Below are 72,089 nucleotides of genomic sequence, written 5' to 3' on the forward strand. Positions count from 1 at the left end.
AAAGAGGTCAATAAGGGGAGCACGTAGGCGCTGAGCTGAGAGATAATAGGAGACAAGTTTGTTGCAGGGCTTGTATGTGGGAACTATTTGGGAATATTTTTGAGCAGAAGAGTGACTTGATCTGATTTACATTTTAAACAATTCTGGGCACTGATTGGAGAAAGCTAAAGACAAACAAACAAAAACATAAGTCTACTTTTCTGCTTGATCCATAAACACTGAGCCCTTTGTTTTTTACTAAACCGATATTTTCTGCTTCTTTTTGAATATTTTGATTTGTTTTATGCATCTTTCTTTAACAATCACACATCCCAAACCAATAAACTTCCTGTACATTGTGTTATTGACCCAAGAGTTGGCAAAAATGTGGTTCCAATTTTGCCTCTGTCAGTACAAGCAGTTTTGTCTTATATTTCTGTAAGTCACTTCAGCTAAGGCCTCATATATGGAAAAGAATTGGTTGTGTTACATTTTAAGGCCTAATCCCCCAGCCACGTACAGCTCTAAGTTTAGTCTTCCCTTACTCATGTGTGTTGTCTACTTGGAGGCTGATTTGTCTTTTTTTAAAAAAGTCTTTCTGCCCTAAAAGTTTGAGGAACATGTTCAAAGATAATGCATTAGCCTGGCCAATGTGAATTTTATGGGAAATATCAATCACCTAATACAACTGAAAAAGACCAAAGCAGTGATTCTTGTGTCAGAGAGATGACACACCACTGTTACTGGCATGTGAGCTCCTAGAATTGCTGGTTTGCCTGTTTTCCATCAACTGGGACTTCATTCTTCTTCTTTGCCCTCTTCTAAATACGCATTTCCTGGGACAATTTATTCCTTATCATTTGCTACAGATATGTGCCTCTTTACCTCCCACCACCACTGTGAAACTAGAGTCCAGATCGTGTTCAACTTACTTACATTTTGTTCACCTTATTTCTGGTTAAGCACAACCTTGCAAATGACTATGTAGGGATTTAGATGAGATTGGTCAATTATTACTCCTTCCATCTCAGCTGGCCTTGGGCTTTGGATGGGTGGCATTCACTTACCATTATTTGCTAATATTAAAATAAAGTGGCAGTCAGTGGCTAAATATTTGTGCTTTTTACATCAAATTATAAAACTGCTTTGCAATTCTGTTAAGATGCAGAGACTATTCAGAGGTAATTTGTTATTATATTTATTGCGTTATTTATTTATTGGTAAGAGGTAGCCCAGAATCAGCCTAATTCACTCCATCCCTTACCAATTAAAACAAAAAAAACTCCATGGCTTTTTTGCTAAGGGTAAATTCATATGACAAGGTGAAAAGAGTTTAAGGGAGGTGGATGGATAAGGTGGGTATCCGATAATTTGTGTCACATGTCTCATTTTTAACATACATATCATAGGGCCGCTATGAGTCGGAATCAACTCAACGGCACTGGGGTTTGGGTATCATAAAGATTGAGTTGCTATGTTCAGACTGCAGTCTACTTTATGTTTCTGAAGAGAGGTATCATGCTCCAGGGGAGAGAAAACAGATTTTGGAGTAGAGATACTTGGATTGGGATTTGGCTGTGTTCTAACTAACTGTGTCAGATAATTACTGAGCCTGTTTTCTCATGTATATGTGTGTATAATAAACGAAGTCACCATTGAATCAATTCCAACTCATAGAGACCCCATGCATTGGAGAGTAGAACTGTGCTCCACTGAGCTTTCATGGCTATGACCTTTTGGAAGCAAATCACCAGGCCTTTCTTCTGGGACACCTTTGGGTGGGTTGGAACCAACAATCTTTCAGCTAGTAGCCCTAAACTTAACACTTATGCCATCCAGAGACCTCTCCTCACATATAAGGGGGTAATAATACTTACCTCATAAATGAGTCATAAAGCTTAGAGGAAAGAAAAGGAGAATGACCAAAATGGTGATTTTCTCTACAGAAAGAGCTCATAATTTTTTTTTTTTTCTGGACAACCTTACAAATCACCTGATGGGAACCAGTCACTCTACATGGAAATAAACACTCTCCATGGAAGAAAGACAGCATCTAGCTTGTCCTTGAGTATCGATTGGATAAAGGAACGATTTTTTTTTTTTTTTAAAGACTGTTCATTCTGGGACCATTGTGGAGAAAGAAGGACATCTCAGAGTAAGCAAGGGTCCCAGCCTGACTCTTTCTGATCCCCAGAAACAGTGCCTGTTGAAGTAAATGTAGTTGCTTCTGTCCTGGTTAGCAGGGAAGAAAAGATGTTCTAGTTTGGCAAGACCTCCATTTCCACTTCCTGCTTCTACTTACAATGTCTTGTCAGGTACTTCTCCAACCACAGTAGTTCTCAGGGAAAAGTTGGCAGTTTGAACTCACCCAGTGGCTCCACAGGGAAAAGAGTTGGTGATCTGCTTTTGTTAAAATTAACCCAAAACCCAGTGTTTACATCCATGGAAATCCCCTGGGGCAGTTCTATCCTGTCATATGGAGTTGCTACGAGTCAAAATCTACTCAGCGGCACCTAATAACAACATCACCACTTCACAGAAAGATGTGATAGGAAAAGAATAATTACTATATCCATGGAAATTATTTTTCCCATAATTTGTAGGAATCCCATTCAATGTATCCTTAGACAAGAATCTTACAGGGCACTGAGCTTATGTTAATGGAAGAGGAACAACTCAGAAAAGGAGGATGTGGATGGTTGCACAACTCAAAGACTGTAATCAAAGCCGCTGAATTGGACATGTAGAAACTTGAATTGGTGGGTGTTTTTCCTGTGTATATTCTCAAGAACAGCAACAAAAAAATAATTTAAGAAAAAATGAACAAACAAAAGAATAAAAACATAAAGAACATTAGACATGGAGACAAGAAGCTTGGGTTCTACTCCCATTGCCACCATTAGGTTGCGTATCTGTGCGGATTTTCTCTGAAATATTTACCACTTTCCCAGGCTCTTTCCCAGAGTTAAGAAATAAAAGATGCGTAAAGCCAAATACATCTTTTTTCTCTTCTTAGAAACTCAACTTCTCCATTTTCAGAAAAATGAGCTTTAAGAAAAAAAATCAATAACTCAACTTCTTCCTGAAGGCTCTGTTTTGGCCCCTCAGTTCCTTGTCTCCTTGGCATGCTGTGATATTATCTGTCTCCCTGCAAGACACCAAACGAAAGAGCTGTCAGTATGACGTGCACTGAAAAGGGCTAGTTTATCGCTAAACCAGGGTTCCTCCTCCGTCTATTCTAAAATGTTTTACTTTACCCCAGTGACTTTCTGTTACTATTCTTTTGTTTGTTCAGATGAATAGGAAAGGGCTGGAGAGGAGGGAGCGGTAGAATACAACAATCAAAACACAGGTACAAGTTCACTGGATAATAAGAAACTGATATTCTCACAATTGGAAAGCCTACATTTGTTAAGTTTCGGTAGTCATACTTGAGACTGGAAATTTGAGATTCGGAAACTGGTTTTAACTTTCTAAAAATCTTATTATTTTAGATTCTGCCTAATATTATAGTTACGATGTCCATAAGGCCAGGGTTGTATAGAGCCATCTTAAATTAGCATATTCCCTTCTGATAAATGTGCAAAAATCTAACATCGTATGTCCAGAATACACCTCTACGTCATTCTTGAAGCATGAACAGAGCAGTAAAATCCTCATTCACACTACTGCATCTGTTGTTCTAGAAAACAAGGTTGCCATAATTTATTTTCATAAGTGATTCACCATATCTCTTCCAATTACAGTCCAAGATTTTGGAATGTAATAGGACTAATGTCCTGAATCTCCTATCTTCAATACCTGTAAGTCCAAATTCAGCATGGATGTGAAAATAAGCACAAGGGCAAGGTCTCCAAAGAATGAAGTATTCAATCAGGAGCAATGGGTAGCAGATTATATTCCCCCTGGTAAGAGCCAGCAAAAATAAATAAATAATCTGACACAGAGCCTTTTGAAAATAGTAGGGAAATCTAGTAAACTCTGATTTTAATCTATTTTTCTTTAATGTCCAATGTGCTGTGAAATGATTAAAATATTGTATAGACACTACTAATTTCTAGATTAGCAAGAACTGGCAACTATCATATTCTCCATATCAGAGTTTCTTATAGCATGGTCCATGGACCACCTGAAAGAATACTACCTGGCATATTATTAAACCCTAAACAAAAATCTTAGGATAGCGGTTCTCATTCTTGTATACAAGCATGAGAAGCCTTGTTCTATCTCCTAACATACTGAGTCATCTCCTAAATCATACAGAAAAGCAATGGATTAGAAATAGGTCTTTGCTTTTTGAAGCCCATAGATGAGTCATTGCTTTCATAGCAAAATGAAGAAAGCCTAATTGATTTAATTTGCTCCTTTGGAATCCTTGTGGGCTTCTGATCCAACACATGGTCTAAGTGACCTGTAAACATGCACCAACAATTGTCAGTCAGGCCTGGGTGGTGGGTGGAAGGGCACATCGAACTTAGGTTTCAGTCCCTGATCTATCACAATCAGGTTGCACACATTAACATCCTGTCTCATATGCCTTAACTGTGTGGATATACTGATCTGGTTGTTATTTGTTACCAAACTAGCTCCAACTCATGGTGACCTTATGGATAACAGAACAAAACCATCCACACAATTGTTGGTATGTTTGAGCCCATTGTTGCAACCACTGTGTCAATCCATCTCCTTGAGAATATTCCTCTTTTTCACTGACCCACTACTTTACCAACCAAGGTGTCCTTTCCTAGTGGTTGGTCTTTCCTGATGATGTGTCCAAAGTAAGCCAAAGTCTCACTCTCCTCACTTCTAAGGAGCATTCTGGCTGTGTTTCCTCCAAGACTGTTTTGTTCATTCTTCCTGCAGTCCATAGTATATTCAATATTTTTTGCCAACACTACAATTCAAATGTTTCAATTTTGTTTTTTCAATCTTCCTTTTTCTTTGTCCAGATTTCTCAAGCATATAGGCAACTGAAACAACCACGGTTGGGTCAGGCACAACTTCATCATGAAAGTGACATCTTTGCTTTTTAACACTTTAAAGTGGTCCTCTGCAACAGATTTTCTCAATATAATATAACATTTGATTTTTTGGCTGCTGCTTCCATGGGCATTGATTGTTGATCTAAGTAGAATGACATCCTTGACAACCTCAATGGTTATTTATTAGACCAGTTATGAGAATTTTCCTTTTCTTTATGTTCAGGTGTAATCTATATCAAAGGCTGTAGTCTTTGACCTTTGTCAGTAAGTACTTCCATATACAATAAAATATATATATATATATATATATATATGATACCTCTGTCTTATTTTGAAGAGAACTTATTATAATGATTGACACATTGGAGATCCTCCAAAAAGAGTTTATCTTAACAGACAGAAATCCAGAGGAATACGTATACACACAGACACAGACACATCCACAGATAAATCTATCTCATTGTTTTTATTACTCTAGAGAACGCTGACTAAGATATGGGTCCACGTAAATTATGGACAATCACCCATTTTATCACTTTCTTAGAAATTGATAATGCCTACTTATCTACAAAAAAGTTATAAGAAATATAAAGCGAGATAACATTTTTATTTTATTTGAATGCACATTTTCCCAAATATAGCATATCATAGAATCTTTTTGTTTCCAATTTAATAATATTTTGAGCACATAATATTCTGCAGAATAATTACGCTTTAATAAATATCACTTGCTAAGTCCTTGGGGGAAAATCTGCCCAATCTACTCTGCTCCAGCTACTTTTAGGCCCTTCATTCACAGCTAATTAAAGACAGTCATTTGAGCCATTTCTGAAAAAGATCACTTCCTTTTTCACCCAATGTCATGATCTTGGCTCAATTTCTAGAGATAAAACTCCAAGAGAAAAACATCAGGCTTCAAATTACCTCATCACTGGAGATGATACCTGGTTATTGTTGAAATCACTACATCAATATATAATTTTGTGTTTTTCTGAACTCCTGCAAGAATGTGACAGTCTCATTTCCAATATATAACCTGCACTCTTAAGTCTGTGTTAATTGTTCCCTGCTTGACACAAAAGGTCTGAAGCAGAGGCACCCAGGGAAGAAAGCATTATGAGAACAGTCAGGTTAGATTTGTGAAGACAATTAAGCTCAATTCTTTATGGCTTCTTCTTATTCTTAGCTTGGAAATATTTCTTGCAGTTGAATCATTTGGGCGCCTGGTAGCATCGCTGGGGAAAAAAAAAGGAGATATTTATTAAACAAACAAACAAGAACAAAGTAATAAATCTAGTCCTGCACTTCCTATGTGAAAATAAATTGAGGAACTATAAAAGTTTGCATCGTTTGTGTTTGGCTTTTCACAGAAAGTATCTTTAGAATTTCCTTTCCTACAAACACATCTTTGCAGAGTTCTGTTGATTTTTAATTGTCCCCAAAGGACAGGCTACGGGTAATTAAATCACCTCCCACCAGCAAAGAACACTTTAAAACATATTGGAGAACAAAATTGCCGCAAGACTTCTGAGGAAAGTATTTTGCGGTTGACATGCCAAAAACCAAACCCATTGTGGCTGAGTTGATTTCAACCCATAGCCACCCTATAGGACAGAGTAGAACAGTTCCACAGGACAGAGTAGAACAGTTCCATAGGGTTTCCAAAGAGCGGCTGGTGACCCCTTAGTTAGCAGCCAAACACTTACCACTGTATCAACAAGGATCCATAGATGGTGTTTTTATTAGAGGTTTACTTTTGCCAGAGATGAATTAGCATCTGCCTCCATAGAGTGTTGGGTTGAGATAAACTCAGCCATTTGCTCTTCCTCCATGTTGGGTGACAATTGGATTGGGGATTCCATTTTACTCCATCTCAACATAATGAAGTTTATCAATGGAGCCGTATGAATGAACAAGGATAGTTCACCTCTCAGTCCTCAGGAATGACTCACACTGGGTTTAGAAATTAAGTAGAACATTTTTTTTTTTTCTAAAAATGTATTGGCTATCCTCATGATTGTAAGATCCACAGCGATAGTGTGCATGACATCCTAGAATCTTTAGTAGTTTCAGTTCTGTGAAAATCTTTTGAAAGGTTTCAGGAATTATGGGAGTTGATTCTCTTCCCATCTTTTTTCCCCATCCCTCATCCCCGATCCTTTCTTGTCTCTTCCTAAAGCTCTAACTCTGGCCAATCCCCAAAATCTAAAGTGTATAATGAGAAGCTCCTAAGTATGGAGCCCTTTCTTGCCTGTCAGCACTGTCCAACACAGGACTTGGAATGCAACAGATTCTTGGTAAATGATTAACAGTTCAGGAAGCTGTTTCAGAGTAATGGACAGACCGTTGGATTTGAATTCTGAATAATCCATTCAGTCTTTCTCATTAAGTTTCTGTGAAAATTTGAGTGGCCAGTAAACCTGCCTAGCTTTCAATTTTTTTTTTTTCTGTTAAAGAAGGTATTTTCACTTGAAATTTGATGAAATTATTATAAGCCCCTTTGTCCAATTAAATAAAGCATCTTGAAATATGATTTTTTTTCTTGAACATTCATAGAAATTCATTTATTCATCACATATTTGTCAGACTTTTATGATGGGCCAGGTACTGTGATAAGCATTAGGGACAAATGAGACTGTTCTTACCCTAAAAAAGCTCACTGTGGGAATATGATTTTATAACTAGACACTTTATTTTTTGAGCACTATGCTTCACTTAAAATGTTTCACATATTTTATTGGTTTCTTGTGGCTACCATCCCTCAAGATGCTGCCTATAATATTTAAAATTATATATTTTTTCCTAATTATAAAAGCAGTACATGCTGATTGAAAGGAATTAGGTAAACATCAAAACCCAGTGCCGTAGAGAGGCACAAAAAAGAAAACAATAATGTCCATAATCCCACAATTCAGAAGGAATGAACTATTGAGTTTTAAAATTCCTGTATTTCCATTTTATTCTGCCTATGTGTATGCCTATATGAAGAATGTGTATGTTTGTGTAATAGCGAGTCAATATTACATTGTTGTTGTTGTTGTGTGCTGTCAAGTTGATTCTGACTCATAGTGACCCTATAGGACAAAGAACTGCCCCATAGGGTTTTCTAGGCTGTAATCTTTACAACTGAAATCTACAGTCCCTGGAGAAAGACATTATGATTGATAAAGTGGAGGGTCAGCAAAAAAGAGGAAGACCCTTAACAAGGTGGAGTGACACAGTGGCTGCAACAATGGGCTCAAGCATAACAACAATTGTGAGGATAGTGCAGGACCAGGCAGTGTTTCATTCTTTTGTACATGGGGTCTCTATGAGTCGGAACCAACTCGATGGCACGTAACAACAACAGTTTTTACAGGCGCAGATCTCCAAGTCTTTCTTTCATGAAGTCGTCGGATGGGTTCGAACTGCCGACCTTTAGGTGAACAGCCAAGTGCTTAATCATTGTCCCAAGTCAATTCTGACTCATAGGGACCCTATAGGACAGAATAGAACTGCCCTATAAGGTTTCCAAGAAGCAGCTGGTGGATTTTAACTGCTGGCCTCTCAGGAGCCAAGCTCTTATCCACTGTGCCACCAGGGCTCTACTTTGTCCCACCAACAACCAAAAACCAAACCAAACTTGTTGTCATTGAGTCAATTCTGACTCATAGTGACCCTATAGGATAGAGCACAAGTGCCCCAAATGTTTCCAAGAAGCGATTGGTGGATTCAAACTGCTGATCTTTTTGGTTAGCAGCCATAGCTCTCAACAACTGCACTACCAGGGATGTGTATATATATATATATATATATATATATATATATATGTATGTATATATCTCCAAACCCACTGCCGTCGAGTCGATTCCAACTCAATATATATATACATAAAAAACAACAACAAAACCCATTGCCGTCGAGTTGATTCCAACTCATAGTACCCTATAAGACAGAGTAGAGCTGTCCCATGAGGTTTCCAAGGAACAGCTGATGGATTCAAACTGTTGACCTTTTGGTTAGCAGCTGTAGCTCTTAACCACTGTGCCACCAGGGCTCCATATGTATATGGTAGCTTTATATTCCCTCTAAAGAGAAAGAAAGATACACTTGATCAAAATGGATGAAATGCAACACTTTCTTCTCTGGTTAAAAGGTAATCAATGGAATTTTTATCCCTGCAAAAATGATTTTTCTCATTGAGCTCCTCAAGAGCTAATGGTCTTAGTCATCCCTGTATTTCCTTTCAGGGTGCCAAACCAAGGAACCCAAAGTCATGGGGCTTCTGAGATAATAAAACAATTTTGTGACTTGAATTACTCACCATTTTCCCCAGTATAAAGTGAAAATTGTCATATTGCTTTCTGCTAAACTCTTTTGTTCACAAAATCCCTCAGTGCAATAATTGGCTTGACATTCATACACTAGCCTCAGTTCAAGTATTAAAGAAAGGCTTATCTTACATCCTTTCAGTAGAAGTTGTCAAGAACAGGCTCATTTATAGACAATTTTCTGTTCTCTAATCTTCATTTCCAAAATCTTTTTATTTATTTACTTCTGGTAAAAGCTGGTTTCTGATTCAGTGGTGAAAATTTACATTGCTTAAAATCCATATTAGACTTGAATGGGACTAGTTTGCATGCAATATTGAATTCAAAAAAGAAATGAGCATCATTTGGGGGAAAAAATAATTCAGCAGACTTTCCTGGTTCACATTTTAATGGGATGACTGATATGCCCAGATAAGAGCTCAAATTTATGATTTTGTGTAGAAATGACAGGAACTGTCATTAAAGTTGCTCTAAGTCAGATAAAAGGCCAAAGACAAAAGTTCACTGCTCATTTTTTGTTTGTTTCTTTTTCCAAGTATATCTTCAAAAAATTGACATTTGTTCAAAAGGAAATAAAAATGTCAAAATCATTCTACTTATTCCCTTAGCTGTGGATGACAAAAGTTGAATTGAAAATGACCCCCCAGATATAATTCCACATGCTTTAGAATGCCTCCAGTTTTTTAAGGTATGTGCAGTATGAATAAAATTAGATCACTTATTATGACTATGATTCATACATCAAGTCTATCTGCCTCCCCCTAGCATTTGCAAATAAAACATTTCCACATCACCTAATGCTTGTGCTTAAAAGGAGCCAGGTTAGTGGAAAAGTGTGCTGCCACAACTCCTTGGAGTTAAGATTTCCCCCACACCCACGATCATTCCTGTAAGCACATCTTTTCTAGAATGTGGTTCTTCCATGACTATAAACATTTGATTCTGGAGCTAAACCGCCAGGTCTCTTCGTAGGAAATACAGACTTGCAATTCCAACTGTCTACTGGATAAAAAATTTTGACTCACAGATACTTGAATTATCCAGAAATGAAATCCCAATCTTTTCCTTCTTTTACTCTACTACTCTCCTTTTCCCATATTTCTTACCTTTCTCATTGTCTGCGCTTTTTTTTGGTAAAATGTTGACTCCTTCTCATGTCTTAACTATTTCTAGTTTCACAGATTGAAAATGGAAATAAAAGCATGCCCTTGATTTTTTTTTTTTTTTTCTTGATTAGTCAGTTTAATGGTCTCCCCTTGCTCCCCCTGATCCCTGGCATGCAACAATTCAATTGCAGAATTCAAATGCCTGCATTGTCTCTGGCCAGCTCCTCTTTCACAGTTCCTGAGTATGGGTTGTTGCAACTTAGTGACTTCTAAATGCAAGCATGTTTAGTGAATATTACAATAACTGTATCCATGCCTGAACTCAGGCACCAAAACTGTTTTCCCTTTGGCAACACTTTCTAAATTTTATCTTATATTAGCTACCAGCTTCTGGGTCAACACTTGCTTAAATAACATTTGAAGCTGTTGATTCAGGTTTTTTTTCTTTTTTTTTTAATTAACTTTTATTGAGCTTCAGGTGAACGTTTACAAATCAGGTCAAACTGTTACATATAAGTTTATATACACCTTACTCGGTACTCCCACTTGCTCTCCCCCTACTGAGTCAGCCCTTCCAGTCTCTCGTGACAATTTTGCCAGCTTCCAACTCTCTCTATCCCCCCATCCACCCCCCAGACAGGAGATGCCAACACAGTCTCAAGTGTTCACCTGATACAAATAGCTCACTCTTCATCAGCATCTCTCTCCTACCCACTGTTCAGTCCCTTTTATGTCTGATGAGTTGTCTTCGAGAATGGTTCCTGTCCTGGGCCAACAGAAGGTTTGGGGACCATGACCGCCGGGATTCCTCTAGTCTCAGTCAGACCGTTAAGTATGGTCTTTTTGTGAGAATTTGGGGTCTGCATCCCACTGATCTCCTGCTCCCTCAGGGGTTCTCTGTTGTGCTCCCTGTCAGGGCAGTCATCCGTTGTGGCCGGGCACCAACTAGTTCTGGTCTCAGGATGATGTAGGTCGCTGGTTCATGTGGCCCTTTCTGTCTCTTGGGCTCTTAGTTATCGTGTGACCTTGGTGTTCTTCATTCTCCTTTGATCCAGGTGGGTTGAGACCAATTGACGCATCTTAGATGGCAGCTTGTTAGCATTTAAGACCGCAGACACCACATTTCAATGTGGGATGCAGAATGTTTTCATAATAGAATTATTTTGCTTTAGAAGTCCCCTTAAACCATGGTCCCCAAACCCCCGCCCGTGCTCCGCTGACCTTTGAAGCATTCATTTTATCCCAGAAACTTCTTTGCTTTTGGTCCAGTCCAATTGAGCTGACCTTCCATGTATTGAGTGTTGTCTTGCCCTTCACCTAAAGCAGTTCTTATCTACTAATTAATCAATAAAAAACCCTCTCCCTCCCTCCCTCCCTCCCCCTCTCATAACCACAAAAGTATGTGTTCTCAGTTTTTACTGTTTCTCGAGATCTTATAATAGTGGTCTTATACAGTATTTGTCCTTTTGCCTCTGACTAATTTCGCTCAGCGTAATGCCTTCCAGGTTCCTCCATGTTATGAAATGTTTCACAGATTCCTCACTGTTCTTTATCGATGTGTAGTATTCCATTGTGTGAATATACCACAATTTATTTACCCATTCATCCGTTGATGGACACTTTGGTTGCTTCCAGCTTTTTGCTATTGTAAACAGAGCTGCAATAAACATAGGTGTGCATATATCCGTTTGTGTGAAGGCTCTTATTTCTCTAGGGTATATTCCGAGGAGTGGGATTTCTGGGTTGTATGGAAGTTTTATTTCTAACGGTTTAAGATAACGCCAGATAGATTTCTAAAGTGGTTGTACCATTTTACATTCCCACCAGCAGTGTATAAGAGTTCCAATCTCTCCGCAGCCTCTCCAACGTTTATTATTTTGTGTTTTTTGGATTAATGCCAGCCTTGTTGGAGTGAGATGGAATCTCATCGTAGTTTTAATTTGCTTTTCTCTAATGGCTAATGATTGAGAGCATTTTCTCATGTATCTGTTGGCTGCCTGAATATCTTCTTTAGTGAAGTGTGTGTTCATATCCTTTGCCCACTTCTTGATTGGGTTGTTTGTCTTTTTGTGGTTGAGTTTTGACAGAATCATGTAGATTTTAGAGATCAGGCGCTGGTCGGAGATGTCATAGCTGAAAATTCTTTCCCAATCTGTAGGTGGTCTTTTTACTCTTTTAGTGAAGTCTTTAGATGAGCATAGGTGTTTGATTTTTAGGAGCTCCCAGGTATCTGGTTTCTCTTCGTCATTTTTGGTAATGTTTTGTATTCTGTTTATGCCTTCTATTAGGGCTCCTAAGGCTGTCCCTATTTTTTCTTCCATGATCTTTATCGTTTCAGTCTTTATGTTTAGGTCTTTGATCCACTTGGAGTTAGTTTTTGTGCATGGTGTGAGGTATGAGTCCTGTTTCATTCTTTTGCAAATGGATATCCAGTGATGCCAGCAGCATTTGTTAAAAAGACTATCTTTTCCCCAATTAACTGACACTGGGCCTTTGTCAAATATCAGCTGCTCCTATGTGGATGGATTTATATCTGGGTTCTCAATTCTGTTCCATTGGTCTGTGTGTCTGTTGTTGTACCAGTACCAGGCTGTTTTGACTACTGTGGCTGTATAATAGGTTCTGAAATCAGGTAGAGTGAGGCCTCCCACTTTCTTCTTCTTTTTCAGTAATGCTTTACTTATCCGAGGCTTCTTTCCCTTCCATATGAAGTTGGTGATTTGTTTCTCCATCACATTAAAAAATGACATTGGAATTTGGATCGGAAGTGCATTGTATGTATAGATGGCTTTTGGTAGAATAGACATTTTTACTATGTTAACTCTTCCTATCCATGAGCAAGGTATGTTTTTCCACTTAAGTAGGTCCTTTTTAGTTTCTTGTAGTAGTACTTTGTAGTTTTCTTTGTATAGGTCTTTTACGTTTTTGGTAAGATTTATTCCTAAGTATTTTACCTTCTTGGTGGCTACTGTGAATGGTATTGATTTGGTTATTTCCTCTTCGGTGTTCTTTTTGTTGATGTGGAGGAATCCAAGTGATTTTTGTATGTTTATCTTATAACCTGAGACTCTGCCAAACTCTTCTATTAGTTTCAGTAGTTTTCTGGAGGATTCCTTAGGGTTTTCTGTGTATAAGATCATGTCATCTGCCAATAGAGATAATTTTACTTCCTCCTTGCCAATCCGGATGCCCTTTATTTCTTTTTCTAGCCTAATTGTTTTGGCTAGGACCTCTAGCACAATATTGAATAAAAGTGGTGATAAAGGGCATCCTTGTCTGGTTCCTGTTCTCTAGGGAAATGCTGTCAGGCTCTCTCCATTTAGAGTGATGTTGGCTGTTGGCTTTGTATAAAGTATTAGATGCCCTTTATTATGCTGAGGAATTTTCCTTCAATTCCTATTTTGGTGAGAGTTTTTATCATAAATGGGTGTTGGACTTTGTCAAATGCCTTTTCTGCATCAATTGATAAGATCATGTGGTTTTTATCTTTTGTTTTATTTTTATGGTGGATTACATTAATGGTTTTTCTAATATTAAACCAGCCTTGCATACCTGGTATAAATCTCATTTGGTCATGGTGGATTAATTTTTTGATATGTTGTGGAATTCTATTGGCTAGAATTTTTTTTGAGGATTTTTGCATCTATGTTCATGAGGGATATAGGTCTGTAATTTTCTTTTTTTGTGATGTTTTTACCTGGTTTTGGTATCAGGGAAATGGTGGCTTCATAGAATGAGTTAGGTAGTATTCCATCATTTTCTATGCTTTGAAATACCTCTAGTAGTAGTGGTGTTAACTCTTCTCTGAAAGTTTGGTAGAACTCTGCAGTATAGCCATCTGCAATCTGGGCCAGGGCTTTTTTTTGTTGGGAGTTTTTTGATTACCGTTTCAATCTCTTTTTTTGTCATGGGTCTATTTAGTTGTTCTACTTCTGATTGTGTTAGTTTAGGTAGGTAGTGTTTTTCCAGGAATTCATTCATTTCTTCTAGGTTTGCAAATTTGTTAGAGTACTATTTTTCGTAAAAATCTGATATGGTTCTTTTAATTTCAGTTGGGTCTGTTGTGATGTGGACCTTCTCGTTTCTTATTCGGGTTATTTGTTTCCTTTCCTGTATTTCTTTAGTCAGTCTGGCCAATGGTTTATCAATTTTGTTAATTTTTTCGAAGAACCAGCTTTTGGCTTTGTTAATTCTTTCAATTGTTTTTCCGTTCTCTAATTGATTTAGTTCAGCTCTAATTTTTATTATTTGTTTTCTTCTGGTGCCTGATGGATTCTTTTGTTGCTCACTTTCTATTTGTTCAAGTTGTAGGGACAGTTCTCTAATTTTGGCTCTTTCTTCTTTTTGTATGTGTGCATTTATTGATATAAATTGGCCTCTGAGCACTGCTTTTGCTGTGTCCCAGAGGTTTTGATAGGAAGTATTTTCATTCTCGTTGCATTCTATGAATTTCCTTATTCCCTCCTTAATGTCTTCTATAACCCAGTCTTTTCTCAAGAGGTATTGTTCAGTTTCCAAATATTTGATTTCTTTTCCCTAATTTTTCTGTTATTGATTTCCACTTTTATGGCCTTGTGGTCTGAGAAGATGCTTTGTAATATTTCGATGTTTTGGATTCTGCAAAGATTTGGTTTATGACCTAATATGTGGTCTATTCTAGAGAATGTTCCATGTGCGCTAGAAAAAAAGTATACTTTGCAGCAGTTGGGTAGAGTGTTCTGTATGAGTCAATGAGGTCAAGTTGGTTGATTGCAGCAATTAGGTCTTCCGTGTCTCTATTGAGCTTCTTACTGGATGTCCTGTCCTTCTCCGAAAGTGGTGTGTTGAAGTCTCCTACTATAATTGTGGAGGTGTCTATCTCACTTTTCAGTTCTGTTAAAATTTGATTTATGTATCTTGCAGCCCTGTCATTGGGTGCATAAATATTTAATATGGTTATATCTTCCTGGTCAATTGTCCCTTTAATCATTATGTAGTGTTCTTCTTTATCCTTTGTGGTGGATTTAAGTTTAAAGTCTATTTTGTCAGAAATTAATATTGGTACTCCTCTTCTTTTTTGCTTATTGTTTGCTTGATATATTTTTTTCCATCCTTTGAGTTTTTGTTTGTTTGTGTCTCTAAGTCTAAGGTGTGTCTCTGTAGGCAGCATATAGACGGATCGTGTTTCTTTATCCAGTCTGAGACTCTCTGTCTCTTTATTGGTGCATTTAGGCCATTTACATTCAGCGTAATTATAGATAAGTATGTGTTTAGTGTTGTCATTTTGATGCCTTTTTATGTGTGTTGTTGACAATTTCAATTTTCCACTTACTTTTTTGTGCTGAGACTTTTTCTTTGTAAATTGTGTGTTCCTCATTTTCATAGTATTTGACTTTATGTTTGCTGAGTCATTACGTTTTTCTTGGTTTTTATTTTGAGTTATGGAGTTGTTATACCTCTTTGTGGTTACCTTAATATTTACCCCTATTTTTCTAAGTAAAAACCTAACTTGTATTGTCCTATATCGCCGTGTATCCCTCTCCATATGGCAGTTCTATGCCACCTGTATTTAGTCCCTCTTTTGGATTATTGTGATCTTTTACATATTGACTTCAATGATTCCCTGTTTTGAGCATTTTTTTTTAATTAATCTTAATTTGTTTTTGTGATTTCCCTATTTGAGTTGATATCAGGATGTTCTGTTCTGTGACCTTGTGTTGTGCTGCTATCTGATATTATTGGTTTTCTGACCAAACAATTTCCTTTAGTATTTCTTTTAGCTTTGGTTTGGTTTTTGCAAATTCTCTAAGCTTGTGTTTATCTGTAAATATCTTAATTTCACCTTCATATTTCAGAGAGAGTTTGCTGGATATATGATCCTTGGCTGGCATTTTTTCTCCTTCAGTGCTCTGTATATGTCATCCCATTGCCTTCTTGCCTGCATGGTTTCTGCTGAGTACTCTGAACTTATTCTTATTGATTCTCCCTTGTAGGAGACCTTTCTTTTCTCCCTGGCTGCTTTTAAAATTTTCTCTTTATCTTTGGTTTTGGCAAGTTTGATGATAATATGTCTTGGTGTTTTTCTTTTTGGATCAATCTTAAATGGGGTTCAATGAGCATCTTGGATAGATATCTTTTTGTCTTTCATGATGTCAGGGAAGTTTTCTGACAGCAGATCTTCATCTATTCTCTCTGTGTTTTCTGTCCTCCTTCCCTGTTCTGGGACTCCAATCACACACAAGTTATCCTTCTTGATAGATTCCCACATGATTGTTAGGGTTTCTTCATTTTTTTAATTCTTTTATCTGATTTTTTTTCAGCTCTGTTGGTGTTAATTCCCTGGTCCCCCAGATTTCCCAGTCTGCATTCTAACTCCTCGAGTCTACTCCTCTGACTTCCTATTGCGTTGTCTAATTCTGTAATTTTATTGTTAATCTTTTGGATTTCTGAATGCTGTCTCTCTATGGATTCTTGCAACTTATTAATTTTTCCACTATGTTCTTGAATAATCTTTTTGAGTTCTTCAACTGTTTTATCAGTGTGTTCCTTGGCTTTTTCTGTAGATTGCCTTATTTCATTTCTGAGGTCATCTCTGATGTCTTGAAGCATTCTGTAAATTAGTTTTTTATATTCTGTATCTGATAATTCCATAATCGTATCTTCACTTGGGAAAGATTTTGATTCTTTTGTTTGGGGGTTTGTAGAAGCAGTCATGGTCTGCTTCTTTATGTGGTTTGATATTGACTGGTGTCTCCAAGCCATCATTAAGATATTGTAGTGATTTATTCTATATTTGCTCACTGAGTCTTATTTTGTTTTATTTTCTTTCAATATACGTGGATGGGCTACTAGATTGTGCTGTCTTGATTGTTGTAGCCCTTGACTTACTTATGACCTATTACCAGCTGGTTTGGGCTGTTACCAGATATATAAGCCTGAGTCCGTTCGCTATTCTTGAGTAGAATCTGATTTTGGGTCATCAAGTGTGTGATGCACCCTATCACCTATCCACCTAGAGAAGTAGTGGTGATAGTTGTGTGCACCAGATTCTAGTAGCCGCTGGGGTTCACACTCCAGGAAGGACAGGATGCTGACTGGCTTCCCCCAAGTGTCAGTGAGGTAGGTATGTCTCTATTCCTAAAGCACCTTGGTGGGTGGGCTCTGCGGCTGTATTTTAGGCCCCCAATACAAGTACCTTTACAGATTGGTAGATGTCACCCTCCTTAGACCCCTAAGATAGGAGGCTAGTTGGTCTGGGGGGAGCTTCAGCCCTCAGTTCCCTGTTGTGGGTCAGTGAGGGCTCTGTTGAATACGCAGAGATATCAGACCTGGGAAACTTGTCTTTCCAGTAAATCCGCTGAAAAAAAAAATGCAGTCAGATCCCGATCAGAAATGCCTTTGCATTATAATAGCCACCTTGTTCCCTGTAGGTTTGAAAGCTGGAGACTGTGGATCACATATGCTTGGCTGGAGCTGGTTCTGTGTTTTTAGTCCAATTAGGGAAGGATTTTTGGTCCCTGGGCTTTTTGTGGTTGCTTCTCTCAGGCCGGAAGAATGGGTTAGGAAAAGACCAAAAAAAAAAGGGAAAAGAAAAACCGTGGAGCAGTTCTCCCTCTTGCTCAGGAAATCCCAATGTTAATGAAGCCACCTGGGAAGGGGAAGGGGAGGTTCAGAAAAACAAGAGAGAGTAGCATCCCGGAATATAGACAAAGTTACTTATCTTGCTTGGGATGACTATTTTATCTGAGATTCCCGAGGGGCGCATTGCCTATGTGTGCTGGCTGGGTAGAGATTGCCTCCGAGGTTCAGGCCTGCAGAAGCAGCGGTCAGTTCCTCTGCTGCCAGTCCAAAGCCCAGCGTAAAGGTTTCCCGGCTGGGACGCTGCAGTCGCTGCCTCCCAGGGACTTCTCCTCCCACCAGCCACGTCACCGGCGTGGACTGGCTGGGCCCCCTCCCGGGGTCAGTTCAGGGGGGTAGGGCTGTGCCCCGTGTTTGCACCTTCACAGGATGTCCTGCTCAGATCTCCTGTGCCCAGTCCAAAGCCCTACGCCAAGGTTCCCCGGCTGGGATGCTGTACGCCCGGTTCCAGAACCAGTCGCTGCCTCCCGGCGACTTCTCCTCCCACCAGCCTCATCGCTGCGCCACCCGCGCTGACCGTCTGGGCCCCCTCCTGAGGTCAGTTCAGGGGGGTAGGGCTGTGCCCCTCATTTGAGTCATCACAGGATGTTGTGTTCAGCTCTCCTGCACCCAATCCTAAGCCTGGTGCCAAGGTTACCTGACTGGGATGCTGGCTCCAGGCTCCGAAAACAGTCTCTGTTTCCCCGTAGTTGTTCGTTCTCCGTCTGTCACTCAGGTCAACTCTTTAAATCTGTGTTTGTTGGTCAGGGTTCGTAGATTGTCATGTATGTGATCGATTCACTTGTTTTTCCGAGTCTTTGTTGCAAGAGGGATCGGAGATAGCATCTACCTAGTCAGCCATCTTGGCCCCCCTCTCCTCTGATTAAGGTATTAAATTAACTTTACACCCGTATATTTTTCTCCACAGCTTCATATAGCTAGACTATATGAAGAAGAACAGGGCGTCAGGATTGGAGGAAGAATCAGTGACAACCTGTGTTATGCAAATGACACAGCCTTGCTTGCCCAAAGTGAAAAGGACTTGAAGTACTTACTGACAAAGATCAGAGACCACAGCCTTCAGTATGGATTACACCTCAACATAAAGAAAACAAAAATGCTCACAATTGAACCAATAAGCAACATCATGATAAATGGAGAAAAGATTGGGGTTGTCAAGGATTTCATTTTACTTGGATTCACAATTAACACCAATGGAAGTAAAAAAGTAGCAGCCAAGAAATCAAAAGATGCATCACATTAAGCAAATCAACTGCAAAAGATCTCTTTAAAGTGCTGAAAAGCCAAGATTTCACCTTGAGGACTAAGGTGAGGCTGACCCAAGACATGGTGTTTTCCATCTCCTCATATGCATATGAAAGCTGGACAATGAATAAGGAAGACCAAAGAAGAATTGACATATTGGCGAAGAATACTGAATATACCATGGACTGTTAGAAGAATAAACAAATCTGTCTTGGAAGAAGTACAACCAAAATATGCTTTAGAAGCAAGGATGATAAGACTATGTTTCATGTACTCTGGACGTGTTATTGGTAGGGATCAGTCCCTGGAGAAGGACATCATGCTTGATGAATCGGAGGTTCAGTGAAAAAGAGGAAGATCCTCAACCAGGTGGATTGACACAGTGGCTGCAACAATGGCTCAAACATGGCAACTATTGTGAAGATGGCGCAGGATGGGACAGTGCTTTGTTCTGTTGTATGTAGAATCACTATGAGTCAGCACAGACTCCAGAGGACCTAACAACAACAATGGCATTTTTCTTCAAGTATTTAGTTATTGTATTGTGTTCTCATCGCAGCCTTTCCTGTTTAATGATCTAGATCAATTCTCCAACATTTGCTTTACTACTGCTTTAAAAACCAAAAATATGTAAAAATAAAAACTTCTTGAACATAAGAGTTGATACACCAAGGAAAGTAATACTTATAAGGACAATTTGATTTGAGAAATTTTTGTCAATATATCATCTTCACCTTTTTTATGGAATACCCTTGCTTTTCTAGACTAAAATTTGAATATACTTCCAAAAGATTTGTACTTACACTCCACCCCTCTCTTTTCTTCCCTCTCTCTCTCTGTAGGTCTCTTTCTGTGTGTCAGTATTGTCTGTTCCCCCACTTATCTATTGAATCCAAAGGCCTCCTGACCCTGAGAAGACCCTCATATTATTACACCACCAGGAAGTATAGCCTTAAACCCTTGAGACTAATGTTCTTTTTTACTCCACATCTGTGATCTTCTAATTTGTGTAGGCTGTGTCTAAAATCAGTGTGCTAATATGCTCAGGTTTGGATTTGTGGAAGAGGGGAAGAAAAACGTTTTTGTCTAGACTTGTTTACTGAATTACTGTACTATATAAATATGTATTTTGCCAAAGGCCTTTAATAAGAATAAGATTTACTCTGCTCTTATTGTATATACACATATTATCCCAAAGTATTCTGCAAGGTTCAAGTTTCAACAACTGAGGTGCCAAAGAAAACTGAAATATTCTTAGGTCCTTTAGATAAATGCCATCTAAGCACATTTTCTTTGTATTTATAAATATTTATATTTTTCTTCAATACTTTGTGTAGCACCTGACACAGGTCATTTGTGGATAAAAATCACCTTTGTGGTTTAGGATTGGATTTAGTTATTAGTAAGAGAAACATGACAAAAAAAAAATGCAATACAAAATGTACTCTTTCATGTAAATACACAGAAAAAGGCAGTTCAAAAATGGTGTGGAGAATATGTTCCCTGAATTTTCACATGAACCAGGATCCTTCTAGGTTATTGTTCCTCTATGCCTGGCTTCCATTTTAAAGACCAGCTCATATTTCAAGATGGCTGATTCTGATCTAGCCAACATGTTCATAGCCCAACCCAAAAGAAAGAGGAACATAACAATAAGGGACCAAGGTGAGCAGTAACTATCTTTTGAGAAAAGTTAGAAAAATCTGCCACCCAAAATTTTTGCTTAAATCTTTCTCATTGGAATTTATTGATGTACTAACATTAGCTGAAAATGAAGCTGTTAAAAGTGGTCTTTCTCATGGGAAGCTCTGGTTCATTAAAAAAAAAAAAAAAATCCATAGTTATATCGCAATGGAAAAGTTAAGGCCAGATTCTTGGTTGGTTGATATTTTCTGTCACACTTATCATAGAGTATTGTCATGCATTGTTTCCTTTTTAAATATAAGTCATTGTTGTAGAAGTAGGAAGATTATTGTTTTGGTTAATTATTTGGGCAATCATCATATATTTTGACATTATAGTTGAAATTATTTGAATATGATATCCAATAGCACTGATTATTTTATGGAGAAAAGAAAATGTTCCACAAAAGGAATGTAGAGATAGCCAGTCATAAAATTTCATTTTATCTTTTATACACACACACATACATATCTTTTATATACACACACATATCTTTCACCCTTTTACAAAAAGTTATCCCAATGAGATAAGAATAAAATATTTTTATAGATTAAAAAAACGGTGGAATCATAATGGCATCTTCTTTGGTTTTGAGAATACAGTGAAAGGAACTTTCAGGAAAGATCATAGACAATTCTCTTCCCTTCATATATATGTCAAGAGGACAACCTATGCTTATTTTCAATCTAATTTCACAGCTGTTCAAAAGGAAGAAAACACACAGAATCATGGATGTAGCTCAAATAAGTAGGCTGAAAAGGTCAGATTTCAAAAGTTGATCATGAGTAAGATGACCCATTTTGATTGAGAAAGACCCAAGTGTTTCTACCTGGACATTCCTAATTATAAGTGTTCAATTAAGCACTGTGATAAAGTATTTTTCAGGAAACCTTTATGTCAAAAATGACGCTTATTGGGAAGTAGGCTACCATCTTGCTTGCAAGTTCCTTGGGTAAACAAACAATGAATGGTAAATCATACACAAGACCCAAAAAGCCAAGCTCATTTAGCAAATAGCGCTGTTTCATATTTTCCCACTCAGTTCTTTTTAAACCACTAAACAAAGTTTGTGTTCATTTATTTAATTGGAAACAGAGAGAGGCTCATTTTCAGTTCAGAAGATCATCTTAGATGCCTATGAGAACAGCCTGGCTTTTCTCAAAAAGCTGTGATAAATTACCTTGAATTTTTTTAAGCACTTGCAGTTATTTGTGGTTGAATTCAAAACAATTTACTTGTAAGTCCAATGACCTTTTAGACATTTTATTTGACTGCAATAAAATGCCGATTTATCTGTAAAACGGTTAATAAAAAAGCTTATTGTGAAAATAAAGTTAGGATTTATGTACATCATGCCTGAAATCATTGGCTGAAGGTATTGTGGTTTCAGTTGTTGTTAGTTGTCATCCAGTCAATTCTGACTCATGGTGACCTCATGTATAACAGTTCAACATGTGTTTTTTTCTCTGTCTCTACAAATGTATAATATGGTTAGGTAAAGGGACTCCATCTTCAACCTCTCTAAGCCTTGACTTTTCTATTGAAGGTAGAAAATATTCAATCATTCATAAATCCATTCAATAAATACTGATTGAGTACCAGTTATGTGCCAGGAAGTGTCTTGGATATTATGTATATTTTTTTACTAAAATGAATGGTGAAAATGAATGAGTATTCAAAAAAGAGCCATGATATCTATTTAGTTTTGTTAGGGCCATGGCTTACCTCTGTGTTTTACTTCGCTCATCTGCCTCACTTATGGGAGTAAAAGGGTAAGTGAAAGTGATAGATTAGGCCCATTTCAATGCCAACATTCTATTGTTACAATGGCATTTATTTTGTAATTAAATTTACATCTACTTTTGGGCCAATAATTTAATTTGCACATTTATTCCCTAGTTCAGACAAATTTCACCAGAACCAAAAACTAAACCTACTGCTGTCAAGTTGATTCTAACTCTTAGGGACCCTGTAGGACACAGTAGAACTGCCCCCATGGAGTCACTAAGGTTAATGTTTTCTAAAGGTCATTATCCTCTAGACATATGTTCATTTAACTCACACAATATATTTTTTATCAAAGGGAATCAGAGCACACGGCATCTTGCCTTGACACTTTTAATTAAATACCTTATGAGATCAACCTCCTGCCAAATCTTTAGCAAGGAGCCCTGGGGGTCCAGTGGTTAAAGTGCTTGGCCGCTAACCAAAAGGTCAGTGGTTTGAAACCACCACCTGCCCCTTAGAAGAAAGATGTGGCAATCTGCTTCCATAAAAATTTACAGCCTTGGAAGCCCTCTGGGGAAGTTTTACTCTGTCCTATAAGGTCACTATTGAGTTGGAATCAACACAATGGCAGTGGGTTTTTTTTTTTTTTTGGTAAACCTTTAGCTACCCTTTTTTTTTTTTTTTTTCTTTTTTGGGCAAATATTTGGTACCAAAAAAGAAGAGTTTTCTCCTGAGGCTACATTATTTATACTTCCTTCATTTGTGCAGGAAACAATAATATCCTCACAGTCATCACCAGGGCTCTCCTGGTAATCACTTCACTGTACTTTGAAACTCTTCAAGGTGGTCTGCTAGTAAATTATGAAGACATCTATATTTTTCATTGTCTTTGGACAGTTAATTTGTGCCTACTATAAACATAAATCTTTCACAGATGTAACTACTTTTACTCCAAGGCTGTATAGAATATTTACTGCCCCAGTAAAACCCTGTTTGTCTTCCCTGCTGCCATCAGAGCTGAGCTGGCAGGTTAATAGCTGATGCTGACAAGCCAGCATGCTAAGAGTTTGGTCTCTGGCATAAGGTTCATCAAGCGAGAAGGCCATTCCAGCACACTGGTGTTCCAGGAGAGAAGAGGATCATGTCTCTTCTTGCACATCAACAAACTGTGTCAAGGAAGATAAAAGTGTTCCTAAAGGCTAGTCAGAGGAGAGAGCTGCCAAAATGTGAAAGATTCTTTACTGTCTTTATAAGAGCAGCTACAGTGTGAGACATGCTGGGGCTGGGAAGCTAAATCCAGAAGTCAGGAAAAGACAACAATGTATGGAAAAGAAATCTAACAGTTTCAGTTCAGACATGGTAGTCTAAGGAATATCTTGATATGCCAAATGCCATAAGAAGAACTTCCAAGCGTTAGGACTCAGAAGCTGATTTTTGGAGGAAAATACATGCTGACAATCAATTCAGGTAGCTGTTAGACACCCAGAGCCAAGCAGACATCTGCCATAACTCTCAGAGATGTGCATAAATAAGGAAGTTATAGGATGACCAGCAAATGGGACAAATGCCTCATTCAATTCATGAGGAGGAAGGGTTCCTAGAACTATTTTGGGGACTCTTCCTGTACTTTTATTATGAGATTAAAGATAGGGCCTCTGACACAGAAAGGAACTAGGGAATATCAGAAGTTTTTTGATTGCCTTCCCAGACTTTATTTCATGGAATCTCTACCACTGCCACCTCCATTCATATAGTTCAGTCAGTGGAACACTGAAGGCCCGTATTAAAAAAGAATTCTAATCAGCAACCTCAGTGTATTGGACTAGCATTAGGAACCTAATTCAAGCCAGCCCAATCAGAATCCTTTCATCAGTAATCTGGAAATTGGATCTTGGTTAGATTATTTTCTTTCTTCAAGTGACTAAATATTTGACATGTAAACTTGGTAACTTTTTTTTTTTTTTTCCTGTTCAGACCAAATTCCTTTGCTTCTTTGCATCATATTGCACAAAAAGTTAGCCTTCCCTAACATACAAAAGGAAACTCTGGAGGCATAATGGTAAAAAGCTATGGCTGCTAACCAAAAGGTCGTCAATTTGGATCTTTCAGGCACTCCTTGGAAACCCTATGGGGCAATCCTACTCTGTCCTATAGGATCACTGTGAGTCAGAATCAACTTGATGACAGTTTTTTTTTTTTTTTTTTTAAACATACAAAGAAGAAATATAGAGGAGGACTAAGAGGGAACTCAAGTCATCATTTTGTCCATTGGAGTGAAGGTGAGGGTTATGATACAGCCAGGAGATAATAGGGTGTAAGTGGAATCTAAATCAAGGTTGGTGATAAAGAACCCTCTTCAAGATACATTTGTTTGTTTGGACCACCAAATTCTTTATCGAGAGCATAGTTACAAGGATTGGGTGTCTAAAAGTCCTCCGATCGTCAGAACTAACATGGAAACTAAGACTTCCAGTGGGAGCACAAGTCAGGAAAACAATGAAATAAGGATGCCTATAAGTCATTGTATGCAACCTGTATACATAGGTGAATTTTTAAAATAATTCTATACATCGAGAGAGACAACTAATACTTGATGAATTTCTTTAATTTGATAAGCTTATAAATAACTTGATGAGTTTCTATAACTTGCTGGACAAAAGTCTAGTTTATTTAATAACTGAAGTATAACTATCATCCTATCTCTACAGATGAGGAAGAAGATAATTTAATCAACTTGTAGTTAATCAACTTGTTGTGGTTAGAAGATTTAGGATTTGTCACATACCTCTCTGACTACCCACCCAATATGTAACCCTCCCCCTACATTGTGCTATCCGCCTGTTACTACCATCTATTGAATGTCTTCCAAATGTTGGCACTGTAGCAAATACTTTACATCTATTATCTTTAATATCTCATCTTTTCAATAATCCTGAGGTCAGGTAGGTATATCTTGAATGTGACAGAGCCGGGTGTTAGACTCAAAAAAATTTGGCTCTAAAACACACCACATTAGGCTGCTTTGATGTTTTCTAATTAAGCACATTTGCATATGTGGCTCTTTCCTAGTTGCTAGAGGGAGGAAACCTTTTTTCATGGGCTTAACATGAATTGAAAGAGACCAGATACTGGAGAACAAACTAAAATGCAGTTACAATAATTTTTATAATCAGGAGGTATGGAGTCTTCAAAATGCTGTGGAACAGAATAGTTCTTAATAAGGTAGGTTTCTTGAAGAGACTTCTTATTGACCTTAATATGAAATATGAGATTCCGATGCTTTAGGAATCTTTAGTGATAACGTCCTTTTGGAATTATTCAAGAGTAGAGGTTCTGGGTATTTTTGTAGATGGAGAGTTCTTAACCTCAGCTGTCTACTTGGAATCTGATTGCATATTTGAATTTCTCTTTGGGCTTACAGAGACTGACCAGATAGAAGCCAAAGCTCACCATCCCCAACCCATTCCTTCTCTCTCAATTCCCCATCCTCTAGCTGCCTCCTTTCTCTCTCCTCCCTATTCTCCAAACCTCTTGACATCTCTTCTGATGATGTCTCTGTAATGAGAGAGCTTTTGCTGGTCTATTTGCAGTCATGAAGGTTTTGCTGACTGCATCCGTTCCACCTGTTCTGGATGATTAACTTTCTCTTATATTCTGACCGGGCTATAAATCTAGCATTATTTCCAGGCAATTGCAAAATTGTTCCACTTACATCTTTTGTCAAAGAAAAACCAATCTGTCAATTTTACTGGGAAGAAAGTTTACCTCAAAAATTTCTTTTACAAATACCTATGTTATGAAAGAGGTGGTTTTAATTCATTATTTTTATTCCATTTCATTCTTATGGAAGAAAGAAATTTAAACTCTGTTCTGCTCAATTTCCATATTTTGAATAGAAATGTTTGGGACTAATGACTCAGCACACGGCATATGAAGGACCCCACTTTTTTTTTTTTAACCCATGTCTTTAAAAATGAAACATTTAGATATTTTGTTTTTCCTGATATTGGGAAGGCAAAAACCACTTGCCATATACATAAATCCAAACAGATAATAAAACAAGATAAGAAGATGGGGCTCCAGGAACCCCAGTTCAGCTCAGGATCAATGTAAAACCGCTTTTTGTCCTTGTCTTCTCCAACAGCTGACTTCTACATCTGAATAACACTTTGGGTTCTATACACTTTGTTATCTAGAGATTTATAGCACTTCTTCATGTTTGGGTATTTACTCATACCATTGATCTTAAGGTCATTTCCTGCAGCCATTTCCACCCCTCCCCACTCCCCCTGCCATCATAACTCTTTTCCAGTTAACCCGTCCATGAAGACTTCATACCCAGTGATGCATAGGTCCTGTAAAGAAGACAATTGTATGCATTTAGTATAATAAGACAGAAATTAAAATTTGTGAGTTATTCAGAAATAATAGAAAATTCTCTTTGCAGCTGTATGTGATAATTAAGAACACATTAGTTGAGTAGCTCTATTATTGCATAAGTGAAGCCAATATATTTCATTTTTACAACTCCACGGAAATTTTAATGGGCATTTTATCTCTTAGGTTTCAGTTTCTATGAGGAAAATGTTCTTAATCACCTCTATCATGCAGCAAATGTTGTCTCAGTGTGCATTGGTCATTTGAGAACTAAACATAATTCACCTCACACCCCATCTACGACTTTTTATTAAATGTTCAAAATTGAATCTATGCATATGCTACAAATGCCTTCACATTGTAAACATGGGTTTTATTATTATTTGGGTTGGAAGGAGGTCAGAGAATAGAAGAAACATTTACTCAGAAATGACCTCTGTGAGCTACTCAATCTGTTAGAAAGAAGCCTTTCTAGCTGAACAGGTTTCCCCTTGCCCTATGTCGCTGACTCAAAATTGAATTGATTTTTTAAAAGAAAGAGTTTAAGTAACCAAGAGTCATAACCCATACCCTTCATATTATTTATATTTAAAATCACAAAGATAACATGTTTTAATTATTGAAACATGAAGATTTTTAACAATTTTTAACAATGCAGATTATTGAGGAAAATCCTTGATTTTTTTTTTTTTTTTCTGTAGAGGAAATAGTGCCTTTTAAACTGACAAAACCCTACTGTATAAAATGATATAATTTGGCGTTGTTGTTGTTGTTAGGTGCCATCAAGTCAGTTTCGACTTATAGCGACCCTATGCACAACAGAAAGAAATATTACCTCCATCCTCACAATTGTTCCTCTGCTTGAACCCATTGTTGAAGTCATTGTGTCAATCCACCTCGTTGAGAGTCTTCCTCTTTTTCACTGAGCCTCTACTTTACCAAACATGATGTGCTTCTCCAGGGACTGATCCCCCCCGATAACATGTCCAAAGTATGTGAGACATAATCTCTCCATCCTTGCTTCTAAGGAGCATTCCTATTGTACTTCTTCCAAGACAGGTTTGTTCATTCTCTTGGCAGTCCATGGTTTATTCAACATTCTTCACCAACACCACAATTTAAAAGTGTCAATTCTTCTTCGGTCGTTCTTACTCGTTGTCCAGCTTTCGCATGAATATGAGGTGATTGAAAACATCATGGCTTGGGTCAGGCACACCTTAGTCCTCAAGGTGACATCCTTGCTTTTCAACACTTTAAAGAGATCTTTTGCTGCCAATTTGCTAAATGCAATGTGTCTTTTGATTTCTTAACTCCTGCTTCCACGGGTGTTGATTGTGGACCCAAGTAAAATGAAATCCTTGACAACTTCAATCTTTTCTCTATTTATCATGATGTTGCTTACTGGTCCAGTTGTGAGGATTTTTGTTGTCTTCATGTTGAGGTGTAATCCATACAGAAGGCTGTGGTCTTTGATCTTCGTCAGTAAGTGCTTCAAGTCCTCTTCACTTTCAACACACAAGGTTGTGTCATCTGTATAAAACAGGTTGTTAATGAGTCTTCTTCCAATCCTGATGCCCCATTCTTCTTCATATAGTCTAGCTTCTCCGATTATTTGCTGAGCATACAGATTGAATACATATAGTGAAAGGATACAACCCTGACACACACCTTTCCTGACTTTAAACCATGCAGTATCCACTTGTTCTGTTCGAACAACTGCCTCTTGACCCATGTACAGATTCCTCATTAGCACAATTAAGTGTTCCAGAATTCCTCTTCTCCACAATATTATCCACAAGTTGTTATGATGCTCACAGTCAAATGCCTTGGCATAGTCAATAAAACACAGGTAAACATCTTTCTGGTATTCTCTGCTTTCAGCCAGGATCCATCTGACATCAGCAATGATATTCCTGGCTCCACATCCTCTTCTAAATCTGGCCTGAATTTCTGGTAGTCCTCTGCTGATATACTGCTGCAGCTGCTTTTCAAAGATGTTCGGCAAATTTTTGCTGGCATGTGATATTAATGATATTCGATAATTTCAGGGTTCAGTTGGATCACCTTTCTTGGGAAGAGGCATAACTATGTATCTCTTCCAGTCAGTTGGCCAGGTAGTTGTCTTCCAGATTTGTTGACATACATCAGTGAGCATTTCCAGTGCTGCACCCATTTGTTGAAACATCTCAGTTGGTATTCTGTCAATAGCCGGAGCCTTGTTTTTCACGAATGTCTTCAGTGCAGCTTGGACTTCTTCCTTCAATAACATCAGTTCCTGATCATATGTTACCTCCTGAAATGGCTGAACGACAACCAGTTCTTTTTGGTATAGTGGCTCTGTGTGTTCCTTCCATCTTTTTTTTTGATGTTTCCTGCATCGTTTAATATTTTCCCCGTAGAATCCTTCAGTGTTGCAATCCTAGGCTTGATTTTTTTTTCCCAGTTCTTTCAGCTTGAGAAAAGCTGAGCGTGTTCTTTCCTATGGTTTCCTATCTCCAAGGCTTTGCATGTGTCATCATAATACTTTACTTTGTCTACTTGATCTGCCCTTTGAAGTCTTCTGTTCAGCTCTTTTTACTTCATCATTTTTTCCTTTTGCTTTAGCTACTCAACATTGAAGAGCAAGTTTCAGAGTCTCTTCTGACATCTACTTAGGCCTTTTCTTTCTCTCCTGTCTTTTTAATGACCTCTTGCTTTCTTCATGTATAATGTCCTTGATGTCATTCCACAACTCGCCTGGTCTTCGGTCATTAGTGTTCAATGCATCAAAACTGTTCTTGAGATGGTCTCTAAATTCAGGTGGGATATACTCAAGATCTTACTTTGGCTCTTGTGGTCTTGTTCTAATTTTCTTCAGTTTCCACTTGAACTTGCATATGGGCAATTGATGGTCTGATCCACGGTTGGCCCCTGGCCTTGTTCTGACTGATGGTATTGAGCTTTTCCATTGTCTCTTTCCACAGATGTAGTCCATTAGATTCCTGTGTATTCCATCTGGTGAGGCTCAAGTGTACAGTCACAGTTTATGTTGATGCAAAATGATATTTGCAATGAAGAAGTCATTGGTCTTGCAAAATTCAATTGTATGATCTCCAGCATCGTTTTTAACACCAAGGCCACATTTTCCAGTTACTGGTCGTTCTTCAATTCCAACTTTTGCATTCCAGTCACCAGTGCATCCTGATCGCATGTTTGATCCATTTCAGACTGCAGAAGTTGGTTGAAATCTTCAGTTTCTTCATCTTTGGCCTTAGTGGTTGGTGTGTAGATTTGAATAATAGTCGTATTAACTGAGCTTCCTTATAGGTGTATGGATATTATCCTATCACTGACAGTGTTGTACTTCAGGATAGATCTTAAAATGTTCTTTTTGACCATGAATGCAACACCATTCCTCTTCAAGTGTTGTTCCTGGCATAGTAGACCATATGATTGTCCAATTCAAAATGAGAAATACCAGTCCATTTCAGCTCACTAATACCTAGGTTATCTATCTTTATGCATTCCATTTCATTTTTGACAATTTCCAATTTTCCTAGATTCATGTTTTGTGTATTTCAGGTTCTGATTGTTAACGGATGTTTGCAGCTGTTTCTTTGCATTTTAAGTCATGCCACATCAGCATATGAAGGTCCCAAAAGCTTGACTCCATCCATTTCATTAAGGTCTACTCTACTTTGAGGAGGCAGCTCTTCCCCAGTCACATTTTGAGTGCCCTCCAACATGAGGTGCTCATCTTCTGGCACTATATCAGACAATGTTCTGCTGCTATTCATAAGGTTTTCACTAGCTAATTCTTTTCAGAAGTAGACTGCCATGTCCTTCTTCCTAGTCTGTCTTAGTCTGGAAGCTCAGCTGAAATCTGTTCACCATGGATGACCCTGCTGGTATTTGAATACCAGTGGCATGGCTTGTAGCATGACAGCAACACACAAGCCCCCACGGTACAACAAACTGATAGACGCCTGTGGGGATAAAATTTGGTATAATGAAAAGAGTGGTGAGTAGGTATCAGAAGGCTTGGCTTTCATACAATTCCATGTTACAGATAAGAAAACCTGTATCTACAGCAACCAAGCAAAAGCCCTAAGGTCATTAAAAAAAAAAAGAATTGATGACAGAACTATAACTTAAAGCCCAGATTTCAGAGTACTAGTCTAATAGTTGCTCATCCAACATGGACTTTGGTTCATTTCGTCACTTCCTCCAAATAACAGGTTAATTTAGTGGGACAAAAATAAGTCATTGAATTTTTAGATCAAAGGAGACACTCAAACTGAAGAGATACATATAACTTTGTGGCTAAAAAAAATTAAATTTTTTTTAGCTAGGTAGGATAAATTCCAACCGTATGATGTATGATTGATGCCATTAGGTAATTCAGTCACAGTTACTCAGGAAAATAATGACTGATCTTGATTAGAAACAAATTCTTCTGCTCCCTGACCTATTAGTAAACAGGATGATATGCCTTCCATAAGAAGAAGCAAAAATATATCTATAGATATAAGTACATAAATTTGATCCACAGCATACCTACTAGATAGTAATCTGGTCTCATATATTTTGTTTTGGTTTTATTTTTATTGATTTATTTTGTTACCATTAACTTAGGTTCATTTAAAATTTATTTTAAACTATTAAACAGATGAAGATGAAGCAATAAGGATAATATTTTTCAACATTTATTAAGTTCCTTCCACGTGATAGGAAATATGCTGGCTATTTCCATGTATTTCCTCTTTCTGATCTCTACCACAATGCTGCAGAATTGGTTGCATTGGCTCCACTAAATAAGAAAACCTATGGAAGCCACATGGTTTAAAATCAGAAAAGATGTGTGTCAGGGTTGTATCCTCTCACCACACTTATTCAATCTATATGCTGAGCAAATAATCCAAGAAATTGGACTATATGAAGAAGAACATGGCATCAGGATTGAAGGAAGAAACAATAACAACCTGTGATATGCAGATGAGACAACCTTGCTTATTGAAAGAGAAGAGGATTTGAAGCAGTCATTGATAAAGATTAAAGATGACAGCCTTCAGTATGGATTTCACCTCAACTTAAAGAAAATAAAAATTTCCACAATTGGACCAATAAGAAACATCATGATAAATGGAGAAAAGATCAAAGTTGTCAAGGATTTCATTTTCCTTGGAACCATAATCAACATCCATGGAAGCAGCGGTCAAGAAATCAAACAGTGTATTGCACTGGGCAAATCTGGTGTGAAAGACCTCTTTAAAGTGTTAAAAAGCAAAGATGTCACTTTGAGGACTACGGTATGCCTGACCCAAGCCACGGTATTTTCAATCACCTCATATACGTGCAAAAGCTGGACAATGAGCAAGGAAGACTGAAAAAGGATTCATGCCTTTGAATTATGGCATTTGTGAAGAATACTGAATATATCATGGACGGCCAGAAGAACAAACAAATCTGTCTTGGAAGAAGAGAAGCCAGAATGTTCCTTAGAAGCAAGGATGGTGATACTTCATCTCACTTACTTTGGACCTGTTATCGGAAGGGACTAGTCCCTGGGGAAAGACATCATGCTTAGTAAATTAGAGGGTCAGTGTAAAAGAGGAAGCCCTTCAATGAGATGGATTGACACAGTGGCTGCAACAATGGGCTTAAGCATAGCAATGGTTGTGAGGATGTCGCAGGACTGGGAAGTGTTTTGTTCTGTCATACACAGGGTTGGTATGAGTCGGAGCCAATTTGATGGAGCCTAATAACAACAAGAACATTAAAGCTGTGATCTAGATGGGCCAAATTCTCAGCAGTTGGAACTCGAAAACACCCATACTCTGATGGGTCCCTGGGTGTTAGAAAGGATTAAGCAATCAACTAAAAATCAAAATGGGTGGCTGTTCAAACCCACCCAGAGGTGCCTTGGAAGAAAGGTTTGTTGATCTGCTTCCAAGAGGTCATTCCCTTGCAAACTTTATGGAGAATTTCTACTCTGCAACACATGAGTGAGTCACCATGAGTTGGGATTGACTCGATGACAACTTTTTGATTTGTTTTTTGATGATTCAAAAGTGAGCTTTGAAAAACCAAGGTCCTTTATTTTCATTTTTAAGCATTTATGAAATCTCTTTTTATGTATTTATCCTGTAGACTCCTTGATAAACATACTGTATTTCCCAAGTTTGACTGTATTTACACTTCAGACTGTTTTGAAGATTTCCTAGGTTGTTAAATTGTAACAGGCGAGGAATGTTAAAATAAAGAAATCTCTTTTCAAATACGATTTCACAAACAACAAAGTTGGCAGTTTCAAAGAAAGATCTATAAATATTTAAGCTTGAAAGATATTTTGTTTCTGGTAACGGGACATTGTATGAGGTTTTACCTAGCTTGTAGCTCAAATTCACTTTAGCAAATGTTGTATAAGCCTGTTAGGGATATAATCACCTTAACTGTTTTAATTTCTCAGTAAGATGCCAGATGCATGGCTGGAAACGTAGTCTTGTTGCCAAAAACTGTATCTTATTTCTATAGTTATATAGCCAATAAATTAAGAGGACTGATCTTTCATACAACATTAACTGTGCTAAGTGAACATCTTGATCTTTCTTGACAAAAGAATTGTAATTAATTCATTAAAGCTTTTCACAAATTTAGCGAGTACCTGATGTGCCCCACCCCATGATAACCAATAGGGATAGAAGAATGAATAAGGCATGAACCCTTCTTTCAGGGAACTTGTAATTACTGGAATATACACAATGATGAAGATGTGATTTATAACACATTGAGATAAGAGGTAAAACTATAAGACTAGAGGAGGAAATATTTGTAATACAATAATTATAAAAATTGCACTGTATTTATTTACATTTAAGGGGCTTGTACTTTATGTTAGTCAGTGTTTCAAGGGCTTTATATGTATTACATCATATATTCCAATTTAAATTACTGTGACATGCACTCTATATAAATAATATTTTAATCCACAAAAACTTACCACATTGGTACAATTATTAACCTCATTACATATGAGAAAAGTGAGGTTCAGAGGTCTTTGATTGTCTAAAGTTACACAGTAGTTAAGTGCTAGAGCAGAATTTTAAACTACGGACATTGTGATTCCAGTGGTTGCACTGTGACTCAAGTTGTTGTTGTTGGTGTTAACTGTCCACAAGTCAGTTCTGACTCATAGCAACCCTATAGTTAACGGAAAGAAACACTGCCTGGTCCTGCACCATCCTCATAATAGTTGCTATGTTTGATCCCATTGTTGCAGCCACTGTGTCAATCCATCTCATTGAGGGTCTTCCTCTTTTACACTGACCCTCTGCTTTACCAAGCATGATGTCCCTCTCCAGGGACTGGTCCCTCCTGGTAACTTCTTTCTTCTAAGGAATATTCTGGCTTCACTTCTTCTAAGACAAATTTGTTCATTTTTCTGGCAGCCCATAGTATATTCAGTGTTCTTCACCAACACCATAATTCAAAGGCATCAATTCTTCTTCAGCCTTCTTATTCAGTCCAGCTTTTGCATGCATATGAGGTATTTGAAAATAACATGGCTTGGGTCAGGCACACCTTAGTCCTCAAAGTGACATCTTTGCTTTTCAACATTTTGAGGAGGTCTTTTGCAGCAGATTTGCCGAGTGCAATAAATACTTTATTTGATTTCTTGACTATTGACTCCATGTGTTAATTGTGGATTCAAGTAAAATGAAATCTTCAACAATTTAAATCTTTTCTTCATTTGTTACTCATGGTGTTGCTTATTATTTTAAACATAGGGCATTGTGACTCAAGATCCTGAGTTACTAGGCCCCGATGAAAGGAATCAGTGAATGTTTAAAGAGGAGCTGATTTTTCACAGTCTCAAAGAATAAATAGGTGTTTCCTCTGTGAAGACAGTGTGTATGTCAATAAGGCCCCACAGGAAAAAGATGGTACAATGAAACTGGATAATTTGAGGGGCAATTTTTTAAAGGGGCTGTCTGTAACGTGTGGGTAGATTTAGGAAAACAACAAGGAACAGTGTAGAACCACCTAGTCTAGAGAGTTTTTGCCACCTAACTGTATAAAGGAACAAGAGGAGAAAGGAATTAAAGGGTATTTGAAAGGTAGCTGGATAGAGAGAGATACCTGATAGGACCTGTGGTCTTTGGTAGAGGGTTAGTGATGAACTGCAAAACCTAGGAATTTTTGTTGTATTGGGCAAATCTATTGCAAAAGATTTCTTTAAAGTATTCAAAAGCAAAGATGGCACTTTAAGGACTAAGGTGCATGAGACCCAAGCCACGGTGTTTTTAATTGCCTCATATGCATGCGAAAGCTGGGCAGTGAATACGGAAGACCACAAGAATTCATACCATGGTGTTGGCATAGAATATTGAATGTACTATAGACTGCCAGGAGAATGAACAAATCTGTCTTGGAAAAAGTACAGCTAGAATGCTCCTTAGAAGTAAGGATGGTGAAACTTCGTCTCACATACTTTGAAGGCATCAGTCCCTGAAGAAGGACACAATGCTTGGTAAAGTAGAGGATCAGTGAAAAAGAGGAAGACCCTCAGCCAGATGGATTGACACAGTGGCTGCAACAATGGGCTCAAGTTTGACAACAATTATGAGGATGGCGTAGAACTGGACAGTGTTTTGTTCTGTTCTACATAGGGTCACTGTGAGTAGCAACTGACTCAACAGCACCTAACCACAACAACAAAACCTAGGTGAAAAGGAACCAGAAGAAAAAACATCCCAACATTTCTTCCCCACTGACCTGAGATCTTACTGGTGCCTCTACTGGCTGAAGCCATCTGGAAGCTAAAAGGTAAGGGATAACTATGAAGTATTCCTAAAAAGGCTTGAGAGTAATTAGAAATGAATATGGGTGGAGTAATTGGTACATACCTAGCAGAGTAGAGGAAAGTATGATATGACATAGATAAAGAACAGACTCTGAGGAAGAGAGTTGTCAGAGAGCACAATACATTCAGAGGAAGGTGAGGTAGTGTCCCATATGACTGAGAATGTGGCTAAGATGCAAGAGATAGGAGTGTTGAAAAACTCCATCCTCCATCTGTTCCATACTACCTTATTACTAGTAATGGAAATCCTGGTGGCATAATGGTTAAGTGGTACAGCTGCTAACCCAAGGGGCGGCAGTTCGAATCCTCCAGGCGCTCTTTGGAAACTCTATGGGGCAGTTCTACTCTGTCCTATAGGGTTGCTATGAGTCGGAATTGACTCAACGGCATTGGGTTTGGTTTTGTTTTTGGTATTACTAGTAACAGTTGCTATCGAGTTGACTGCAACGCATGGCAACCCAACATATGGCAGAGTACAAGTTTGCTCCATAGGTTTTCAGTGGCTGATTTTTTGGAATTAGATCACTGGGCTTTTCTTCAGAAGCACTTGTGGGTAAGCTTCAACTGTCAACCTACTGGTTAGCAGATGTGCACATTAAGCATTTGTACCACTCCATACTACCTCATAGAACCTTCTTATCCATCTTAAAGTCTAGGAAAATGGTTTTTTTAACGTTTGTTACGTGAAAGAAATATAGTAAATATAGTAAAACCTGTGAGCTGAGAAAGTTGTTTTAGAGGAACATTGAGAAATTGGTATTAGATAGCTGATGTCAGCTACTACACTTTTATTCATAGGCATATATTGAATACCCACTGTATTTGGCACTGCCCTAGGCATTTGTGGGAGGGGGAAGACAGGTTTTCTTTTGTCAAAGATCTGACAGTATAGATGAAAAGAATAAGCAAATCAATGACTACAATACATCAAGACAAGTGCACTGAAAAACAGTGAGCACAAGATGCTGTAGAAGAAATAGAAGGACTAAATATTTTGGAAATATCGTTTTATTTAATCCTCAGCATTATCCTATGAAGGTGTTATTTTAATGACATTATACAGATGAGTGAAATGAGACTCAGAGAAATTAAGAGACTTACCCAATATCTCACAGCGATTTAGCATGGGACTCAATACTAGGACTTACAGTCAGATCTGACTCCAAAACCCATGCTTAAATCTTTGTTATAAAATACTACCCCTCGGTCAGGCAACAGAGGCAGATAATTTGGCAGTACTCAGAAAGCTGAAGTAAACTATGGTTGTGGATAGAGACAACGTTATGATTCTTAAACAAGTCATAATGTTTTCTCCACGATGCAGTTGACTGTGTTCCAAGTCTGCGGTCAGTTATTGACATTTTCTGACTAAAAATACAATGTTCAACCTAATTCAGGTTTCACTAAAGATACATGTTCATGTGTTGTATCTTGCTGATATGGTGTCATAGCCCACTGCCTTCCCGCTATGCTCAGTTCTGCTATTGGATATTGTTTATGGTCTTGGTGCGTCATACATTATACATTATAACCAGGTGAATGTGCATCGTTCTTTTCACTTGGCTCTGTCGCGTGCGGTTGCTACGAGTCAGAATTGACTTGATGGCACCCAACAGCAACAACTTGTTTTCCTAACTACTCTCAGCCATCTAGAACAAAGAGTTCATGCTGAAAGTAGTAGAATTTAAGTTTAAAGGTATATAGAGGAGGATTCTGAAGGATAGTCAAGGGACTAAGATTTAATTTTGGATCAGTAACAGAAAAATTAATACAACCGCAAGAATTGGATGAATTTGAGTGGAGATTGATTTTCCCTAAGGAAATTTTTAGAAGCTGTTCTGTTAAGTATCTAATTTTAAATGGTGGCAGTGAGGACTGAGGAGAAAGCACAGCCATTATAGACAGGAAGACTTACAAGGAATGTATTAACTGAAAATGGGAATAGAGGAATAAAATCATCCTCAGGACAATGACTTTGAGGTAAAAGTGGGGGAATGAACTAACATTGGTTGAGCACGTATTCAGGGCCCAAAACAGTGCTTATTAATTCAAATTACAACTTCTCTAATTTAACCTTTTCACCAACACTCTGGAAACCAAGAGTATTCCCAATATATACTTTTTTTTTTTTTTTTTAATTAGGCTCAGAGAATAACCTAAGAAAGTTTGCACAGCTTGGCTGTGGGAGAGTTGGATTTCAAGCTCAGCTTTTTCATACTCTAAAAGTTCTTTTTCCATTTGCCAGGCATCCCTCCTAAAGCACTGCAAAATTTCCAGTTGATTAAAATGTTAAGAATGTGTCCAAAGTGTGCTGAATAAGGCAATACGATGAGTTTTCTGGTGTGTTCACAGAGAAAGTTTACTCCATCAGAGCAGTGAATAGCCTCAGCAACCTCTGTAACTTACGTTTCGACACATCAGCCTTAATCACAACACAGCATGTTATCATTGATTGAGTAATCTTCATCTTAGATTTGTCTTTCCTTCCTTCATCTTGTTCTTATTTCTGTAATGCTGTTTGAGTGGTTTCCAGATTGGACCCGAAAGCATTCTGAGTAAGAAGCTATGGATAGAAAGAACATCCGTCTTAACATTTCTTTCCCTTATGGAAACGCAAATTCTCTTTTAGGCAGCAAACTAATTAAAGTTCATTCCCAACACAATATACAAACGGCACATAAATATTTAACGGCCTGGTTTAGCATTTTTATTAGATCCTATGATACATCAAAGTATATACTGTTTAAGAGCTGAATTTAAATGATATAGTGCTTTCAAAAACACCATCATGCATGATGTATTCTAGCAATAAAAGTTAAAGAAAACATTTAGGCTGTACTGAGAATAAACTATTATTCTTTTTTCTATGACTTGAACTTGGGCCAATCACCAATAACTCATTACACTTTTATTGGTAGTAAGTAGTTCCGGATGAACCACATGGGAAAAAATTACCCTTGGGTTATCTTCTCGTTTATAGTGTGGTCACTGTTGCCCCAGAAAAGCCAACTGCAGGCAAGCCTAGGAAAGTCTTCAATATTTTTAAAATTAGCTCTTCAAAACTCCCTATTCATCCTCATATTTCTCAAATAGCTCTACATACCAGGCTTCTTAACACCCATTCTTTCTTGTAGTTGTTGTTAGGAGCCCTTAAATCGGTTCCAACTAAGAGTGACTATGCACAACACAACGGAACACTGTCTCATCCTATGCCATCCTGACAATTGTTGCTGTGCTTGAGCCCACGGTTGCAGTCACTGTGTCAATCCACCTCGTTGAGGGTCTTCCTCTTTTTTGATGACCCTCTGCTTTAGCAAGCACGATGTCCTTCTCCAGGGACTGGTTCCTCCTTATTATTCCAAAGTACATGAGACAAAGTCTCACCATTGCTTTTAAGGAGCATTCGGTCTGTATTTCTTCCAATACAAATTTGTTCTTTCTTCTGGCAATCCATGGCATATTCAATATTCTTCAGCAACATCATAATTCAATGGCATCAATTCTTCTTAGGTCTTCCTTATTTATTGTCCCGCTTTCACATGCATATGAGGTGATTGAAAATATCATGGCTTGGGTCAGGTATACCTTAGGCTCCAAAGTGACATCTTTGCTTTTTAATGCTTTAAAGAGATCTTTTCCACCAGATTTGCCCACTCCAATATGTTTTTTGATTTCCTGACTGCTGCTTTCATGGGTGTTGATTATGGATCATAGTAAAATGAAATTCTTGAAAACTTCAATCTTTTCTCTGTTTATTATGATGTTGCTTATTGGTCCAGTTGTGAGGATTTTTGTTTTCTTTATGCTGAGGTACAAGCCATACTGTGAAGACTGTAGTCTTCAATATTCATGAGTAAGTGCTTCAAGTTCTTTATACTTTCAGCAAGCAAGGTTGTATCATCTGCTTACCGCAAGTTGTTAATGAGTCTTCCTCCAATACTGATGCCACGTTCTTCTTCTTATAGTCCAACTTCTCAGATTATTTGCTTATCATACAGAATGAGTAAGTGTGGTGAAAGGATACAACCCTGACACACACCTTTCCTGACTTTAAACCATGCAGTATCCCCTTGTTCTGTTCAAACGACTCTTGGTCTACATACAGGTTCCTCATGAGCACACTTAAGTATTCTGGAATTTCCATTCTTCACAATGTTATCCATAATTTGTTATGATCCACTCAGTAGAATCTGTTTGCCTAATCAATAACACAGGGGTAAACATCTTTCTGGTATTCTCTGCTTTCAGTCAAGATCCATCTGTCATCAGCAATGATATCACATTCTCTCTTAGTCTCTGTGTTTTCTCCTACATTCAGTTCTGTCTTCTTGAGGCTTCTGGTATTCAGATTTGTTTGACAAGCAATTGTTAAAGTGGTGAATGATTCTAATATTTTGTGCTATTTGAACAATCAGTATTATCCAAATTATTTGCACATATAAAGTGCATTTGACATGTCAGCTTCCAGTATGACAGCTTGAGGTGTGTTCCTGATCCAGTCTCCAGTGAAAGTGGTGAAAATTATGTCTAAAAACAAACAAACAAAAAAAAACACAACCATTCAAATCCTCTGGAAATGCACCTAAGGACAAAGACCAAATGAACAAACATCTTTTCAAGAAAATCTATAAGAATTCAGTACGAAAAGTGAGTTTGTAGTATTTGAACCCAAACCACCCCTTTTTTTCCCATTCCTATCTCACGAGGTAGTGACTCCACTCCAGTCTCCTGCAGCCAAGAGCACAGAACTTGTTCTCCCCAAATTTGCCAGTGGAAAGACTTTTTTACAATGAGAAGCAAGATTTCAGAATTTGCTTTATCCTTCTCCCAACTGTTCCTGAGGCTAAATCCCAGGTGAGTACTGTCAAAAAGCAGGGAATTCCCTTCTTTCTAACCCCCACCCACCACTTATGGAACGGAGATTCTGCATTGAGTATAGTATACTAAAAACACTCAGGCCTAATAGCTCTTCCCCCAGATTCAATAACAGGAGAGGCATGCTGAGAGGACCTCAGGTTACTGCACCCCTCCTCTTCACCAAGCTCTCAGCTCCTAGAGCAGGGGTGTCACCCAGTGATGTGAGGCACACTACTTTAAGTCTTTGAGACTTGAGTTTTTCGGGGGTAAAATGAGACTACCTATTCTTAAAGTTGCTCTGCAGATAGACTGGAATGGTGCATCTTAAAAAATACTTAGTCCTGAGTTTTCAGTGGAAGATGCCAGGATGAGGACATTTTTACTCCTCTGTCATTTACATCTAAACCAATAACAACATCATCATCAGAATACACACGAATAGCAACAACAGAATGAAAAATAACACTCTATTACCAATGAAATAAAGACATAATTGTGGATAGTTATTTGCCATAAATAAAATTCTATGTGAAAAACAAAGAAGAATGAAGCAAGTTTGAGAGTTGACCTAGAATTCCTCAGATGAGAAACAAGATGGAGATAGCCCTGAAATAATTGTTGAAATCTTGAATTGTTTAAAAACATGAAATCTTGTGGTGTCCACAGAACCATGACCTATGTTTTCTGAAAGGGCCTTCATAAGACTGGCTTTCTTGTTTCAGGAAGTATTTGATAGAATTTACCAATAAACCCATCTGGACCAGGAGTTCACCTGGGGTTCTCTGTTTTGGAAGATTTTTGATAACATTCTCAAATTCTTTAATAGATATAGGGCTATTTGAATTTTTCATTTCATCTTCTGTTAACTTTAAGTAGCATTTTTTTCAAAAAGTGTATCCATTAAAGTGTGTAGAATAACTATAATAAAGATTTTCATATTAGTGAATTATTACCCTTTTAAATATGTAGAATATTTCATGATGCCCCCTCCTCATTCCTGATATTTGTAATGTGTGTGCGTGTGTGTGTATGTGTACATGTGTGCGTATGTATAACTTGAACAGTATTCCTAGGCATTTAATCAGCTTTATCATTTTAAATATCCAACTTTTGGCTTTGTTAATTTTTTCCACAGTTTGTTTTCTATTTCATTAATTTCATCCTCATCATTAATTTTCTTCTTTCTACTTATTTTAGATTAAATTTGCTCGTTTCTTCTAGCTTCATAAAGTAGAACTAGAGATCATTGATTTTAAACATTTTTTTTTCTTTTCTACAGAGAGCATTTAGAGCTCTAAATTTCCCTCTAAGCTCTCCTTACTTAGCTGCATTCTACAAATTATAATATATGCTATTTTCATTGTTATGCTATTCAAAATACTTTCTAAATTATAATTTCTTCTTTTCAATGATTTATTTAAAAGTGTGTGCTTTACTTTCTAAATATTTTGGGCTTTCTATCTATCATATTATTATAAAATTCTAAGTTAATTTCATTTTGATCAGAGAGCAGACTCTAAGATTGCAATAACTTGATATTTGTTAAGACTCACCTTATGGCCTGACATAAGAATTATTTGGTTAACATTCCATTGGATTTTTTAAAAAATGCACATTCTTTAGTACTTGGGCTAAATGTTGATTACAAAATATGGTTGATATTTTTGTTCAGATCCTCTTTATTTTTACTGATTTTGTATCTAGCTCTCTGATCGATTACTGAGAAAGAAATTTTAATATTGCTACATCTGATTATGGATTTATCTATTGAACCATTTAGTTCTGTTTTTCTACCATGTGTTGTTAAATTCTGTTATTCTGTACCTGCATATTTATGACTGTTAGACAGTCCTCATGAATTGAACAATTTATGATTAAGAAATGCCCTCCATTTTCTCTAGTGATATGCTTGTTTTGAAGGCTACTTTTCTCTGAAATTGATATAGCTGCCCCTACTTTCTAATGTTTACTGTTTGCAATATATATCTTTTCCAATTCTTTACTTTAAAATGTAAGTATAAAATATGTCTCTTGTAGATAGTATATTGTTACATACTTTCTTTTTTTATCCAATCTGACAATCTCTGCCTTTTAGATGGATTAAGTAGTGTATTTAGCATTTTTTTTATGCTGTTGTTAGGTGCTTTCAAGTCTTTTCTGACTCATAGTGACCCTGTGTACAACAGAAGGAAACACTGCCCAGTCCTATGCCATCCTCACAATTGTTGCTATGTTTGAGCCCATTGTTGCAGCCATGGTGTCAATCCATCTCTTCATGGGTCTTCCTCTTTTTCACTGACCCTCTACCTATCAAGCATGATGTCCTTTTCCAGGAACTGATTCTTCCTGATAACATGTCCAAAGTATGTAAGATAAAGTCTTGCCATCATTGCTTCCAAGAAGCACTCTGGCTGTACTTCTTTCAAGACAGATTTATTTGTTCCTTCTGGCAGTTCATGGTATATTCAATATTCTTTGCCAACACCATGATTCAAAGGCTCAATTCTTCTTCAGTCTTCCTTATTTGTTGTCCAGCTTTTGCACACATATGAGGCAACTGCAAATGCCAAGGCTTGAGTCAGACACACCTTAGTCCTCGAGGTGACGTTCTTGCCTTTGAACACTTTAAAGAGGACTTTTGCAGATTAGCCCAATACAATACGTCGTTTGATTTCTTGACTAAACATTCCAATTATTAATGAATACTTACGGCCGTTTCTTTCCATTTTGAGTTGTGCCACATCAGAAAATGAAGGTCTTGAAAGTTTGACTCCAGTCACGTCATTAAGGTTGATGTTACTTTGAGGAAGCAGCTCTTCCCCAGTTGTACTTTGAGTGCCTTCCAACCTGAGGGGTCATCTCGTGGCACTATATCAGACAACGTTCTGCTGCTATTCATGATTTTCACTGGCCTTTTTTTTTTTTTCCAGACACCACCAGAGCCTTCCTCCTAGTCTGTCTTAGTCTGGAAGCTTCGCTGAATCCTGTCCACTATGGGTGACCCTGCTGGTATTTGAAATACCAGTGACATATCTTCCAACATCACACCAATACACAAGCTACCACAGTATGACAAACTGACGGATGCATGGTGGCTTTCTTTTTCTTTTTTTTTTTTTGTACTAAATACTGTATACACACACTTGCCTGTTGTTCTAAGCCACTAAGTTTGTTTTAGTTATAGCATCCTCATGAAGCTAATACATATGCCTTTGTGTACATTTTTTTTCTATTTCAATAATTTTGTCATTGCTTTCAGTGACGATATATAAATGGGATTATGTATTTACATAAACAGGATGCAATCTTTCAGAATTAGCCTTTTTCACTCACCTTAAATGCTCTTAACATTTATCCAATTTATTTCTTATATCAATAGTTTGTTCCTTTTCATTGCTGGGTAGTATTCCATAATACCAGAGTTTGTTTAACCATTTACTGATTGAAGGACATTTGGGTTGTTTCCAGCCTTCCCAACTACTAAAAAAACTCCTGTGGGCATTCAAAGGATAAGACAGTATACAACATTGGGGAAGCCAGCACAACTTGTCCAAGGCAAGGTCATGAAAGCTCCATAGACATATCCAAACTCCCTGAGGCACTAAATTTCTGGGTTTAGGGTTGTGGGGATCATGGTCTTGGGGAACATCTAGCTTAATTGGCATAACATAGTTTATAAAGAAAATATTCTACATTCTGCTTTGGTGAGTAGTATCTGGTGTCTTAAAAGCTTGTGAGCAATTATAAGATCTTAAGAAATAGTATAAACTGAGAAGAACACATTCTTTTGTGGTTACGAGGCGGGGAGGGAGGGAGGGTGGGAGAGGGTTATTTACTGATTAGTTAGTGGATAAGAACTACTTTAGGTGAAGGGAAGGACAATACTCAATACAAGGAAGGTCAGCTCAACTGGACTGGACCAAAAGCAAAGAAGTTTCCAGGATAAAAAGAATGCTCCAAAGGTCAGCGGAGCAAAGTTGGGGGTTTGGGGACTATGGCTTAAGGGGACTTCTAAGTTAATTGGCAAAATAATACTATTATGAAAACATTCTGCACCCCACTTTGAAAAGTGGTGTCTGGGGTCTTAAATGCTAACAAGGGGCCATCTAAGATGCATCAATTGGTCTCAACCCACCTGGATCAAAGGAGAATGAAGAACACCAAGGTCACACAATAACTATGAGCCCAAGAGACAGAAAGGGCCACATGAACCAGAGACTTACATCATCCTGAGACCAGAAGAACTAGATGGTGCCTGGCCACAACCAATGACCGCCCTCACAGGGAGCACAACAGAGAACCCCTGAGGGAGTAGGAGATCAGTGGGATGCAGACCCCAAATTCTCATAAAAAGACCAGACTTAATGGTCTGACTGAGACTAGAAGAATCCCGGCGGTCACGGTCCCCAAACCTTCTGTTGGCCCAGGACAGGAACCATTCCCAAAGACAACTCATCAGACATGGAAGGGACTGGACAATGGGTTAGAGAGAGATGCTGATGAAGAGTGAGCTACTTGTATCAGGTGGACACTTAAGACTGTGTTGGCATCTCCTGTCTGGAGGGGAGATAGGAGGGTAGAGAGGGTTAGTGGCTGGCAAAATTGTGACGAATGGAGAGACTGGAAGGGCTGACTCATTAGGGGGAGATTAAGTGGGAGTATGGAGTAAGGTGTATATAAGCTTATATGTGACAGACTGACTTGATTTGTAAAGGTTCACTTAAAGCTCAATAAAAATTATTGAAAAAAAAAAAATGTTGTGAGCAGCCTTCTAAGATACTCCACTGATCTCACCCCATCTGAAGCAAGGGAGAATGAAGAAAATCAAAGATACAAGGGAAAGATAGTCCAATGGACTAAAGGATCACGAGTACCACAGCCTCCACCAGAATGAGTCCAGGACAGCTAGATCGTGTCCAGCTACCACCACTGATTGCTCTGACAGGGATCACAAAAGAGGGTTCTGGACAGGGCTAGAGAAAAATGTAGAACAAAATTCTAACTCACACACACACCCCAAACCCACTGCTGTCAGGTCGATTCTGACTCATAGCAACCCTATAGGACAGAGCAGAACTGCCCGATAGAGTTTCCAAGGAGCGCCTGGCGGATTTGAACAGCATACACACACTCAAAAAAAAACAGACTTACTGTTCTGACAGAGACTGGAGAAACCCTGAGAGAATAGTCCCAGGACGCCCATTTAGCTCAGTAATTAAGTCACTCCTGAGGTTCACCTTTCAGTCAAAGATTAGACAGACCCATAAAACAAAATGAGACTAACTGGGCACACCAGCAGGAGGGGACAGAAAAGTTGGTAATGGGGAACCCAAGGTAGAGAAGGGGAAAGCGTTGACATGTTGTAGGGTTGGCAACCAATGTCAGAAAACAATATGTGTATTAGTTTTTTAATGAGAAGCTATTGTGCTGAGTAAACCTTCATCTAACGTACAATTTAAAAAAAAAGAAGAAGGAAGAATAAAGATATAGGATTAGCAAACAAAAAACTTCTATAGGCATTCATACCCAGGTTTTCCTATGAACCTGTTTTCATTTCTCTAGGATGTTGTTTTTATTGTTGTTGGTTCCTATCCAGTAAATTCCAACTCATAGCAACCCCATGTGACAAAGCAGAACTGCCTCATAGGATTTTCTTGGCTATCATCTTTACAGAAGCAAATCGCCTAGTCTTTCTCCCACAGAGATGATGGGTGGATTTGAACCACCAACCTTTCAGTTAGCAGCCAAGTACTTAACCTTTATAATACCAAGGCTCCTTTTCTCTAAGATGCTAAGAGTAAAATTACTGGGTCATGTGGTAAGTGTTTATTTAATTTTTTAAAGAAATTGAAAATCCGAATTCAAGAGTGGATGTACCATTTTATACTCCCACTTAGCAACATAGGAAAGACCTAATATCTCTGCATCCTTACCATCATTTAGTATCACCAGTATTTTATTTTTATTTTTAGCATTATAATAGGTCTGTAGTAGTATCTCTTTGGGGTTTTAATTTATATATATATATATATTTTTTTTAATAACTAACAATGTTGAGGACATATATTCACGCCTTTGTTTGACATCTTCATATGTTCTTTAGTGAAGTGCCTGTTCAAGACTTTGGTTCCTTTGTTTTTGTCTGTTTTGGATACAAATCCATTGTTACAAAACTTATTTACAAATATTTCTCCAAATCAGCAGCTTGTTTCTTCATCCTCTTTACAGGCTCATTCACTAAGCAAAGGTTTTTAATTTCGAGGAAATCCAACTTATTCTTTTTGTTTTGTTTTGCTTCTTCTTTTATGGATCATATCTTTGGTGTCATGTCTAAGAAGTTTGAGTCTAGCCCATAAAAGATTTTTCTTCTCTAATTTGGAGAATAATGTAGAACAAAATTCTAACTCACAAAAAATGACTAGTTTTACTGGCATGACAGAGACTGGAGGAATCCCGAGAGTATGGCTCCCAGACACCCTTTTAGCTCAGTAATGAAGTCATTCCCAAGGCTTACTCTTCAGTCAAAGATTAGACAGGCCTGTAAAACAAAATGAGACTAATGGGGCACACCAGCCCAAGGGCAAGGACTAGAGGGCAGGAGGGGACAGGAAAGCTGGTAATAGGGAACCTAAGATTGAGAAGGGAGAGAGTTGACATGGCTTAGGGTTGTTAACCACTGTCATAAAACAATATTTGTACTAACTGTTCAATGAGAACCTAGTTTCGTCTGTAAACCATCATCTAAAGTACAGTTTAAAAAAACAAAACAAAAAAACCTTAGTCCTCCATCTAATATTACTGTCATTTTTTTTTTCCCTTTCTGCTTGAGTTCTAGGTGTTCAACACAAAGTGAACTATTCTGAGATAAAAAGCTTATAAATGGAATTATCACCCAGTGTACTATGGTGACTTGATGTAGTGGTGGGAAAGTAGGCAAAAATATAAATTGATTCTAGTTGACCAATAATACTAAAAGAATGATCAACTGACTGGCCTTCAATTCATGCTAATGTTAATAAGAAGGGTCAGTACCCCTGAAAGTGTGAGAAGTAGGAAAAGTTATTTAGGTGAAGAGTGTGGGTAAGAGTGTTTCTGAAAGCGAAAATATTACGTGGAAACAGAAGAGAGGGTAGAACAGGTGGGGAAATGGAAGAAAATCAGTGTGGTCAGATCACAGAGTATGAAAGCTATCATGCTGCATATTTTTCAAAGATGAAATGCTGGAAAAAAACATCTTTTTTTCCACATGGTACTAGGAAAAATACTCAAGAGTCAGACCATAGGGAGTTCTGCATGACATACAAAGGTTTGGCTTTTATCTTAAGGGCAAAGAGTGACCCTTGACGTGCTTAGGCAAAAAGCACAGGCAGATTTCAGTATGGAGAACAGATTGGAGAGAGACAAGATTAGATGAGGCAAATCTCAATAAAGGTAGGATGATGATGATGGCAGTGGTGGTGGTGGTGCTGCTTGTGATTCTCTTTCCTTATGAGAGACTTGGAAAAAAGGGTGAACAATGGGGTAAGATTTTTGGAGGCCACAACTTCTGTAGGTCTGATATTCTATCACACACACACACACACACACACACACATGCAAAATAGGTAAAGAAACCCAAAGGAACAAGATCAAATTAGTCCATTTCATACTTCATTAGCATCAATAGTAGAAGCAGCTGCTAGGTCTAGGTTTTCCTAAGCATCTATTGATCTTTGCAGGTAGACAAGAGTTATTTGGAGCTAATAATTAGCATTTCAGTGGTATTCGAAATGTCTCAACTTAAATACTTAAAAGGGGATTAGCATTCAAGTTTATTTAACTCAACGTTATCTTACCAGTGGCTTTATCATAACATAAAGCAGACTAACCCAAAGCAGACTAGAGATTTTTTTCCTTCACTCAGTCATACTGAAGTTCTCTGTATCAATAAAGACACGAAACAATTGTACAGAGATAATCATTATACCAAACCCCAGATGCATTGGGAAAACTATTAAGAACCAGAGAGGAAACTAATGAAAAGATCTCCTGTGGTTATAGAAATTACATGCTTTGGTTTTTCCCTCTAGATATTTTCTTTGTTAGCTTCTTTTGCAAGACCTGGCAATAGCATATTTATCAAATTTCCTCTATTTCCCTGATGTGCTTTGTCTCTGGGAGATTAAGAATAGAATGGTCCAAAGAAACACTGAAGTTGTCTTTGTCCTTTGCTAGTGTGCATCTGAGTACAGGACTTGACTAACTTTCTAATCCTTTCTATCTTCATACTCACACACGCACACACGCACACACACACACCCCCCTCATGAATAACTATGGTATCAGGATTTTGTAGAAGCAGCAAATTCCACCACGTATATGCTTCTGGATATCTCTAAAGTGTATCGTTGGTCATGTTAACTTTACTTCTCTAGGACCATTTATATTGAAGTCGATTGCTGCTTTCAGATCTATGTCAACTTCATCTAAATGGAAAGAAGTGGCATTGCCCTCTAGAAGAATATATCACAGCTAGAGTAATCACCTTTTCAGACTGAAGTACCTTGTCTTTGTACAAAAGCATTCAACAGTTCCAAGTATATAAAAATCCATTAATGCAAACCAACTAAAATATCAAAATAACTGAAGTGGACCAAAAAAAGTCCAGTTAACAAATCTGGGTGTTTGGGTAAAAAAAACATGTCCTTAATTCTCATAAGCACTCTTGGGGAAATTATTGGTCAAAATAAGTATACTGAGGATAGCAACCTGCTTTTGTTCCCCGCACTTTCAACTAATAGCGGTGTGTGTGTGTGTATGAACACACTGGATTTTGGACATTAATAAAGCAATCAAACTTACAGCTTACTGTATGTATACATGATTAGAGATCCACCAGCTACATACAATTTACTATCATAGCAAAGTTTGGGCTCAGTCAAGGTGCATGACTCTGACTTCAGACTAGAAACTAGTCCCAATGCCTCAATATATATATATATATATATATATATATATATATATATATTTTCTGTTTGAAAAACTGGAGGCAGAGTTTCTTCAGGTGATTAGGACCATGAGGAGAAATATAAGAGCTGCATGTATTCTTAAATGAATTATCTTCTCTGTGTGTGTGTGTGTGTATTCTCATGTAAATCCCTTTACACATTACTAAACACACCTAATGAGACAGTGGTGGTTCAGTGGTAGAATTTGTTCCTTCCATGGGGAAGACTGGGTTCCATTCCTGGCCAGTGCATCTTATCTGTACCCACCACTTATCTGTCCCTAGAGGCTTGTGTGCTGCTACGATGCTGAATAGGTTTTCAACAGAGATTCCAGACAAAAGATGAACTAGGAATAAAGGCCTAGAAATCTACTTTAGAAAATCAGCCATGAAAACCCTATGAATCACAATGACCCTATCTGCAATGAATCACAGGTATGGTACAAGACTGGGCAATATTCTGTTCTACTGTGCATGGGGTCATCATGAGTTGGGGGCCAAATGGATAGCAGTGAAGAACAACAAAGCCACCTAAGAGGCAGAGAAGGCTCCCTCCCTCTGAAGGTGAGTTCAAAATCTCCTTGTCTAGGGATGCTAGAGTTTTAAAAAGGGAGATTCTTTCTGGTTATGAGTACCACTTGTAGCTCCCAAGAAAGAGGGTTGGTCTACTAGGCATTCTGAGCATGTCAAAAAAGAATTTCCAGAAGACCAAATTAACCCTGAGCTCTATAGACTAGAGTAACTTTAATATCTTTCTCTCTAAGGTAGATAGAGTGCCAGGGTTTTATTCACAGCTGAATTGAATTAAAAGATAGGAACTATACATATGGTACTAAGGTGGAAAGATTTAACGCATAAATGGTTAGTTAACATGCTAAATAATAGTCTTAGGTTAATAGTAAGTGTTAATGATTGTGTGTGGTGAGATAATAGCTCAGGTGGTTACAGAAGACTTATAAGAAAAGTTGAGTCTTAGAATAAAAAGGCAAGGAGATCTGTACAGGGGAGAAGTGTCAGTATGAGGCTTGGTTTGTTGGGATATAAGTATAGAACCAGTTGCCAGAATATGGTGTCAGAGGTAGCAACGTAGTGATAACCTTACTAAAACAGGTAGGTTATGGTAAGATAGCAGAATGTCACCCTTATTTGTTTAAAAAAAAAAAAAAATCAAACCATTCAGAAGCCCAAATGGCTTTCTCCTTCAGCAAATCCTTAAAAAGCTTGCTGCTAAGACTCTCTTTCAAAGTCTACAATGTAAAGTGGCATCAGGAAAGAGAATAGGCTTGGTGGCTGGTGGTTTTGAGTGCAAATTCAATTTTCCCAGTTTTGAGTTGAGAAATCTTGAGCATGTTATTTAACTTTCATGAACTTTAGTTTCGCTAATGTAAAAGGAGAGTACTATTTTCTACCAAAGAGGCAGGAGCCTGGGTGGTGCAGTGGTTAAGCACTAGGCTGCTAAGCGAAAGGTCAGTGGTTCAAACCCACCAGCTGCTCCATGGCAGAAAGATGTAGCAGCCTGCTTCCATAAACATTGTTGCTGTTAGGTGCAGTCGAGTAGGTTCCAATACACAGCTACCCTATATACAACAGAACAAAACACTGCCTGGTCCTCTGCCACTCTCACAATCATTTTTATGCTTGAGCCCATTGTTGCAGCCACTGTGTCAATCCATCTCATTGAGGGCCTTCCTCTTTTTTGCTGACCCTCTACCAAGCAGGATTGTCCTTCTCCAGGGAGTACTCCCTCTTGATAACATGTCAAAGAATGTGAGATGAAATCTTACCTTCCTTGCTTCCAAGGGGAATGCTCTGACTGCACTTCTTCCAAGATAGATTTGTTTGTTCTTCTGGCAGTCCATCGTATTTTCAGTATCCTTCAACAACATCACATTCAAAGGTATCAATTCTTCTTTGGTCTTCCTTACTCACTGTCCAGTTTTCACAAGCATATGAGGTGACCGAAAATACCATGGCTTGGGTCAGGGGCACCTTAGTACTCAAAGTGACATCTTTGCTTTTTAATACTTTAAAGAGGTCTTTTGCAGCAGAATTGCCCAAAGCAATATGTCCTCAGATTTCTTGACTTCTGCTTCCATGGGTGTTGATTGCAGATCCAAGTAAAATGAAATCCTTGACAACTTCAATATTTTCTCTCTTTATCATGATGTTGCTTACTGGTCCAAATGTGAGGATTTTTTTTTTTTCTCTAAGTTGGGGTGTAGTCCATTCTGAAGGAGGTAGTCTTTGATCTTCATCAGCAAGTGTTTCAAGTCCTCTTCCCTTTCAGCAAGTAATGTTGTATCATCTGCATATTGCAGTTTCTCAGTGTATCCCACCAATCCTGATGCCGCTTTCTTCTTCAAATAGTCCAGTTCCTCGGATAATTTATTCAGCATATGGATGGAATAAGTATGGTGAAAGGATATGACCCTGACACACACCTCTCCTGAATTTAAACCATGCAGTATTCCTTTGTTCTATTTAAATGACTGCCACTTATTCTATGTACAGGTGCCTCATGAGCACAATTAAGTGTTCTGGAATTCCCATTCTTTACAATGCTGTCCAGAATTTGTTGTAGTCCACACAGTTGAATCCCTTTGTGTAGTCAAGATAACATAGGTAAACATCTTTCTGTTATTTTCTGCTTTCAACCAAGATTCATCTGACATCAGCAATGATATCCCTTGCTCCAAGTACTCTTCTGAACCCATGTTTTATTTTTGGCAGTTCTCTGTTGATGTACTGCTACAACCACTTTTGAATGATCTTCAACAAAATTTTACTTGTGTGTGATATTAATGATATCTTTTTGATAATTTCTACATTCTGTTGGTTTACCTTTCTTTGGAATAGGCACAAATATGGATTTCTTCCAGTAGGTTGGCCAAGACCTGTCTTCCAAATTTCTTGACATAGACAAGTGAGCACCTGCAGTGCTTCATCTATTTGTTGAAACACCTCAATTGGTATTTTGTCGATTCCTGAAGCCTTGTTTTTCACTATTCCCTTCAGTGCTGCTTGGACTTCCTCCTTCAGTACCATCAGTTCTTAAACATATGCTACCTCCTGCAATGGTTAAACATCAATCAATTCTTTTTGGTACAATGACTCTGTGTATTCCTTCCCTCTTCTATCGATGTTTTCCATGTCGTCCAGTATTTTCTTTGTAGAATCCTTCAATGTTGCAACTTGAGGCTTAAATTGACTCTTCAGTTATTTCAGCTTGAGAAATGCTGGGCATGTTCTTCTCTTTTGGGTTTCTAACTCTAAGTTTTTTCACATTTCATTATAATACTTTGTCTTCTGCAGTTGCCCTTTGAAACATTTTGTTCAGTTGTTCTACCTGATCATTTTGTCCTTGTACTTTAGCTAACCAACACTGGAAAGTAAGTTTCACAGTTTCTTCTGATATCCATTTTCAGTTTTTTCTTTCTTTCCTGTTTTTTAGATGACCTTTTGAATTCTTCATGTATGATGTCCTTGATGTTACTCCACAATCTGTCTGGTCTTTGTCATTAGTGTTCAATGTGTCCAATCTATTCTTGAGATGGTCTCTAAATACAGGTGGGATATACTCAAGGTCTTACTTTGACTCTCGTGGACTTGTTCTAATTTTCTGTAGCTTCAACTCAAACTTCAATATGAGCAATTGATGTTCTGTTCTGCTGTTGGCCCTGGCCTTGTTCTGTCTGATGATATTGAGATTTTACATCATCTTCCCACAAATGTAGTCAATTTGATTCCTGTGTATTCCATCTGGTGAGGTGCACATGTAGAGTCACTGTTTATGTTGTTGAACAAAGGTATTTGCAATGAAGGGGTTGTTGGTCTTTTGAAATTCTATTATGCAATTTCTTGTGTCGTTTCTAACACCCAGGTCACATTTTCCCACTACCAATCCCTCTTCTTGGTTTCCAACTTTTACATTCCAATCACCAGTAATTATCAATGCATCTTGAATGAACTGATAATTACTGGTGATTGGAATGTAAAAGTTGGAAACAAAGTTGCACTGATTGCATGTTTTATCAATTTCAGACTGCAAAAGTTGGTAAAAATCTGAAAAACTAATCATTAACTTTATGTGGAAAAGGAGGAGGCCCTGGATAAGTAAAGCACTATTGAAGAGGAAGAATAAAGTAGGAGGACTCGCACTACTTGACCTCAGAACCTACTCTACAGATAGGGTAGTCAAGACAGCCTGGTACTGGTACGAAGACATATACATTGTCAAACGGAAAAGAACTGAGCACCCAGATGTAAATCCATCTACCTATGATCACTTGGGATCTTCGACAAGGACCCAAAGTCTATCAAATGGGGAAAAGACAGTCTTTCTAATACAGTGCTGGCAAAACTGGATGTCCATATGCAAAAAAAAAGAAAAAGAAACAGGACCTATAACTCACACCACACACAAAAACTAATTCAAAATGGATCAAAGACCTAAACATAAAACCAAAAACTATAAAGATCATAGAAGAAAAAATAGGATCAATGCTAGAGGCCTTAATACACAGAATTAACAGAATATAAATTATAACTAACAACATATAAACTCCAGAAAACAAGCTACATAACAGAGATCCTCTAAAAATTAAACACTTGTGCTCATTAAAAGACTTCCCCAAAAGAGTGGAAAGAAAGCCAATGGACTGGGAAAAAAAAGTTGGCTGTTATGAATCAGACAAAGGTCTAATCTCTAAAATCTACAGGAAAACCCACCACCTGTACAACAAAAGTAACCCAGTTAAAAAATGGGCAAAGGAAATGAACACTTTATCAAAGAAGGCATTCAAGCAGCTAACAGACTACATGAGGAAATGCTCACAATCACTAGCCATTAAAAAAAAAGCAAACCCAAACCCACCCGTAGAGTCAATTCCAACTCACAGTGACACTATAAGACAGAGTAGAACTGTCCCATAAAGTTTCCTAGGAGCACCTGGTGGATTCAAACTGCCAATCTTTTGGTTAGCAGCCGTAGCACTTAACCACTACACCACCAGGGTTTCCACACTAGCCATTAGAAAAATGCAAATCAAAACCACAGTGAGATACCATCTCACCCTGGCATTACTGGAACGAATCAAAAAAAACAAAACAAAACAAAATAACAAATGTTGGAGAGGCTGCAGGGAGATTGGAACTCTTACGCAATGCTGGTGGGAACGCAACACGGTACAACCATTTTGGAAAACAATGTGGCACTTCCTCAGAAAGCTAGAAATAGAAATACCGTATGATCCAGCAATCCCATTCCTAGAAATATATCCCAGAGAAATAAGAGCTGTCACATGAATAGACATAGGTACACCCATTTTCACTGCAGCATTGTTCACAACAGCAAAAAAGGTGGAAACGACATAGATGTCCACCAACAGATGAATGAATGAACAAGCTATGGTACATACACACAATGGAGTACTACACAACGATGAAAAACAGTGATGAATGCTTGAAGCATCTCACAGCATGGATGAATCTGGAGGGTATTAAAACCAAAACACCTACTGTCGTCAAGTCGATTCTGACTCATAGCGACCCTATGGGACAGAGTAGAACTGCCCCATAGAGTTTCCAAGGAGCACCTGGTGGATTTAACCTGCCGACTTCTTGGTTAGCAGCTGTAGCACTTAACCACTACACCACCAGGGTTTCCTGGAGGGTATTATGCTGAGTGAAATAAGTCAATCACGAAAGGACAAATATTGAGACACTGCTATAAAAACTCATGAAAAGGTTTACACACAAAAAGAAACAATCTTTGATGGTTACAGGGGAGGGAAGGGCTGGAGATGGAAAAACACTAAATAGACAATAGATAAGCGATAACTTTGGTGAAGGGTAAGACAGTACACAGTGCTGGGGAAGCCAGCACAACCTGTTCAAGACAAAAGCATGGAAGCTACATAGACATATCCAACCTCCCTGTGGGACTGAATTACTGGGCTGAGGGCTGCAGGGACCATGGTCTTGGGGAACATCTTGGTCAATTGGCATAGCATAGTTTATAAAGAAAGTGTTCTACATTCTACTTTGGTGAGTACCATCTAGGATCTTAAAAGCTTGTGAGTGGCCATCAAAGATGCTCCACTGGTCTCACCCCATCTGGAGCAAAGGAGAATGAAGAAAACCAAAGACACAAGAGAAAGATTAGTCCAAAGGACTAATGGACCACAACTACCATAGCCTGCACAAGATTGGGTCCAAGGCAACTGGATGGTGCCCAACTACCACTAGTGACTGCTCTGATAGGGATCAGAAAATATGGACCTGGGAGAGGTGGAGAAAAATGTAAAACAGAACTCTAACTTACAGAAAAAGACCTGACTTACTGACCTGACAGGCACTGGAGAAACCCCAAGAGTATGGCCCCTGGACATCCTTTTAGCTCAGTAATGAAGTCACTCCTGAGGTTTATGTTTCAGTCAAATATTGGACAGGTCTGCAAAACAAAATGAGACTAACTCAGGACACCAGCCCAGGGGCAAGGACTAGAAGACAGAAGTGGAGAGAAAAGCTGATAATAGGGAACCCAAGGTTGAGAAGGGAGAGTATTGACATGTCATGGGGTTGGTAACCAATGTCACAAAACAATGTGTACTTATTGTTTTATGAGAGTATAGATTGTTCAGTAAACCTTCATCTAAAGTACAAAAATAAAATGAAAAAAAAAAGTGGTAAAAATCTTCAATTTCCTCTGCTTTGACATTAGTAAACAAAACCTGCTGCCATAGAGTTGATTCCGATCCATAGAGGTTGGTGGGTAAATCTGAATAAAAATCATATTAACTGGTTTTTCTTGTAGGTGTATGCATATTATCCTACCCCTGATAGCATTGTACTTCAGGATTGATCTTGAAACGTTCTTTTTGATGATGAATGCAACACCATTCCTCTTCAATTTGTCATTTTCAGCATAGTAGATCATGTGGTTGTCTGATTCAAAATGGCCAATGCCAGTACATTTCAGCTCACTAATGCCTAGAATATCGATCTTTATGCATTCCAGTTCATTTTTGATGACTTCCAATTTTTCTAGAATCATATATCATACATTCCATGTTCTGCTTATTAATGGATGATTACAGCTCTTTCTTCTCATTTTGAGTCATTCCAGTCTTGGAAACCCTATGGGGCAGCTCTAGTCTGTCCTATAGGGTCACTAGGAGTCGGAATAGACTTTTAGGCAACAGATTACCAAAGAAGAATTATCACTTGTAGTTAAGAGCACATACTCTGGAAGTAATCTTCCTGGGTTCAAATTCTATCTCCATGACTTACAAGCTTGAATCACTGGCAAATCTTCTTAAATCTGTGCCTTTTTCTCATCTCTAAATTAATTTATTACAGATAGTTGTTGCAAGTACTGAATGTATAATTTCTTATAACAGTGCCAGGACCAAAGTGCTTAAAATATTAACTTATCAGTATTTATATTATTATTATTATCACTTCATGGATTGTTTTCAAAAATTAAATTGTGTGTGTACGTAATGTGTCAAGCATAGTGGGAAGAACTTAATAAAGGTGCAACACTGGTATTTCACTTTTCTTCTGTCTTTCTGCCAAGAAATGCCAAGGCAGGCTTTTCCCATGTGTCATTCCCTGTAGGAAATCTCATTGCCCTCCCATTATTCATCTAATATTCACACTTCCTGCAAAAAAATCTTCCTACCAACAGTTCTAACTGGCCTTCCTCCAAGTGCCAAGAATTAATTTCCCCACCCCTTAATTAATCTGACTCCTTATGTACTTTATATAGGAGGTTAAAACTCAATTTCTCTATAGGATAATTCTTAACAGACACCTATTGACACCACAAATCACATTAGATCATTGATTTCAACTGTGGACTCACCTTACCTAACATAGTAAATGTGTTAATAAATGCATTCATGGAAACTGTTTATTTTTTGCCTGGTTATTTTACATGTTTCAAAATGATGTTATTTTCACATTAGAAAAAATGTGTAGCCCTCATCTTAGTAATATAATAGCCTGGTGGCGCAGTGGTTAAGAGCTTGGCTGTTAACCAAAAGCTCAGCAGTTTGAATCCACCAGCCTCCCCCTAGAAACACTATAGGGCAGTTCTACTCTGTCCTATAGGGTCAGTATGAGTTGGAATCGACTTGATGGCAATGAGTTTGCTTGTTTGTTTTATCTTAGTTACACACTTTCTTCTAATAGTAGAAAGATTCGCCTTAATTCATCTAATTCCTATTTACATATTTACATAGAGATGAGTAAACCAAAGCTTCCATAGGTGAACTGACTTGATGAATGGCTCCTAACTGACAAGATGTTAATATTCATAAATCTCTTGAGTTTTTCTTCTCTTTATTTATTTATTTTTCCTACCAGTTGCTGTCGAGTGGATTCCAACTCCTGGTGACCCCATTTATGTCCCTGAGAAACTGCTCCATATGGTTTTCAATGGCTGATTTTTCAGAAGTAGATCACCAGGCATTTCCTCTAAACTATATTATTTCATATTTGGAATTATAAATAAATAAATAAATAAAACAATATCCCTGAAATAGCGGACCACATGAACAATCTCCTAAAATTAACGTATTTCTTTTTCTTGTTTAAAATCTAAATATACTCTAGCATTGTCATAAACAACTTTAAAAAAAAAAATAATAAATGGCAATTGTCTCAATTGAGGCACTCTCTTACCACCTGCTTCTGAGAAGCCACATAGACTTCAGGTTTGGTAAATTGTTCATCATTCCAGTAGCTGCAGAGAGATCAATAAGAATTTCTGTAGATAACAGATTATCTGTCAGAAAAGTTCATGTGTTAACTATTTTTCTCTATCACATTTTCAGAACTAATTAAATATTTAGGCTAACTAATCAGATGTTGACGTGATTTGTAACAATATATTGCAATATTGACTTAGGGGTTCCACATCCTCCCATTTTTCACTGTCTGAATGTGAAGTCTGTGTTTCCAAAGGATAATTTTTTTTTTCTTAAAAATAGCTGAAAAGTACACATGGCACATCATTAATGTGAACCATTTTTCACATTTTTTTTTTCTTTTTTTGGTTCCCCATTTCCATTCATCCAACTTTCCTGTCCCCTCCTGACTTCTCATCCTTGCCCCTGGCCTGTATGCTTATTTAGTCTATACATGGTTAAGCTACGGATATTATTGTTTGTTTTATGGGCCTGTCTATTCTTTGGCTGAGAGGAGAACCTAAGGAAGGACTTCAGCATTGAGTTAAAAGAGTGTCTGGGGGCCATACTCTCAGGGTTTTTCCAGTCTCTGTCAGAACAGTAAGTCTTTTTTTTAATTTTCTTTCTTTCTTTTCTGTGGGTTTGATTTTTTTTCTACATTTTTCTCCAGCTCTGTCTGGGACCCTCTACTGTGATCCCTGTCAGAGCAGTTAGTGGTGGTAGCTGGGCACCATCTAGTTGTGCTGGATTCAATCTGGTGAAGGCTGTGGTAGTTGTGGTCCATTAGTCCTTTGGACTAATCTTCCCCTTGTGTCTTTGGTTTTCTTCATTCTCCCTTGCTCCAGATGTGTTGAGACCAGAGGAGTATCTTCGATGGCCACTCAGAAGCTTTTAAAACCCCAGATGTTACTCACCAAAGTAGCATGAAGAATATATTCTTTATAAACTATGATTTATGATAGTTTACCCAGATGTTTCCCAAGACCATGGGCCCCAGCCCTCAGCCCAGTGATTTGATCCCTCAGGGGAATTTGGATGTGTCTATGCTTTTTTTATTTTTTTATTTTCATTTTTGCAGGTATCTGGCAAAGTTAATGGAAGCTGCAAATGATAAGTCAAGAATAAACAAAAGAATATGGGGGAGAATAATGATTTTCCTGTTTGAAGGCACTCTAGGAATCCTGCTGTCAAGTCAATTCGAACTCATAGCAACCCTATAGGACAGAGTAGAACTGCCCCATACAGCATATAAGGAGCAGCTGAAGGATTCAAACTGCTGACCTTTGGATTAGCAGCTGAGCTGTTAACCACTTGCCACCAGGGCTCCAAACCAAACTCAACCCATTACCATGGAGTCCATTCTGACTCACAGTGAAATCTATGAGTCACTATGAGAATCTAGGTGTAGCTTTTTAATAATTGGACAGAAAGAGAGGCCCATGCCTCTGACATGGGAGGTTGCCATAGGTTTGACTAGCCCATCACTGTATTAAATGCGCTAGGTCAGATCCTAATAATGTTGCATAAAGCTGGAGTAGAGAGAACTCAAATAGCTAAGAGAAAAAATCAGAAATTAACTTGTTGCTACGTGACCTTGCAAAAGTCATTTTCCTTCTCTGATGATTAATTATTCCCTCAGTAGAAAAACAGCTTGGGATAGGTCATCAGTTCTCAGTGTTGGTTTATCAGCAACACTTCTAATCAAAGCCGTTCACATGTTCATCATGACACACTATTCTAAGCACTGAAATTATACTGCTGAAAGTTCCCCTGCTTCTCTATTGAATACTCATGAGTAGGAATCGACTCGATGGCACTGGGTTTGATTTTTTTTTTTTCTATTGGATAAGTGAGCAGAGAAGAATCCCAAAGAATGAAAACAACAACAGCAGCAGTGTGCTTTAATTATCTGTTCTAGTTAATGCAAAAGTCGATCATGTAAAAATGATGTACCTTAATTATTAGCAGGAAGAAATTAAATGCCATACCATAACAACTGATCACGGCCAACCAATATAGCATAACAGCATTATTGAGAACGACTGTGCTGATTAATCTTACAAGTTTTCGTGGTGCTAAAATTCTCTCTCTCCCTTTCGCTTTGACTTTCTCATGTTATCTTCATTTTAAACATTATCGATTGTTTCAGATGTCTGAGAGCTTCATTGCAAGGCCTTCTAAGCTTCCTAGAACCTGACTTACCATTGCTGGTTAATTTCATCTGATCCTATTAGATGCCACTTTTAAACAAATATCTGTACCCAAAATTAGTAAATTATGCAAGACCAGCAGGCTACAGTCATCAGAAATAGTGTTTTCAGTAAGGTGGAACTGGATACAAATTGCATAGAACATAATGGAAAGAAGAATAATCCAGAATCCAGAAGCCTGGAAAGCACCAGACTGGTTTGTCAACATGCAGTGAGGATTCAGTCTGGTGAGGCTCCCCAAATCACTAAGGAAAAGATGGGAAAGCAGAAGAAGACAGAGATCTAGTTCTAGAAGGGACTAATAATAAAGAAAACAAAAATCCTCACAACTGGACCAGTAAGCAACAATATGATATATGGAGAAAAGATTGAAGTTGTCAAGGATTTCATCTTACTTGAATCCACAATCAACACCCATAGAAGCAGCCATCAAAAAATCAAATGATGCATTACATTAGGCAAATCTGCTACAAAAAAAATCGTCTTTAAAGTGTTAAAAAGCAAAGATGTCACTTTAAGGACTAAGGTACGCCTGACCCAAGCCAGGGTGTTTTCAATCTCCTCAGCATATGTGTATAAAAGCTGGACAATGAGTAAGGAAGATCGAAGAATTGATGCCTTTGTATTATGGTATTAGCAAAGAATATTGAATGTACTGCCAGTAGAATGAACAAATCTGCCTTGGAAGAAGTACAGCCAGAATGTTCCTTAGAAGAGAGGATGGCAAGACTTTGTGTCACATACTTTGGACATGTTATCAGGATGGAGTGCCCAGGGATGTGGACAGAAGATATGTCAATCCATGTAGCTTAGCTTTACTGAGCCTGATTCATAATCCATGACCATCAAGGAATATATTAATTTTTTAAGGCTTGTAAGTTTTCTAAAAATCTTATGTGTTTCTTCAAAGCCCTCTGAAATTAAACCTCATTCTACATTTTTAAATTTACTGCCATTACTTTCCTTTGTCAACAAAGAAATATTGCCTGTTATATTCTTTCTTTCATCCCTTTTTTTCCCACTGCATCTTTCCTAAACAAGTTTCTTATCTCCATCTCTATATGTCCACATCTCACTCAACTAACTTGCTGCTTCTCTATGGTCATCACTTTGCCTGCATGTTTCTTACACCACAGATCATTTTACTCCTTGTATTGTGGATATTTAAATGATTATTTCCTATTCTTTACAAGGTTGCTTTCTCCTTCAGACTATAAACATGACATTGAACACTTTGGATAATCAACAAGTATTTACTGAAAAAAATATATTATTCACTCCTAATTTTCATACTTGCATACTTACTTTTTAAACAGTTTGTATTCACTCATATGGAAAAAAGTGATTATGACAGCAAATATACAAAATACAATAGAGTTGAAATAAGAAAAAAAGAACAAAGAAACCCAAAATAATCCTAAAATGTTACTATTTTGATATATTCCCTTCTGTATTTCAGACATGTTTATATAGCTGTGAATATAAAATTTCATTTCCTGGCTTTTATTTAAAATAATAACCATTTCCATGTTAGCTTACACAATTCATAAATATTATGACTGGGTTATATTCTATTCAATGACTGCATCATAATTTGTTTAGCAATTCTTATTGTTATATAATTTGTTATTTCTAACTTCTCATTTTTATAAATACACACATTTGTGCATTGAAGTTTTAATTTTTCTATTTAATATATTTCCTTTGGAAAAATTCAAAGATGTTAAATCAAGGCATGTCAATGTTCTTTAGAAATATTCTGATTTGCGTTATGTTTTACTATAATAATATGAAATCTTTCCAAAATATACATCCCAGTTTATTACCAGAAATCTTGGATAAGTTTGAAATGATAACTTAAAATCTATATATAGCTGGACTTTCTTCCTGGGTGTGTTTACATTATCTGCACTCAGTTTAATCCTTTTGACACTTGTTTTTTAGTTTTATTAGGGTGAGTCAAGCAGCTAATATGACTCTACTATTGAAGTCGCTGGGGCCCTGGTGGCACAGTAGTTAAGGCCTGTGGTTGCTAATCAAAATGTTGGTAGTTCGAATCCACCAGCTGCTCCCTGGAAACTCTGTGGGGTAGTTCTACTCTGTCCTATAGGGTTACTATGAGTCAGAATCGGCTGGAAGGCAAGGGAGTTTTATTAAGGTAACACTCTTCTCAGAACTATACCCAGTGCTTCTTGCATTAGGTGGCCTTTCTACTTTGGCTAGTGGGAACATGAACCTTAGTAGCCTGACGAGAGCTATATGGATTGTTCTGTTCATTCATTTTCTCCTTAAGTCTTGAGAACTTTTTTCATATGCATATGCTAGTGAGTACTCAGTCTAGAACTCAAGGGGATCACCCTGTGCGTCTTTGGAGCTGGTAGAAAAGCTCCTCTCCAGTATCTACTCCTCAGCTTCTAGTCTACTTGGCCTGGCCAATTGCCAAACTCTGTCCCTTCAACTCAGCAAGACTGTCAGGCTCCGTTTGCGTTCCCTTTTGTATTCTGAAGCCCAGAAACTCTCTCTAGTCGGTAAGGTGGGGTATTCATAGGTCTCACTTTTTTTTTTTTTTTTAAATTGCCTTTGCTTAATGAGATCATTAAATTAGATATCTCAAGATGCTGGAACATACTGTGAGGGAAATTAACCTCTAGACAAGGCTCAGAATCCCTGCTTTTCAGTTGTTTTTATTCCTGTCTGCCTTTCAATCTTTGAACTTTTTCAGTACAACTTGTTTATTTGGGGGCATTTGTTAAAATGTATCTGTTTGTTTGACCAGATGATGAGTTCATATATATACATATATATATATATATATATATATATATATATATATACATACACGTATACATACAATCAAAACCAAAACCGTTTCCATTGAGTTGATTCTGACCCTAATGTAGCTTCAAAGGAGAAAAAAGTTTTATTACATTTTAAATGCAGTAGGGCAGGTACAAAGAACTTTTTGTGAAGCAAATATATTTAAAGTAACTTATCTATTTAGAAATGTTGACAGCCCTTTCTAATTCCTTCAAATATATATATATACACACACACATACACACACATATATATGTATATATACATATACAGTAAAGCCAGACACTGTGTAAGGCAGAAACCTGTCAGAGAAGGAAAACTCAAATATTTTCCACAAAACGACTAACAGAAAAATGGTAAGACTGTATGCTGACAAAGACGGAAAACTTGAGATACTCAGAAAAAAAAAGGCAATCTCATCTAGTTCCAGCTCCCACAGGATTCGCTATTGTTGTTGTTCTTAGGTGCCATCAAGTTGGTTCCAACTTACAGAGACCCTACGTACAACAGAACAAAACACTGACAGGTCTTGCACCATCCTCACAATTGCTAACATATTTGAGCTGATTGTTGTAGCCATTGTGTCAATCTATCTCATTATGGGTCTTCCTCTTTTTCACTGACCCTCTCCATTACCAATCATGATGTCCTTCAGGAACTGATCCCTCCTGACAACATGTCCAAAGTAAGTGAGATGAAGTCTCGCCATTCTTGCTTCCAAGGAGCATTCTGACTATACTTCTTCCAAGGCAGATTTGTTTATTCTTCTGGCAATCTATGGTACATACTTAACAGAACCTTTAATTGTGCTCATAAGAAACCTGTAAATAGAACAAGAGGCAGTTGTTCGGACAAAATAAGGGGATATCGAGTGGTTTAAAATCAGGAAAGCTGTGTGTCAGGGTTGTATCCTTTCGCCATATCTATTCGATCTGAATGCTAAGAAAATAATCTGAGAAGCTGGACTATATGAAGAAGAATAGGGCATCAGGATTAGAGGAAGACTCATTAACAACCTGTATTATGCAGGTGACACAACCTTGTTTGCTGAAAGTGAAAAGGACTTGAAGGACTTGCTAATGGAGATCAAAGACCACAGCCTTAAATATGGATTACACCTCAACATAAAAAAAAAAAAAGAAAACAAAAATCCTCACAACTGGACCAATAAGCAACACCATGATAAACAGAAAAGATTGAAGGTGTAAAGGATTTTACTTGGGTCTACAATCAACACACAGGGAAGCGGCAATCAAAAAATCAAAAAGACACATTGCATTGGGCAAATATGCTGCAAAGGACCTCTTTAAAGTGTTCAAAAGCAAAGATGTCACCTTGAAGGCTAAGGTGTGCCTGATCCAAGCCATAGTATTTTCAATCACATTATATGCATGCGAAAGCTGGTATGAATAAGGAAGACCGAAGAAGAATTGACGCCTTAAAATTGTGATGTTGGTGAAGGATATTGAATATACCACAGACTGCCAAAAGAATGAACAAATTTGCCTTGGAAGAAGTACAACTAGAATGCTTCTTAGAAGCGAGGATGGCGAGGCTGCATCTTATGTTGTCAGAAGGGATCAGTCCCTGGGGAAGGACGTCATGCTTGGCAAAGTACAGGGTCATCAGAAAAGAGGAAGACCCTCAATGAGGTGGATTAACACAGTGGCTATAACAATGGGCTCAAGCATAACAATGATTGTAAGGATGGTGCAGGACCAGGCAGTGTTTTGTTCTGGTGTGCACGGGGTATCTATGAATCGGACCGACTGGATGGCACCTAACAACAACACGATATATACAATATTCTGCACCAATACCATAATTCAAAGGCATGATTTCTTCTTCAGTTTTCCTTATTCATTGTTCAGCTTTTTCATGCATATGAGGCTATTGAAAATACCATGGTTTCGGTCAGGTGCACCTTAGTCCTCAAGGTGACATCTTTGCTCTTTAATATTTTAGAGAGGACTTTTACAGCAGATTTGCCCAATGCACTAAGTCATTTGATTTCTTGACTGCTGCTTCCATGAGCATTGATTATGGATCCAAGTAAAACGAAATCCTTGACAACTTCAATCTTTACTCCATTTATTATGATGCCGCTTATTGGTCCAGTTGTGAGGATTTTTGTTTTCTTTATGGTAATGTGTAATCCATACTGAAGGCTGTAGACTTTGATCTTCATCAGTAAATTCTTTAATTCCTCTTCAATTTCAGTAAGCAAAATTGTTATCTGCATATTACAGGTTGTTAATGATTCTTCCTCCAATCCTGATGCTGCACTCTTCTAGAATTATTTGCTTAGCATAAAGATTGAATACATGTGGTGGAAGGATACAACCCTGATGCACGCCTTTTCTGATTTTAAACCAAGCAGTACCCCCTTCTGTTAGAACGATTGCCTTTTGGTTTATGTATAGGTACCACATGAGCACAAGTGCTCTGGAATTCCCATTCTTCCCAACGTTACCCATAATTTGTTATGATCCACACAATTGAATGCCTTTGTATAGTCAATAAAACACAGGTAAACATCTTTCTGGTATTCTCTGTTTTCAGCCAAGATCCATCTGACATCAGCAGTGATATCCCTCTTTCCATGCCCTCTTCTGAGTCCAGCTTGAATTTCCTGCAGTTCCCTGTGGATGTACTGCTGCAATCGTTATTGAATTATCTTAAACAAAATTTTACTTGCATTTGATGCTAATGATGTTGTTAGATAATTTCCGCATTATATTGGATCACCTTTCTTTGCAATGAGAGCAAACATAGATCTCTCTCAGTCTGTCGGACAGGTAGCTGTCTTCCAGATAACTTGGCATAAGAAGTGAGCACTTCAAGTGTTGCATCTGTATGTTCAAGCATCTCAATTGGTATTCTGTCAATTCCTAGAACCTTGTTTTCCACCAGCGCCTTCAGTGCAGCTTGGACTTCTTCCTTCAGTACTATTGGTTCTTGATCATATGCCACTTCCTAAAATGGTTGAGCGTTGACCAATTCTTTTTGGTACAGTGACTCTGTGTTTCTTCCATCTTCATTTGTTGCTTCCTGTGTTGTTCAATATTTTGCCTGTAGTATCCTTCAATTTTGCACCTTGGGGCTTGAATTTTTCCTCCAGTTCTTTCAGCTTGAGACTTGTAAAGCGTGTTCTTCCCTTTTGGTTTTCTAATTCCAGGTCTTTGCACATTTCATTATAATATTTTGCTTTTCATCTTCAGCTGCCCTTTGAAATCTTCTGTTCAGTTCTTTTAATTTATCATTTATTTGATTCACTTTAGCTACTCTACGTTTAAGAGCAAATTTCAGAGTGTCTTCTGACATCCACTTTTGACCTTTCTTTCCTGTCTTTTTAATGACTGTTTTCTTTCGTCATGGATGATGTCCTCGATGCCTTCCCACAACTCATCTGGTCTCGGGTCATTAGTGTTCAATGTGTCAAATACTTTGAGTAGGTAGCTCTTCCCCAGTTGTATTTTGAGTGCCTTTCAACCTGAGGGGCTCATCTTCCAGTACTATAGCAGACAATATTTTGCTGCTATGCATAGGATTTTCACTGGCCAACTTTTCAGAAGCAGATTGCCAGGTGCTTCTTCCTAGTCTATCTTAATCTGGAGGCTCCACTGAATCCTGTGACACTGCTGGTATTTGAAATACTGGTGATATAGCTTCCAGCATCACAGAGACACACAAGCCACCACAGTACAACAAACCGATAGAGGAGTGGTGGCAAGTTTATATATATATATATATATATATATATATATACACACACACACACACACACCCTGGTGGCATAGTGGTTAAGTGTTATGGTTGCTAACCAAAAGGTCAGAAGTTTGAATCCACCAGGTGCTCCTTGGAAACTCTATGGGGCAGCTCAACTCTGTCCTATACAGTCACTATGAGTCAGAATCGACTCTATGGCACTGGGTTTGGTTTTTTATATACATATGTATATCTGTACATATACATATATATGATTTTCTATTTACTAAAGCCAATTTGCAGCAAATATCCACCAATCTTCTTATTTAGGGAAGGTAGATAATTCATAAATAATAAAACAGGAAAATAACATATTATTTCCACTCTAAAGCATCTCACTCATGAGTGGAATACAGGGTTGACATCTTCCAGAATTCTAAATATTCTGTACACAAAAAGGCACTGGGAAAGTTTATGGCTTAACAGAGAAAAAGTGAAACCCCATTAACACCAGACCACAGAGAGAGGATCTCTCCCCAGAAAACACACAGCCTCGATGTTCACTTTGAAAAGTAACACACATTATTTCTAAATGGATTTTTCAAAATCCGTTCCCTAGTTTAGTGTTTGTATTACTTTGTACAATTAAAAGATTTCCTCATGTGTAGGTTTTCAGTTTCATTACTTGTGGGCTCAATAGATAGGCAGATTTAGAAGGGAAATACATGGTTCTTAATGCTTTGAAATGATGTATTGCAGACAGTTTTATAGAAAACAGATACCTCCAAATAATATGCAACTCTAATTATCTTAGAACCATGTGATATACATAGCACAGCACATTCCAAATTTTAAGATACTTTTTTTCTATTCTCATTTTATTTAACCCACTGATATAATCTATTTTATGTCTGTGTTTTAATTTTGTTTATATGCCCTCTAGCAATGTACTTAATATCTCAAAGTGCTTTCCTGCAAGCTCTGGGATAGGCATCCTTCCATTGCCAAAAATGAATTATTTTCGTAAGTCCCATTCCCTGTATATTTCACACTCACACATGCATACACACTTAAAAAAGAGAGACAGAGACAGATGTAAAGCAGCCATCTGGGTCTATCAGAAAAGAATAGCCTACAAATATAAAAGAGAAATGTATGTATAAAACTGACTTTGCTGGAGACAGATAGTTTGGGATGCTTTAAAGAAAATACTATGCAAGAGTCTCTGAAATTGTGGCTGAAACAGTAAAGGGTCAAACAGAAGTTGGGGTGAGTCCAAGATTAAAGGAAACCAAGTAAGCCCACCTTACCTGGTGTGATGGTTAAGGTTGTATATCAACTTGTCTGGGCCATGATTCTCAGTGGATTGGAGTTATGATGCAGTTTGGCAGTTATGTAATGATGTAATCACCTCAATGATGAGATCTGCTATGAGAAGCCAATCAGTTGAAAGGGAATTTCCTCGGGGCTGTGTCCTGCCTTTGGTATATAAACGGATGTTCCAGCAAGCCTCTCACTCTGGATCCTGCATCTAGTCATCATCATCTGACCTCCATTTCTTGGGACTTGAGCTAGCAGCTTACCTGCTGATCTTGGGATTCGTCAGCCTCTGGAGCCTATGAGACAGCAGCCTGCTGTATGATCTGCTGATCTTGGATTCATCAGTCCCTGTAGCTACGTGAGTCAGAAGAAGCCTCTAGCTGGACACCTGACCCATGAACTTGTTACTTGCCAGCCTCTACAACTGCGTGAGCCATTTTTTTGTGACAAAACTCTCTTTCTCTCTCTCTCCTTGTATATATAAGAGCACAGCATAAGACACATGGATACAAAGAATTTTCTTGGTTCTAAATTTAACTCAACAATTACCAGCCATCCATGTCTTTTAGGAATTGTGAGTCTTAATCAATGACTTAACAGGCTTCTGAAAAAATATTTGTATGGTAGAAATTTATATGGTAGTATTGGGTCAGCAAAAGAGACTGCCACAATATCTCCTATTAATATTTGACACAAGCATATGTAATAGTAACAGTAAATGAAGTCATTTAATTATTTAAAGTATAATATTTAATAGTTTAAAGAATAAAGATGATGTCAGCCATGACCTCTCTCTTGAATACTACATTTCTTATCTGCAAAATAAAGCATTCTCCAGGACAATAAACTTGAAAAGTCTTAAGAAATCAGAACTCAGATAGTGGGATAAGTGATTTGTCAGGAGTATGTAACTAATTAGACATGAATTTAAGGATTCAGAGTCAAGTCAAGTAAAAAAAAAAAAAAAACTAAGTCCATCCTATTTCCACTATCCCTGTTGCTTCTTTCAAGTTTGTCTTCATGCCTTTAAAGATACACAGATGATCATTTTATCACCTTCATTGAGGTATAAATGTTATACATTAAAATGTGTGTTTAACATACCCCAAATCTGTTGCCATCAAGTTGATTCCAACTAACAGCAACCTGATAGGACAGGGTAGAACTGCCCTATAGGGTTTCCAAGGATGTAATCTTTACAGAAGCCGACTGCCACATCTCTCTCCTATGAAATGGTTGATGGATGGGTTCGAAATGCTGACCTTTTGGTTACCAGCTGAGCCACCAGAGCTCTTTAAAAAGTATATTTAAAGGGCATAATTTAATAAATTTTGACATATGCATATACGTAGTAAATCATCACCAGAATCTACAAAATGAGCATTATCAATCACCTCAAAAATTTCCGTATTATAATGCCCACTTATAATTGCTTTTCTGTTACTATAGATTACTTTGGAGTCTCTAGATTTTTACATAAATATAATTGTATAATATATACATTTTGTCTTTTACTTTTCACTCAGCAGAAATATTCTGAGAGTAATACTACTGTTTTTCAATTGTCCATTCTTTTTTTAATGATGCTATATTCCATTATATGGGTTGTCATGGATTGAATTATATCCTCCCCAAAATGTGTGTATCAGTTTGGTTGGGCCCTGATTCCTGGTATTGTGTGAGTTTCTGATATGTTGTAAATCCTGCCCCTATGACGTTAATGAGGGAGGATAGGCAGCAGTTTGTGTTAGTGAGGCTGGATTCAATCTATAAGATTGGATTGTGTCTTGAGGCAATCCCTTGACATATAAAAGAAAGAAGTGAGCAGAGAGACAGGAGGACCTCATACCACCAAGAAAGCAGTGCTGGAGAGCAGAGTGCGTCCTTTGGACTCAGGGTCCCTGGGTGGAGAAGCTCCTAGTTGGGGGGAACATTGACGAGAAGGCCTACAGAGAGAGAAAGGCTTCGCTGGAGCTGATACCCTGAATTTGGACTTTTAGCCTACTTTATTGTGAGAAAATAAACTCTTTGTTAAAGCCATCCACTTGTGGTATTTCTATTATAGCAGCAAATCTTCCATTTGCCCAACATCTTGCTCTGAGACTTGGATGCAGAACTTTGTGAAAAGCATCACTGTACTCCATTGCCCTTCGATTTGCATTAGGTTAGAGTTTGATCAATGGGACCAACACATGGATATACCACTATTTATTTATTCATATTTTGCCAAATATTTGAGTTGTTTCCAGTTTGGAGCTACTGTAAATAAAGCTGTTATAGGCATTTATGAACATATGTTTTCATTTCTTTTAGGTAAATACCTTGGAGTAGAATGGCAAGATGATATGTTAGGAGAATGTTTACCTGTTTTGATAACGCTCAGCTCTTTTCCAAAGTAATTATATCATTTTACATTCCTACCACCCGTGTATGAGGTTTACAGTTTCTCTATCCTCTCCAACTCTTGATCTGATTAGTATTTTTCATTTTAGCAATTCTAAAACATATGTAGAAGCATCATCTTTTGATGCTAATTTGTATTTGCCTAAAAAATTTTTTTTTTCTTCTACACTAACGACTAATGATGTTAAGTATCTTTCTATGAATTTATTTGTCATCATACATCTTCTTTGTCAAAGTGTTCAAATGTTTTACCCATGTTTAGTTAGGCTATTTGTTTTATTATCGAGTTTTGAGGGTTGGTTATATATTTTGGACACAACACATTGTATATGTTTTGTAAATATTTTTTCCACATTCCATGTCCTATTTTTTCACTTTCTTAACAGTTCCGCTGAAAGGCAGAAGTTTTTAATTTTGACGAAGCCCAACTATCTAGAGATGAAAACTACGATGTCTGAGATGTTAAAAAAATACATTAGATGAGAATGGTAGCAGATTGGCTATTTTAGAAGAAAAGATTAATGAGCTTTAAGAAACAACAAAACAAATTATGCAAAATCAAATGAAAAGAGTAAAAAGGATTAAAAATGAGCAGAGCTATCAGTGGTAAGTAGAGCAATTCCAAGTGGCTTAATGTATGTGTAATCAAAGTCACCAAAGGAAAAAAAAAGGAACACAGAGAGAAAATTAATAACTAATGGCTAAAAAATTTCCAACTCCAATGGTAATTATAAACCTGTTAATCCAAAAAGCTAGGCAAGTCCTAAGTATCATAATAAGCATGAAGGAAAAATATACCAAGGTACAATGTGATCAAATTGCTCAAGGCCATGAGAAAATTTTAAAAGTATCCAGAGAAAAAAGACATATTACTTACAGAGGAAAGAGATAAGGATGGTAGCCAATTTCTCTGGGAAACAATGCAAGTGAACTATTTCTAGTTAGTGAAACTCCACATTAGAGGGATTATCAAGACAGCTGGCTCTAGTCAAAAAAATAAGCAGTTGCCAATTCCTTCTGAATCTGAGTACACAAACCTTCAAATAATTTTGTAGTTTGTCAAGACACTATGACCTATAAGAAGTCATTAAAATTTTTGACTTTTTTTCATTCCAAATTTCTTCATGATATTAAAGTTTCATGAGAATGCTTTCCATCAAACCCTATACTAGGTATCTTCCATTTGCCCAACATCTTGCTCTGAGACTTGGATGCAGAACTTTGTG

This window comes from Loxodonta africana, chromosome 21, assembly GCF_030014295.1.
Source record: "Loxodonta africana isolate mLoxAfr1 chromosome 21, mLoxAfr1.hap2, whole genome shotgun sequence".
Taxonomy (NCBI): domain Eukaryota; kingdom Metazoa; phylum Chordata; class Mammalia; order Proboscidea; family Elephantidae; genus Loxodonta; species Loxodonta africana.